General features: G+C 49.4%; 3 protein-coding genes and 1 long non-coding RNA gene across 5 annotated transcripts; 1 reads left to right on the top strand and 3 right to left on the bottom strand.

Annotated features, from left to right (window-relative positions):
- Nucleotides 1-5,410: 5,410 nt before the first annotated feature.
- LOC130544735 (uncharacterized) lies at nt 5,411-19,247 on the bottom strand. Its single transcript, XR_008961272.1, has 2 exons — nt 18,597-19,247; nt 5,411-7,751 (listed from the first exon to the last, which is right to left on the bottom strand). It is a non-coding gene; the product is annotated as an uncharacterized LOC130544735 (long non-coding RNA).
- Nucleotides 19,242-31,930, top strand: MKS1 (MKS transition zone complex subunit 1). Of its 2 annotated transcripts, XM_026517428.4 has the most exons (18): nt 19,242-19,449; nt 19,850-19,959; nt 21,386-21,456; nt 22,117-22,272; nt 23,547-23,644; nt 23,820-23,948; nt 24,218-24,322; nt 24,977-25,085; nt 25,618-25,674; nt 26,982-27,024; nt 27,317-27,382; nt 28,841-28,911; nt 29,242-29,311; nt 29,411-29,518; nt 30,212-30,345; nt 30,870-30,952; nt 31,039-31,136; nt 31,238-31,930. In XM_026517428.4, the coding sequence occupies exons 1-18, from the start codon at nt 19,370-19,372 to the stop codon at nt 31,327-31,329; spliced, it is 1,680 nt and encodes a 559-aa protein (XP_026373213.2). In that variant the 5' UTR covers nt 19,242-19,369; the 3' UTR covers nt 31,330-31,930. The 2 variants fall into 2 exon arrangements, with proteins under 2 accessions (XP_026373213.2, XP_048068686.1); XM_048212729.2 differs by lacking the exon at nt 19,242-19,449 and having other exon boundaries at nt 19,870-19,959; nt 21,329-21,456.
- Nucleotides 31,931-32,155: 225 nt separating this feature from the next.
- EPX (eosinophil peroxidase) lies at nt 32,156-42,079 on the bottom strand. The gene is made up of 13 exons (XM_026517917.3): nt 41,913-42,079; nt 41,710-41,803; nt 41,306-41,481; nt 41,016-41,133; nt 40,785-40,914; nt 39,786-39,992; nt 38,098-38,416; nt 37,278-37,438; nt 36,657-36,912; nt 36,050-36,220; nt 33,637-33,874; nt 32,849-33,061; nt 32,156-32,569 (listed from the first exon to the last, which is right to left on the bottom strand). Exons 1-12 carry the CDS (start codon nt 41,986-41,988, stop codon nt 32,860-32,862), a joined length of 2,148 nt encoding a protein of 715 aa, XP_026373702.1. The 5' UTR covers nt 41,989-42,079; the 3' UTR covers nt 32,156-32,569; nt 32,849-32,859.
- Nucleotides 42,080-54,939: 12,860 nt separating this feature from the next.
- LOC125281053 (olfactory receptor 4D2) lies at nt 54,940-55,881 on the bottom strand. Its single transcript, XM_048212524.1, has one exon. It carries the CDS (start codon nt 55,879-55,881, stop codon nt 54,940-54,942), a length of 942 nt encoding a protein of 313 aa, XP_048068481.1.
- Nucleotides 55,882-65,822: the final 9,941 nt, after the last annotated feature.

The following is a 65,822-nucleotide window of genomic DNA, read 5'->3' as shown; positions in this document are numbered from 1 at the left end:
TTACTTTTGTTTTTTCCCATGCCCAAGCCTACTGTTGGTACATAATAGGTGTTGGGTATATGTTGAATGAATGAAACTCCTAGGGAAGAGACGTTTAGCATCTGGAGGGAGCAGAGGGTGAGGGTGGTCCCTTAGCCCACAACTCAATGTGCCTACTAATCACCTGGAGACCTTGTTAAATGAAAATTCTAACTCAGAAGGTCATAGAAGGGGCCTGAGAGCCTGTACTTCCAATGGGACCCCAGGGTGATGCTGCCGCTGGTCTGCTGACCACACTCTTGAGTACCAAGGCCTTCCAGAGACAGGCTTTCAGATTTGCTGAGAAGTCACTGAGAGGGGCTGCAGGAAAGCCTGAGAAGGGAAGGAATTAGCAGGATCCTTTCCATGAGTGACAAGAGCTCTGTTGAGGTGGTGGGATGAGCCAGTAGGAAAACCAACAAACACACCATAACACTTTGAGCAGCTCCAGGATCAAGAGGAGAATAGTGAGGAGAAAATTCTTATCGAGATCTCTTTAGAAGAAACAATCCCACACCTCAGCCACAGGGTTTGGGACACCCAATCACATAAAACACAGTATAATCCAACCACTCCATTCTCCCAAAGTGAAGCCCATTTAATATTGTTGCAATTCATATGTCTGATTAGGAATCAGGTGTCCACAAGGGCATTGAAGACACCTGGGACAAGACATTCAGGGACAATTAGGTTCAGATATGCTAGAAATAGCAGGCATGCGATGCTGGAAACAAGATAAAGATCTGAGAGCCCCCACTTAGGGAACCCTTAAAACACAGCAAAATTTTCACTCTAATTTAGAATGTCACAGGATATCACATTAGTCTCAAGAACACCATATGGAGAATCATTCTGTTACTATTTATCCCCAACTCTCTGTGTTATCTCTTAGGCTTCAGTTTCTAAAGAGGATGGATGAGTGGTCTATGGTACCTTCCAGACCTAAAAGTTTATGATTCTGTGACTGTTTTCAGACTCAGAAAAGCTGCCTTGCACCGCAGTGGATTTAATTACATTCGCCCTTATACCAAACAGGGATGAACTGCCATGGTGGCAGCCAAATCTGGCACCAGAAAAATACCCAATGAAGACAAGTCCAAATGCAGTACCAAGATTTCTGAGAAGCCTTTAGGAAATTTCATCATCAACTTTGCAGAAATCAGGAAAGATTAAAGTTAATGAGTCTTACCTGCCAAGTGCGTTGGCCTCTGGAGTTGTTCTGCTTGGAGGAGCTGGCGTTTTATAGCTTCCACCAAGAACCTATTTCTGGGAAAGGCTCAGAAGGAAGGATTTTGAGGGGCTGATGTGGCTAGGAGGAGACACTCAGGTTCAGCAGGAAACACCCTGTGACTGCGGGCGGATGCACGAGGAAACTGCAGTGATTGGTTGATGTAATATCATCGACCGAGTAAAGCAGAACACTTCTTCCCATTTTCGAGGTTAAATACGTGGTCCTGCTGCAGTCATGGAAGGCAAAACTCCAAACTCTGAGCCCTTTGTGGGATCCGAACAGCTCTTAAAATTAGTAACAACTGAATGGCTCTTTTCCCCGTTCATTTATTCACTACTGTCCTTTGATCCCTCCCGTAACTTTCACCCTTCTTTGTAGAAGCAGATAGATTTGTCTTTTGGATTTAAAGCAATTAAAAAATCTGACTTTTTTGGGTCAAAACTTCAAAATGTTGCCCCCTTTTTGGCCACCAGAGAGGTCAGAACTCTGGACTTGTTGCCATAGTGGTAGATTAAGTCCCTGCCTCTGTCTTTATATGGCTTTGGGTGAGTCATTTCCCCTTCTGGTATGTCACATTCTCTAGCTACAAAATTGGTAGTTGGTTTAGATGGTTGTTAGGGTTCTATCACTTCATGCCTTCTATAGTGTGGCCCCTTAAAAAAACACCAATATCTGGAAACTTACTGATTTAAATCCCAAATATAATATATACCACCCCTACCTCACTGAGTTTGAAATTTCAAATTCATTAGACCCACACAGGAAGGAAAAAGGAAGCCTTACAGAAGATGAAATTTCATCCAAATGTATTTTACAGACAGACAATTTAAAACATAAGCTCTTTATGAAATTATACCTTGATTTGGAAAGACGCTAGGAGACTGTCAGAAATTCAACAACCAAACATCAAACCCCTGGGTTTACCTTCCAAAAAATGATATCCCTTTTCTCCAGCTGATGGAATGTAGTTAAAAGCTGCTTCTCCTGTGATTTGCCCAGGCAAATGAACTGGGCATCTCAGAAAAAGGCAGCTGTCCAGGAAACATGAGTGAGGGACGTCAGGCTCTTCTTGTTTTCTTTGAAAGACATTTCTGCTCCTCAGCCAAGCATTGTTTTTCTTTGTCCGACCATTCCCTGAAATTTGGAGCATGTTTCTCAAGGCTCTCACTTCTGAGTTTCATGCTTTATGGGTTAACAAAGCTGTGTCTTTAGATGACTCTTGACCTAGTTGGTTTTGATTGATTTCAAGATGGAACTTTCTTCTAGAAGACCTATGGGATAACACCACTTTCCTAGGTACAGTATACAGTGAGCTGCTGGAGTCAGGGTAACAGCAAAAGGCAGGTCTGACTGTCCTTGATCATCTTACGACAAGGTGTGATATGTCCTAGGCCTGACCTTTTTTGTAATGGGCAAGGATGGGGCAGTGTCAGCTCCAGGCCTCTACGGTCTTTCCTTTGTTCTTGGCATGAAGTATACAGGGAGGCAGTAAGAGTGGACATGTAACTGTCCTGTGGCTAATTTGTGTTTTCAGGACTTTGCTGACATGTGACGACATGTGTTGATGGAGTTATCTCAATCTAGTGAAATCTGTTCAGCCCAGTTAGATGTCTCCCTATTAGCGAATGGCAAACTGGCCTGAGAAATGGAGACAGGAGGTCAGAAAGTCTAGTAGAAAGCTAAAAAGGCCAACAGATTCTCATTTATAAGCACAGAGATTCCAAGATATCTTAGTAATAGAGGAGCAGCAGCTGGGAGGACCCAATGAAGATAGAGTCCATCTGACTTCAGACCTGGTTGGCTCTCCTTTATTACCATCCAGAATTAGAATTCTGAATGCTGCACACAAAACCTTTGGCTGATCAAACGGACACTCATGGTCAGTGACAAAGTGGCCACTCTCTTTCTATGAGATGATAGTGGCTCTCACCCTGTGCCATGGCCTCCCCACATCCCCACCATTTTGGGTGCCATCTTCCTTGGAAGCTTAGCCAGTCCCTTCCTCAGCTGTCTATTTGCACTCAACTCCCAGTGGCTTGGCGGTCATTCAGAGCCGGACAGGTTATTTTTTTCTTTGCTGGCTAAAATGCATTTCCTTTTGTTGTTTCCCAGAACACCAAACAAATAGACTTCTTGTCCCCAGCATGGCTCCATATGCCAATTTTTTTTTTAAGATTTATTTATTCATTTTAGAGAGAGAGAGTGCATGCGGAGGGGAGGGGCAGAGGGAGAGGGAGAGAGAGACTCTCAAGCAGACTCCCCACTGAGCATAGAGCCTGACACACAGGGCTCTATCTCACGACCCCGAGATCATGACCTGAGCTGAAATCAAGAGTTGGACCCTTAACTGACTGAGTCACCCAGGCGCCCCCTCCATATGCCAATGTTTACCCTGTCTGTGCCTCATCCATTTTTTCTACCTCTGAGAAGGAGGAACCCAGGTGCTCTGGCTTAAGCCAGCCTGGCCTCTGGAGTGGAGTGGAAATGACTAAGCTTCTCTGAATGCTGTCTCTGGGCAGCACAGGTCCGCGGGAGGGATGGCACATTGCCAGGCAGCCCCCTTCGGAGCAAGGAGGGATTTGTGGAAGATAAAAATGTCTGGGATAATTTGTGTGCCTTCCTTAGCGGACAAGAAGAAACTCCATTGTCTTTTCTAAATATTTCGTAGTGGAGGATTCCTTGGATGTTCGGTTGTTTCTGAGCAGCAAACTTAGTGTCAATGGGTTTTTCCAACGAGCCACAGCATGCCGGGAGTTGAAGGGCTGGGTCTTATTCACGGCCTCGCCAGGAACCGTGGTGCAGTCGGAAGAATGTTGTCTCTTCTTTCGCTTCATTAAATGAAAATCCTTTTTTTGGTCAAGGCCATTCTCTCATTTCCCAAAAGAGTTCTTTTTTTTTCTTTTTTAAAATTTTATTTATTTATTCGACAGAGATAGAGACAGCCAGCGAGAGAGGGAACACAAGCAGGGGGAGTGGGAGAGGAAGAAGCAGGCTCATAGCAGAGGAGCCCGATGTGGGGCTCGATCCCAGAACGCCAGGATCACGCCCTGAACCGAAGGCAGACGCTTAACCGCTGTGCCACTCAGGCGCCCCCCAAAAGAGTTCTGTCTCTCCTTCCTTCCTCTCACTCTGTCCTCTTGGATAGTCATTGAGCACCTGGCCTTGTGTCTGTCTTGTTTATTTTTTCTTTTCTTACTCTCAATCCTCTCTCTTCTAACTTACAAGTGATGGATTTTGGTAAGTTTGTTTCAAGTGAAAAAGGCATCAGATCTGTTCCCTGCTTTGGCAGGGTAATGGAGGGATAGGGCTGGGAGCAGCAACAGATCTCAGAGTTCAGCCAAGACAATTTGACCCAAATAAACCCAGACATGGTCAGGGTAGAGATGGGGAGATAAGCTAACTATCATAGACATCATGAATAAACTCCGGATTTTCAACGAAAGCAACCTTAAATTATTATCGTTATTACGTGAGGAGTCTGTTGAGGTATGCTTTGTGGTAAATCCACAGAGAAAATATCACTTCTGTAAGTGCCCCCTGGGGCTGAAGCGAGCACACATGTGCACATTGGGCACACGCACGCACACATGAAACACTAAGCCACAAATGGAAAAGCAAGGAGCGCCGGAGTAAGACTCAGCAAGCCAGCTTCTAGTCTCAGCTTGCTTCTCACTGGCTGTGTGACCTTGGGGGAGTCACTCTTCATTTGCAGACCTCAGTTTCCTTATCTGAAAAGAGAAGTGGATCCGATAAATAACGGTGGTGCTTCCCTTAGGCTCTGATGTTTAGGATTCTGTCATCAGATCCAGTCAGTCCTGGTACCCGTCTGCTTCTGCCCCCTTGTACAAGCCTGTACAAGTCACATATCCTCAGGTTCTCTCTGCACAAACAGGGGACCAGAATCCCATGTTATTCACTTTCAGGACCAGCTGGAATGGGTTTTCTTTAGTTCTGAGGGACAATCGAAATAAAAGAATGAGAAGAATCTTGTTGAGAAAGGGGAGGGAAAATTCTGCTGGGAGTGTGATCATTCCCTCAGTCACCCAAGTTGGAAACCAGAGAGTCCTCCTGGATGCTTTTATTCTTCCCCTCCTCCTTCTCCTCCTCTTCCTTCTCCTCCTCCTTCTTCCCCTACTTCTCTCCCTCCTCCTTTTCCTTCTCTTTTTCTTCCTTCTGTCTCACATCTCAGTTACTAACTCTTATCCATTCGTCCTTCGTAAATCTCTCACACCTGTCACTTCCTTGCCTTCCTCACGTTCTGGCTCTGCTCTGAATTATCTCAGCTTTGCTGCTGTGTCACACATTCTCACTGGTCTCCCTGCCACCACTTCTCTCCACCCTAGCCCTTCTCTACGCTAGAGTTTTCACCACAAAACTCCCACTACCCAAAGGACAAAGTCTCAAGTTTTAGGCAAGTTTCAATCCTGCCTCCCCTCCTATCTCTCCTAGCCCATCACACATCACCCCTCTACCCAAGCTCTCCATTCCAGCCAAACTCACCTACACCTTTTCTGCAACATGCTATGCAAACTCCTGCTTCTATGCCTTTCCTTCTGCCATCCTCCATGCCTAGCTTGTTCTCTCCTTTCTTGTCCAAGCCCAGTGTTTAGCTCAAGCCCTATCTTCTCTATGAAGCCTTCCCTATCTGCCAAGCTCCAGAGACCACTGCCCATTGGTTCTTGCTCTCCCCTTTGCTTTTCCTACTTATTATCTCCTTATGCATTTTTCTGTTGCCAAAATTAGATGATCGATATCTTAAGAGCCCTAAATGATATTGGGCAAGCAATAATATTTGTGTTGATTATAAAGATGATGACAGTGGTGTAACCCTTGGCTTAAGTTAGTCATTCAAGTTCAGTTCTTGACTGTCAGTTCTAAAGCTGTTTCTGGAAACCATTTCTTGGCCTCATTAAAATACTGTGACTCTTTAAGGTGTAGCGAGAAGAAACAATTTCTGGATTTTTCTCTTCTCTCCTTCATTTTCCCCCAACTTCAAGCCCCACTGCCCATTCTAAGCTGCACAGAAATAGAGCCAACTGATCATAAGGAACATCTGAGTTTTGGTCCTTTTATAGTTGGGAGGAAACAGCAGCTTGAATCCTTTTCTCATCCTTAAGGTGGAACTTCAATTCCTATTCCTCAGATGGCTGAAGAATCTTTCAGAAGCAGCAGGACCCATGTGTCCCTGTCTTGTAAAGTTGCCTCTGTAGGTCTCTGTGCTGGATGGAGGCTGGAGTCCTGAATGGACATTCCTGAGAAGGCACCCTGCTCCCCTGCTGACTAGCCCCCCACTCGTGGGTGATGCCTGCTGGGTGCCAAGGTGCGTACCTCCCACACTTACTGTGAGTGGATGAGTTCCCACTACTTCTTGCTGGGGCTCTACCCAGATGATTTGGGGGTGTGCAAGGATAACATGCTCTAGAAGAGTGTTGTAGAGAATAGGGTGAGGTGCCTAAGCCAACGCTATAGTAGAATCCCTTCCCCTCTGGTGGGAACCTGGGGTGGGCTCAGTGGTTATGGCCCGTCATTGTTCTCGCCATGCTAAGAAGGGACAGAGTCTTGGGGAAGACAGTGAAAGGATCTTTACTGTTCTGCCTTTTTGTTCTTCTCTTAAGAAATCCAGACTTTTTAGGACGCTGTAGCACGTCCTTCGACTATGCAAACAACAGGGCATGGGGCTTTTCAAACATCACCTCTGTGTACCTCTAACAAAACAGGACTGTGAGCAGGTATCCCGGGCAGAACCCGAGATCCTACAATTCCTTTACTATCTCACGTTTTTAATAGAACTTTTATTTCAGAACACTTTTGGATTTACAGTATTACTGCAAAGATAGTACAAAGTTCCATATCCTCACACCCAGTTTCCAGTGTGATTAACATGTCATTGTGGTACATGTGTCACAGTCAACCAACATCATTACATTATTATTAACTAGAAGTTTGATATCTTGCATCTTCATTTTAAAGAGTTAGGCTTTCATGTCCTACTCCAGAAGTTATCTGTGTTTGTTTTTATATAAAAGTTTTAAATTTACTTAACATCCAGCTAAAACAGACACCCCAATCTGAGCCACATTCGCCTGTGCTCTGTGTTCTCTGGCCTACTCCTGCTCCCCTGGAGAAGTGTCCAGGGGCTTGGACAGCAGGCGTCACAGAGAGTGAGCTTGGAGTGGGGCCAGAAGGGTTCACTGGGTCCTAACACCCCTTGCTCAGCAGCTGTCACTTGGTCACTTGGTCTCTGAGCATCGGCTTCCTCCGCTGGCAAAAGGGAGTGACAGCACCAGCCTGGATCATGGGGTGCTGCCAGGGCCCCCCGCGATCATGTGTGCAGAGACATGAAGCATGATCCACATGTGAGAGATGGTTACGGGGAGGAGCTCTGAGCCACGGGGGCGAGCAGCCATGGCAGCGCGAGCTCATTCTTGAGACTTTACGTTTCGTGCTCCCGTGGCGTCTTCGAATCTCCAGGTATGGTCCCAAGCAGGGTCCAAAGCTGAAACTAAGAAAGGAATCTGCTTAAACCCCATGTCCTCATGGCCGGGTTGCATGTCACAGATGTTGTTTGGCTTCTGCTGTTGGACTTCCTGTCTGTTTTGGTGACTGTGGGACCCCACCCCCACCCCCACCCCCCGTGGCCTGCTTGCTGTCTGATGAGAAAGAGAGAGGTAATGGGAACCATGAGGACCACCCTTGTCCCCCGAGGAGCCAGCTCTTGGTTTTCCCTTTTTGGGAGCTCTGGATGTTCACAATCTAGGGACAGCAGCTAGCCCAGACAGGATTTCTGTTCTTGAACCCAATGACACAGGCTAGCCCTCCCACCTCTCAGAAGTCCCTGTGGGCCTGGTTACTGCACAGGTGGTGAGGCCTGTCCCTTACAACCAGCCCATAGTGCTAACAGTAATCTGTGTTTTCTCTTTTCTCTTCTGGCTGCAGACCTTAGGAGGCCCACCTTCATCTAAATACCTGGGCCCCTGAGTTGATGGCCTCACTCTTACCCTCTCCTGTCTAAACCCTGGAATTCCCCCCTGAACTCCAGACCACTCCCTGGGGCACTGCTACTCCTGATAATTTAATTCTGTTCAGTACAATCCAAATAATTATGCATTGAGCAATTGTTTGGGTTACCTGAGGATACAAAGATAAATTGAGTCTGGGTTCTTCCTCTTAGGAAGCTCATTGGTTAGTGAAGCAGAAAGACTTATAAAAAGATAATTGTTCATTTATTGAACAAGTGCCTACCCTGTGCTGGGCTCTTAAGTTCTGGGGATGCCTTGGGACTCAAAATCGACATGATTTCTGCCTTCGTGGAACTTAGAGTTGGAAGTAATTTTTTTTTTTTAAAGATTTTATTTATTTATTTGACAGAGATAGAGACAGCCAGTGAGAGAGGGAACACAAGCAGGGGGAGTGGGAGAGGAAGAAGCAGGCTCATAGCGGAGGAGCCTGATGTGGGGCTCGACCCCATAACGCCGGGATCACCCCCTGAGCCGAAGGCAGACGCTTAACGACTGCGCCACCCAGGCGCCCCTGGAAGTAATTTTTTAACCACACTTTTAATTGTGTAACTATAACTCTGAGAGTGGCAGAAAATAGGGAACATACACTCTGAAGGCATGGCAGGGGCCTGACATAGAGGAGGGTAATAAATGCTACCCTGAGCAAGGTGATGTTGGAGGGAGGTATGAAGGGAAGTGGGCTCGAGTAGGGAATTAGAGGAGTAGAAAGAAGACGTCAGACAGAGGCGCTCAGAGTGAGAACACCCTTGTGTTGGGGGGACACTGGATGCACACATGACCCTGACTGATGGGACTGTGGGCAGATCACCCAGAAACAGCCCCCTGTATGCCTATTTTCTTCCTCCTAGCCTGTGCCCACCTGCCAAGGTGCCTGCCAGGGCCAACCTTACAGGCCTTCCCTAATGCTTGTGTCCTTCCAGGCTATTCCCTGTGGCCCATGTGAGGCTATCCCCCATAGCCCATGGGTTTTGCATCCTACCAGTTCACTGGCCCTTCTCCGATCCCCTGCCATGTGGGTAACGTCCAGCCTCTCTCTCCAGCCCCAAGGCCTAGAACCAAGTCTTTGCCACATCCATGAACCCTTCCGTATGTGACTCTGTCACAAGAAAGGATACTGATGATGAGCAGGTAAGAAAAACAGGAACCACTGCCTGTGATTCTGTCCTCTTGGAATTTATTAAATCTACAAAATAAAAATCTATAGCCTCAGAATAGGGGTCTGCAACTCTTGGCTCACAGCTGCGTCTGGAGCAAGAGATCATGGCTCTAACAAGCCCCATTTGGATTATTCATGTTTATGGGATATTTTCAATGTGTCACACAGGGCCTAGATCTCCTTGCTATTTTTGTCTTTGGAAAAATTCTCCAAGAAACCCATGGTGGAAGTTCCTTTTCTAAACGTAATTATGCTGTAGCACCGTGGGCTGATGGAGCTCAAGAAATCAATAATGTAGCTATTTTGAGAGCACAATGGAAGTCACTCTACGAAAGGATGGAAAATGCCAAGGTCCTAGGAAAGGGAGTGAATGTAAATGTGGACTCCTGAAACAGGGAAATGCTTTGACCTTTTGCTGTTGACCATGTAAATACAGTAGGAGAATCACTGTCAACCCAGCTTTGTCCCATCCTGATTGATATTTGCCGGATTCTTGAGAAAAGGAGGCTTAGAGTTTGAAATACATTTGGGGAGCTTCTCGTTCAGTGGTTCCCACACAGTCTGATTTAGTGGGAAGCTTGTTAAAAATACACGCGTCCAGGCCTTGCTCCTGATCTACAGAATTCGAATCTCTGGCATTGGAGCTAAAGAAGCCTTATTTCTAATAAATCTCCTGGGTGAGTCTGACACGCAGGCAGGCTTGGAAACTAATAACCTAGCTGAACTTTCTACCCATCGTAGGATTTCCCACTGCATCCTCTATACTCAAAGCGCAGTCCAAGGATCGGCAGCATTGTCATCTTCTGGGAGCTGTTTGGAGATACAGAATCCTAAGCCCTCTCCCAGACTTACCAATTCAGAATCTGCATTTTTAACACGATACCAGGGAATACCTATTTACATCAAAGCTGGAGAAGCACCACTCTTCCTCATCCTTGACAGATGGCCACCAAGTCACTGCTTAAAACCCCTGGGTTCAGGAGCTCATTGCTTTATGTAGCAACCTGCTTCTTTGCTGGGTGCTTTGTCTTTTCTTTTTAAAAAAAAATTTAAATTTTATTTATTTATTTATTTTTAAAGATTTTATTTATTTATTCGACAGACAGTGAGACAGCAGAAGCTGGGGGAGCAGCAAAGGGACAGGGAGAAGCAGGTCCCCGCTGAGCAGGGAGCCTGACATGGGACTCCATCCCGGGACTCTGGGATCATGACCTGAGCCAAAGGTAGAGGTTTAACTGACTGAGCCACCTAGCGCCCCATCTTTTCTTTTCTTTCCCTTTTTTTTTTAAATTAAAGTTTAGTTGACACGCCAGGTGGTCCTAATTATTGAGCAGCTTTTTCTTACAGTGAGCTGGCTTACCACTCACTCGTATTTTCTATAAATATGGACACACTCTAAAAGGGTGACCAAGATAGACATAATCACAGTATCATAATTTCAGCCATTTGTTTATTGTAGTTCACAAGAACCTTTCTTAACAGAGATGTATTTTCTTCTTTCTCTGTTTTCACATAGGCCAGCGTGAGGCTAAGCATGTCTCATAAAACCTTACCTCGGGCTAGAAGTTGCTAACACAGTCCAACATCCTAGATCTTCCCACCATCCTCCTGACGCAGCAGACTGCATGGTAAACGGTCCCTCCTCAAGGGTACATCCGTCTAACCCCTTGCTATTCAAAGTGTGGTCCACGGATTGGCAGCATTGGCATCACCTGGGAGTTTGTTAGACATGCAGACTCTCGGTCCCCACCCTAGACCTACTGAATTGGAATCTTCATCTGAATGATATCTCTCGATGAATTTTTTTTGGCCCCTTAAATTTCAAGAGTCAGATAAACCAAGTATATCACAATCACCTCAAAAGGTTTGCTAACTTTCCAGCCCATGATCAAGCCCCATCTCTTCAGATCAGCCAATTCCATCAAGTTTAAGATCTGTTCATTGCAACATTCCCACTTATCGCCACCAAATTCTGCATTACTTAACATGTATTTGCTGGGTCCAAGTCACCAAAAATCCAACTCAAGTTGGCCTAATCAATAGGGAAATTTTCAAGTTGGACGGTCGATACACAAGTAGCCATTATGCTATTTGTTCCATATTTCTATTGTTGTAACTGTTTTTCATTGTGGTAAAATACACGTACCATAAAATTGACCATTTTAATCATTTCAGGTGCACAGTTCAGTATTATGTGTATTCACATTGCTGTGCAACCAATGTCTGTTCCATATTTTTGATCATCTGAAACATATATGAAAAAGAAAAAACTCTAACCAGATAGAGATAAGGCCGACTTCAGGGTGGACTTAACTCAATGGTTCTGGCTTCCTTTACCCTGCAGTTCTCCTGGTTTCGCCTTCTCCACCTTCTACTCTATCCTTCCTTTGGAGGCAAGATGGCACACAACCACATTCCGAGAAAGGTGGAGAATCTCACAGAAGAAAAAGAATGGCTTTCCCAGAAATCTTGGCAAGACCTTTCTTATATCTCAGTGGCCTGAACTGGATCACATGCCAGTTTCTTAACTGGCAAGGAGATTTTAAACCTCATCAGATTATTGCCTTAGAAAGGTCACTCTGGTTTCAGTATGAAGAAGAGTTGGGTGGGGACAAGAGACAGAGAGGTCAGGTGGGAACCTGTTGCCATCATCTAGGCAAGAGCTACTGGTAACCTGGAACAAGATAGGGACTGGAGGTCCTGCAGGTGGAGGCCTGACAAGATTCCAGAGATATTTATATGGCAGATTCACCTAATTGAGACCTTAACTCTATTTGCTTCTGCTGAAAAAAATAAAAATACTTTTCCCTCCACCCTCCCTTAAGAAAGCAATTAAAGCATTGTGTCCTGGTGGGTTGAATTTTTCTTGCCTCCTGGGAAATTAATAAGCCTTTGTTTAACACAAAAAGCAATAAACCAACCATTTACCCAACCTCCCACCACCGCCCACGCTACCACCACCACCACCACCATAACTGACAAACCTAGCTCACAAAGGTTAGGGAGCTCCATTGAGGTACTCAGGAGAGGAGGGAAAGTAGAGAGGAGATGGCTTGGATTCCTGAAGCCTGAAGGGCTGGAGGGATTGCTAGTCACCTGGGAGATGCAGGGCCAAGAAACAGGGAACTTTAGCTCCCATTCAGCTTTCCTCGATGGGGCGGAACCTCTGACGGGTTGGCACATGGACACCTGGGACCAATCCCTAAGGCTGCGGTCCTGGGGGACCAGGTTAGTCATGAGAAAGATGGACATGATGAGCACAAAGCAGCTCGCTCCTGTGAGAGTACAGGCCGTGACCATCCCAGTAATGACCATGATGGAGTGCATGTCTTTCCAAGGCACAGGGACATCACTCTGAGTTCAGGGAGCAGGAAGAGCTGCCAGTACCAACTGACACTGGGTTTCTCATCAGCTTTGCTGAGTGGAAACTTGGAGCCAGATCTAATTTAACAATGTCTACGAGTGTGATTATTCACTTAATACAGTTGAGAATAAGTACAATGTATACCCATGCTCTACCACCCAGCTATGCATTGCTTCCTCTGCCCGGGATGCTCATTCCCCAGATATCCACATGGCTTGTGCCAACCCCATCTTCAGGTATTTACTTAAATATCATAGTTTCAGTGAGTTCCTGATTTCCCTTAAAAAACATTTCAAACTCTTCTCTCACAGTTTTTACCATCTTTCCTTGCTTTATTTTTCTTCATGGAACTGACCACTATATATTGTACCATGTTTTCCTTGTTTACTCTCTATCTAATCCACGTGGACCATAATGTAAATTCCATGAGGTCAGGGACTGTCTATCCCAGGGGCTTAACACAGTGCCCCACACATAGATCAGCAATAAATATTTGTTAAATGAATGAATGAACTAATTGATGAATCATGGAGCAAACTCATAACTACCACATCTTAGGGGCTCGGACAGCATTGCTAAGAATCCAAGTTGCAAAGCGTTGCATCACCACCTAATTTCAACCCCAGCAGCTGTGGCCAAATGATTTTTTTGAGAGAACAGCCAAAAACTCGACTCAAAATTAGTGTGTAGATATGAATATAGACTTTCAAAAAGTCATTGCTGATTTGGGGAAAGTCAGTGGACTTTAATAAGATTAAACTTGAAAGAATCCCACAGTTGGCAAAAAGTTCTGCCGCTTATTAGAATTTATTGAAGACATTAATTTCTTTGTATTTCCAGGAGAATACCAAGAAAGAGAGGAGCATGGAAGGTAAATTTTAAAGTCCCTGCATTTCTAAAAATTGAAACTTCTTGGAGGGGGAGGGGTCGTAGAAGTCAATGTCATCAGAGTCCTACTATTTAGAACACTCCTATTGCTCCAAGTCTTGGCATGTCCCTGAAGACCTGGGCTAACCTGTTGGGACACACTGTAGGGAAAATGGGGCTGCCCAAGGTAAAAGCAGTTAATTATCAGAAACGGAGTATATTTCTTGCGAAAAGGCATTTGATATCTGATTAGGGCATATGAATGAACTGCTGACCTATTTTAGTCTCCTACCAACTCTGGTAATGTCTGTGTGCAAATACCCATGTGTTGGTGCACTGCCTGGAACAGGCTAGGGAAAGACAGGAATGCCCTGAGTAACTTGGCCTGGGTTTAGCCCCACTCCCATACCAGTGTTTCCTAGGATCACCTCCCTCAAACGTACTTGTAGCAGATGCTGTTGGTGCCCTACCCAGGTTCCCTTGACCAGCTGCTGAGCCTGTTTACTGTCAACAGCTCATACATGCACCTATCTCAGGATTGCTCTTGGCTGCTGGGTGCTCCCTAGCCCAGAGGTACCAAAGATGTTCCATTCTGTTTCTTTCAGGGAATCAATCCATTCATCAATGAGCCCTGATTGCTTTGTAATGGAGAATGTTATGGAAGTTTGACACCAAGGTCTGGGTATGGGATTAACTAATTGGCCTGTCTTCAAGTTTGCTGATTCGTTCTTCTGCCAGTGCTAATGTGCTACTGAGGCTCTCTAGTGAATTTCTCATTTCATTTATTGTTCTCTCCAACCCCAGAATTTATATTGTTTCTTTTCAAAAGTAAGTTATATTTCTTTACTGCTATTCTCTATTTGGTGAGACATTATTCTCATTACATGCCTTTCGATCTTCAGACATAGTTTCCTTTAGTTCTTTGAACATATTTATATAAAAATTCTTCTCATACAAACATTATAAATATATAAGCTATCTATCATATATATCTATCAAGATATCTATCTATCATGGATAGATAGATAGATATTATATATGAGATTCAGGCATCTCATGTCTTTCCTGGATATACACACCACCCTGCATATGTGTGTGGCCTTCTAGATTTCCAAGGTAACATCCGAGCTTCTGAAAACTCCCATGGACATATCAGTCCCTAGTTTTTCCTTTCAAGGTTTTGGTTAGTTTCTTATTTCTTTCTGTTATCATCATCACCTCAAGTGGCCGTAGTATTAGGGAACTGCAATATTAAACAAAAGCAGTGTCATTGCTTTTCACGCTCCCCCCAGGGGAAAAGGCTACTCACAGTAAGCTTGAGCTTGGGAGAGGAAAGAGGGAATAGGACAATTAAAATGCCACACATCTCACTGTTCCTATGGAAATTTGGCTGTTTTGCTTTAAGAAATGCTCCTTGGATTATTGCAAGCCTTTGGTTCATTTCTAGATTTCTGAAAAAGTTGATGTTGGTAAGTGTTGTCAGTGTTCTCACTGCTTTTATGAAGAAGTCAGTTTTTGAGATTCTTCCTCCACCATTCCAGAAGGGGCTTTTTAAAAAAAAATTGTCTTTATGTTTTTTATTTAATTGATTTCTGCTCATATGTTTATTATTCTTTCCCTGCTTCTTACTTTGGTTTTAATTTTCTTCCTAGTTTATTAAAATTGAAATTCAGATTATTGATTTGAGAGGTGTTTTTCTTATAGAATCATTTTGTGGTATAAATTTCCCTCTAAGCATATCCAGCATTTTGATACATTGTATTTTCATTCAGTTCAAGGTATTTTCTAATTTCCATTATGACTTCTTTTTTGAAAAACTGATGATTTAGATGTTAAATACTAAATACTTGGAATTTTCCAGTTATGTTTCTGTTTTTGATTTATAGTTTAAATCTGTTGTGGTCTTGGAATGTATTTCAGATAATTTCAATCCTTTAAAAAAATTTTTTTAAAGATTTTATTTATTTATTCGACAGAGATAGAGACAGCCAGCAAGAGAGGGAACACAAGCAGGGGGAGTGGGAGAGGAAGAGGCAGGCTCATAGTGGAGGAGCCTGATGAGGGGCTCGATCCCATAATGCCGGGATCATGCCCTGAGCTGAAGGCAGACGCTTAACCGCTGTGCCACCCAGGCGCCCCTCAATCCTTTAAAATTTATTAGACTTGTTTCATAGTCCAGAAATGGTCTTAGTCAATGTTTCATGTGCACTTGAAAAGAATATGCATTCTGTTGTAGATTGAAATGTTCTACAAATGTCGATTAGGTCAAACTGATTGATGATGTTTTTCAGGCCCTCTGTAAGCTTACTGATTTTCTCCCCACGTATCTTATTATTTACTAGGAAAAAGGTGTTCTATCTCTAACTATAATTGTGGATTTTCCTATTGCTCCTTTCATTTCTATCAATTTTTTGCTTCATATACTTTGAAGTTCTGTTTTTAAGTACATAAATATTTAGGTTTCATATGTCTACTTGATGAATTGCATTTATCAGTATGTATTTATAAAATATACTTCTTTTTAAAAGAAGTATATTTATTTATTTATTTGAGAGAGCCAGAGATAGCAATAGAGATAGTGAGAGAGAGCAAGAGTGGGGAAGGGAGGGAGGAGTAGGCTCCCCGCTGAGCAGGGAGCGGGATTCGGGGCTGGATCCCAGGACTCTGGGATCATGACCTGAGCCGAAGGCAGACGCTTAACCAACTGAGCCACCCAGGCGCCCCTGAAATATACCTCTTTATCCCTGTTACTATTCCTTATTTTGAAGTCTATTTTGTCTGTTATGTATACAGCCATTCCAGCTTTCTTTTGATTAACGTTTATATGGCAGATCATTTTCCATTCTTTAACTTGTAAACTATATTTATATCTAAAGTGGGTTCCTTGTAGACAGCCTATAGTTGGATTTTTTAAATCTAATCTGACAATCTCTGATTTATAATTGGAGTGTTTATACCTCATGGCCCCTTCCTCCATCTTCAAAGTTGGGGAGAGAGAGAGTAAAGCAGAAGTCAATCCTATTATTCCTCATAAGACTGTTTCATTCATGAGGCTCTCTTCTCTGGCACCAAGGTGAGTTATAGGGATATTTATTAGGCACAAATACATAGACACTGTGGGACCCAGAAAGTTTTTGAAGAACTATAGTGATGTTCTTCTTATGCCTTCCTAAACTCTTATAGGGAGGACAGCCCAAAGGAGCTGTAAAGTACCAACTGGGGAAGGGAAAGGGAAAGTGATGGGCTATTCTGATGTGGCTCAGAATTGTACTTGTTTAGGAATGAAAAAATTAGGGAAGGGTTTGGGGTGGGAGTCGATCTAAGGAAGCAGCACAATTCAAATGAGCGCACAGAGCTGAGTCAGCACATCTTAAATGTAAGTCCAGGCTCTAAGCTTCCTAATCCTAAGACTGTCAGAAATGTAATTAACATCTTGGTTTATAAATATGTGAAACGGAGCGATAATATTTACCCTTCATGATGGCTTGTACCAGTGCTTTTTTTTTTTTGTTTAAGATTTTATTTATTTATTCGACAGAGATAGAGACAGCCAGCGAGAGAGGGAACACAAGCAGGGGGAGTGGGAGAGGAAGAAGCAGGCTCCTAGCGGAGGAGCCTGATGTGGGGCTCGATCCCATAACGCCGGGATCACGCCCTGAGCCAAAGGCAGACGCTTAACCGCTGTGCCACCCAGGCGCCCCTGTACCAGTGCTTTCTAAACAAAAAAATTTCTCCAAATGATGGTGATATTTTAGGGAGAACACTGATGTCAGCTCTGAACCACCCTGGTTGGGGATGAGGGTGGTAGGGTTACTGGTGATGGTTCAAGGGATGTTGCCCTTTATACCATGTTATCCAAACTTTTGACTCTTAACAAGATGTCAGTACATAAGTGTGGTGGGGAGCACCACACTTGATATCAATTCTTGATATTACAGTATGAACTCCTTCCAAAATCAGATAAAAGCCATGAACTTGTTCCAGAAAATGCACCCCACAAAATTCTAGGGAAAGAGTTCATAGACCCTTTGAACCTCACTCATGGACCCCTGTTTTAAGAATCCTGATATACAGATACCAGTAAACAAAGAGAAAAGATAAAAGTCCAGTTTATCAGTATAAAAATAATTGAATTGCTACTTGCATTGAATATGCTACTTGCATTGAATTGAATATGCTACTTGCATAATTTCTTTCTACTTGCATTGAATTGAATATGCTACTTGCATTGAATTGAATATGCTACTTGCATAATTTCTATTTCCATACTATGTGATACAGTACCTATTTTGCTTGTAATTGTGTCAGAGTGACACTGCTATAAGTTTGATTTGGCTATAAACTAAACTCTCGAAGCATGCTCCACCTCTGTCATTTATTGTTCATGTGGTAGAGTGTTGTCTATTCACAACTTCGAAAGGAAAAATTCGGCCATTTCTTAAGAGCTAGTATTCTGAAGCCTCCACAGTTCCATCTGTTGAAATAATTACTTCCCATGTTGGAGACTGTATGCTCTTATGGACTAAAGAGCTCAGTGGTAGGTGAGAGGCTGCAAGGCAGAGAGGAAGGTATTGAGGCTTCAAAAGACAGACCTGGGCCGGAATCCCCCCTCCTTCACCACTTACCAGAGTTCAACTTTAGTAAACCCTTTAAGCCCTGGTCTTCCCCGACTTCATCTACTGAATGGGAATAACAATGCCTACTTAAGGGGTTTCTACAAGGATTAGGGCCATTGCAAACAGAGCGCCCAGGCTGTGTTAGATACTAAATAAATGGCACTATTATTATGGTGAGTCCTTGGTGTTACATAACAGCAGCTATCCTGCCCAGGACTCCCAATGCCATATAATCAAACTGGCATGAGATTACTGAGTTCAGGGGACAACTGCTTACTCTCTTGGGGGAGTGGCAAACGTCAAAGGCTGATAACTGTTGACATACCCCAAGGTGCCAGAGAGCCAGACTCCAGGTTACGATGTGTCTTGCTTTGATAGTCCAATGAAGCGTGACTTCTGAATAGCACTTTGTTGGCTTTTCATGAGGCCAGTAGAGTATCTTAAGATGGCTTAAAAATCCGGAACTAACACATGCAGGGAAAAAAACAGTTCAATAACAAATTTTTCTTCCTTCCTGTTAGCTTCCTTGTTTCTTCTTTCTCCAGCTCAGTGGAGGACTATTAACTCTTCTGACACTTTTTTTGTTTTCTTCCAAGAATATATTTTCATGTCTGAGTAAGCGCCAGCGCCTTGCCTGACTCCTTTGGGAAGAATGGGTGCATTCTGAGTCACGTCCACCGATTTTCATGGCAGTTTCCGAGCATTCAGTGGAAGGCAGCGTGGCGTGGTGAGAAAAGTCGAATTCAGGACTCAGGTCACCTGGGTGTCTGGTCCCCATCACCATTTCTGAATCTACATGAAAGGGGCCGATGGCGCTGCCTTGGTTTCTCATTTGTAAAGTGCATCAAGTCCCGTCTTGGGTGTGTGCAAGCTTTGTCGCATACGCGGTGAGCGGTACCACTGCAGTACCCCAATCCGACCGCGCTTAGGCGCTCCGCCAGGGCCCGGCCCGCTTCGGGCGCGCGGCTGCGCCGCGGTGCCGGGAACCGTAGGCTGCGCGCGCAGCACCTCGGCCGCCTCCCGAACCCCGCGTCCGTGTTGCCAGGGGAACTGGGGGCGGTGCGCTTTCCGGCGCTGTCGCGGTGAATCGGAGCTGTCATGGCGGAGACGGCCTGGAGCACTGACACCGGGGAGGCTGTGTATCGCTCCCGGGACCCCGTGCGCAACTTGCGCCTCCGGTAGTCGCATCGTCCCAGGGCCCTGTGCTTTTATGCTGTCAGATAATTCGAGCCTGAACTTTACTTCTTGTTTGCTGAGTCCCCACTTGTGCTTTCAATCCTGATCTCTGCCTCCTGGTCTCCCCGCGTCTCTCTCACTACCCTCAACACTCTCCACTCATGGCTTCCAGACTTACCCAAGCCCTTTCAAGTCTCTGCCCTTCTCAAATTCCTCAGAGCTTTGTACCCAATACACTCATCCGCACTCTTCCTTTTAAGACCCCCGGCCGCGCTCACGTGCACCCAACACACCTAGGTAGCCCCACCCTCTTCTTGCTTTTGTTCCCCCATTTTTGCTTTGTGTTCATCTTCTGGTTGTGTGTCTTGTAATGAGTATTCCGGGCTTTTCTTTTCCTGACAGAGTCCACCTGCAAAGAATCACATCCAGCAACTTCCTCCGGTACCAGCCTGCTGCCCAGCCTGGGAAGGACCTCATAGACTTGGCCACTTTTAGGCCTCACCCAACTGCCAGTGGGTGTATGGTGGTGATGCGGCCCCTTGGGGACCTGGGGAAGGGCCTGGGGCGGTAGTTGCCTTTTAAGACAGAGTAGCCCCAGATCTGTAGTCTGAGAAAAGGAATAGAGAGGTTGGGTTCCTTGCCTCGGGTCACATGGCTGGTAAATGTTGAAGCAAGGCTTTGATCCCGACCAATTTTATTTAATTAATTAAGTAATTAATTAATTTATTTATTTGATCCCAAGCAATTTTAAGTACTCCATTACGTTGTGTTAAGAAAATTGAGTAAGACATGATTCTTGTCATCAAGAGCTGGTCGGAACTGTGGTCATATGTAGTAAAATAGCAAAAGACTATACTTTATTTTTTTTTTTTAAGATTTTATTTATTTATTTGACAGAGATAGAGACAGCCAGCGAGAGAGGGAACACAAGCAGGGGGAGCGGGAGAGGAAGAAGCAGGCTCACAGCGGAGGAGCCTGACGTGGGGCTCGATCCCGGAACGCCGGGATCACGCCCTGAGCCGAAGGCAGACGCTTAACCACTGTGCCACCCAGGCGCCCCAAAGACTATACTTTAGATATGTTAAAAATCTGCCTGGCAACCTAAATACTGGTTGTGGCATTTTTTCTAAGAGAAAATATGCTCCAAACTCTTAATATATATGTGTGTGTATGTATATAGCATACTGTATGTATACTTTAAATATATATATTTATGCACCCTACTTAAAACACTTTTAAAATTGGGGTCTGCTTGAAAAAGGTACATATTAACATCAGCTGTGCTTTTGCAGTTTCCTTGTCTCAGAAGCCAGAAGAATGAGAAAGAGAGGCCAGTGTGTTTGTATTAAATTGCTAGCCTCTCTGCGTTTGTTGTATCTGTTCAAATATATTTCCAGGCATGAGTGTGGGCTGGTGGGTTATGAAGCGCGTGTCTCAAAAAGGCATAGTAAACCAAGAGTGTATTCGATTTGATTCTTTAAGTAATAATTTATTTGCCTTTCTTCTTCTCTTCTGGTACTTGGTCTTCTAAGGTTACAGTGCTTGTGGTTCTAGATGTATGGCTTCAGGAACAGTAAAGACAAGAATGTCAGGATTTCTTTCTAGCAAATGTGGACAGTTGGGATTGAGGAAGAGCTATCCAGCCTATATTCTGAATTTGACTCCTGACACTGAATTAGATTAAGTAATTCCTGGGAGCCATGACTTCCTTTTATTCAAGTTAGAGTAGTAACTAAGACTTCTTGGGTCCTAATCCTGGCTTCTACATATATCCGCAGCCTCTCTAACCTTTGTTTAGAGTGAGTGCTTAATAAATCCCCAAACTCCTGCTGGTTTTGTGGCAAATATTAGAGCAGGGACTTGGGTTATAACCAATCACAGAGCAAGAGGTGGCGCTGATTTGACTCAAACGTTTGACTCACTCCGTGGTCTTTGGAGGTGGACACCGCTCGGAGGAAGAGGAAGAGGAAGAGGTCGTGATTGGGTGGCAGGAGAAGCTCTTTAGCCAGGTGAGCCCGTGCCACTTCTCCACTCAGTTTACCTCCACCTGCTCCACTTCCACCTGGCTGGTAGCAGGGAAGGATTCCTGATACATAGCGCCTGATTTCCAGGAACTTATAGCAGTTTATACTTTCCCCTGTTGTGTTTTTGTTTTTTTTTTTAAAGATTTTATCCATTTATTTGAGAGGGGAGAAAGAGAGAGGGGGAGAGAACATGAATGGGGGGAGGGGCAGAGGGAGAGGGAGAAGCAGACTCTCTGCTGAGCAGCAGCCTGACAGGGGCTCGATCCCAGGACCCCAAGATCATGACCTGAGCCAAAGGCAGACGCTTAACTGACTGAGCCACCCAGGTGCCCCCTCTCCCTGTTGTGTTTAAAGGGCAATATAACATAGTGACTGACACTGCCCAGTTTTATGATCCTGGGTAAAACACTTGTCACTTCTGGGTGAAACCTGCCATCTGTAACACCAGAGTTAGATGAGACCCTCACTCTGGTTCCATTTAGCTCTAACATTCTTTGGATCCCCTGCTCTCAGTTCAGAGAACTGGAAGTTGGCTTCGGAAACATGCCAAATTGCATCGGCTCTATAGAACTGATTCGATGAAACAGTTACAGGAACAAAAGTTTGACATATTCTTACTAGATCTCTGTGTCCTTGTGACCTCAGTTTGAAGTAGATCTGTACCGAAATGAAGCAGCCTGTCAGAGCCCTTTGGATCATCAGTACCGTCAAGAGATCCTAAAGCTGGAGGATTCTGGTGGCAGGAAGAACCGACGAATTTTTACCTACACTGACTCTGATAGATACACCAATGTGGAGGAGGTATTGTGTTTTTCTGGGGTCCCATAGCTTCCTTCTTTCCCTCCCCTAGCTTTCTGGCCTCGCTGGGTTCTATGTGTTAAACCAGATGCCTGTTCAGACAGATAGCCTGTCTAGGAACTGCCTTGTGCTGCTGGCCCACAGGCTGGAGTAGAGTGGGTACAGTCATCAGGTGGTGTGGCTGCTGCTCCTTCTCCCCCTGCTGGAAGGCCTGGGGGAGAGGGCAGTGTCTCTCACAGTAGGCAGGCTAGAGACCGGGAGAAGCAGCCCCAGGCTTGACTTCCTCCATGCCTCATGGGATGAGACGGGTGGGTGGAGTCTCGAACCATCTAGATAAAACCCATCAGGGGATGCAGCCACAACTCTGAGTCGATGGGTTTGAAGAGGGATTCAGTACAGCTGTGGGGAGTGGCTTAGTGCTCAGTTCGCCTGTGCTCACATACCCTTCCACTCGCCTCAGTCCCTGTATGACACGTTCGTTCTTCTCAGGGAGATTTTTAATTGGGAATAGAGCCTGTATTTTCTGATTTTTGTCTGTGGCCTTGGCAGTTCTGCAAGGAGCAGGTATTAAATGAGTGTTTTTGAAAGATTGGTGCTTATGTTAGGAAAGCTCTGGGTTGGTAACATATGCAATTTGGGTTTTCTGTTTTAGAAAAGTAAATGAAATTAGTGCTGAATTACCCATGGGAGGACTTTTCACGGGATACTTTGTATCCCATTTGGCATTTTCCAAGTACCAGGTAACATCAGCATCTACCAGGCACACTCACCCAACTTTTTGCTGGTATTTACTCGGAGATTATAGATTCATTTATTTTTTTAGAAAGATTTATTTATTTGAGAGAGAAAGCACATGTGTGGAGGGGGGGCAGAGGGAGAGAGAGAATCTCCAGCAGACTCCGGCGCTGAGCGTGGAGCCTGACGAGGGGCTCAGTCCCAGGACCCCAAGATCATGATCTTGGGTGAAAACCAAGAGTCAGACGCTCGACCGACTCTGCCACCCAGGAGCCCCTGCAGGCTTATTTTAATGTTAGCACAAATAAACTCATTTCTGAAGGATGATATGCTGCTAAAATCTTGGAACAAACCAAGGCATGGCAGGAATCTTCCCTAGCTTCTTTGCGCCACTGTCCCCTCCCCTGACATGTATAACTGTGAGGTGGCTGTACCTATTAGATTCAGGTCCCAGATGAGGTTTCAGAAGGAAGACTTGCCTTCAGTACCTCATCCCATATGGCCCTGACCAGATGGGTCACACAGGGCTTCTCTTTTCCTAGCACTGTCAGAAAATGACCACTGCAGCCCGGGAGGTGCCATCATTCTTGGTCGAACGAATGGCCAATGTCAGGCGGCGACGGCAGGACAGGCGAGGGATGTGAGTGCAAATGAGTAGGGGGTTGGGGGGGCCTTTGTCGTCCTTCCAGGCCAGTATCTGGGTATGTCTGCTGCCTTGAGCTTCCTGTTCTGCAGGAGGCCTCCCCCGGGTGTGCTCCCCCAGGTGCCTCCTATGGGCTCTTCACGGGGTGCCACCTTCCTGTGGTGTCTTCCAGGGAAGGCGGCATCCTCAAGTCACGAATTGTCACCTGGGAACCCTCAGAAGAGTTTGTCAGGAACAACCATGTCATCAACACCCCTCTTCAGACAATGTACATCATGGCAGACCTGGGGCCCTATGGGAAGTGAGTGAGGCCCTTGCTGCCCAGCTCAGGTCCTCCTCCTCTTCTCTCGCCACCCATCACCTACCCTGTTACAGTCCCCCTGGGGAATGCGGGAGGGAGGGACTGTTTCTTCTTTTTCTTCTTAGTCGTACTTGGAAGAAGGTATTTGACTATGACAATTCTCACTACAGCCTCTGTCCTCTCCCCTGACATGGGCTGACTACGTCTTCTTCTCTTTGGTTAGTGGGACCAGTGGTCCTGAGCCTGGGTGTTGATTTCCGGGTTTCTAGGCTTGGCTATAAGAAGTATGAACATGTCCTCTGTACTCTGAAAGTGGACAGCAATGGTGTGATCACAGTAAAACCTGACTTCACCGGCCTCAAAGGACCCTACAGGTGAGGAGAGGAAGAAAGGGGGAGGGAGACTGGCATTCCTTCCTTTGGCTTCACTTCTTGCCCTGAGTTGAGGAGATTCTGACAAAGTCCTTCATCTGCCCTGGTTTCTAAATCCCAGCCAATGTTTCATATTCTCCTTTATAACAGACCCTTAGGGTCCTGGGGACCCTGTTCTCGGAAAGTGGGCAGCTATACCAATTTGAAAGGGCTAACTTCAGTGGTGTAGTTAAGGGAAAATAATTCTCTGCGCTGCTGCCTATAGGGACCACGGGGGGGATGAGCTCAGCCAGACCTCTTCCTCTGGCCTGACTATTCCTACCTCCGTGTCTTACAGTAAGAGAACTTATAAGTTAGAAATGACCTAAGCCTACCTATCTGTTTTTCAGGCGAGAGAACTGGGTGCCAGGAACGTTGTGCGTTAGGGTTTCCCTGTGACTTTGAGGCAGAAGTGGGCCGCAAACCTATGCCCTGTGTCCACTCTGATGCCCTTTTGCTTTTCCACTTTGTTTCCCTCGCCCGCTCATCGTTCTGGCCACTTTCGTCCTCGTTTGCTTCAAGTGAGGTGTATGGCCAGTGATGGCTCGTCCTTGGGCTACATCTGGAGACCCATCTCTTCTCATCAGAGTTGGTCTTTTTGTGGCTTTGACCTTACAGAATTGAGACCGAGGGGGAGAAGCAGGAGCTGTGGAAGTTCACGGTGGACAACGCGTCCTCCCTCGCGCAGCCGGAGGAGGAGGAGCGGGAACAGCGTGTGTTCAAGGATGTAAGAGCGGCTTCCTTCCAAGCGCAGGGATGAGCCTGGGTGCCTGGGAGTGAGACCGTGTCTGAGCATCATGTCCACAGCTGCAGGGTCTTTCTTACTGGCCCTCCCCTGCCATGGGAAGCATTGCTGACATATCAGACCTGAGCCTTTGATCACAGTATAACATCATGATAATAACAATGACCATTGATTTGAGCGTTTACCCTGCTCTGTGAGGCCCGTCATGTACTTTATTTCATCACTTTGAGGCGAATACTTTTATTATTACCATTTCGTAAATGAGGAAACAGATTGAAAAGCTAAGAAGTCTGCCCAAGGTCATGGGGCTTCTAAGTGCAAGAGACGGGCCTGGGTCCCAGACCAGAGACTCCAGAGCCTCTGTGCTTTACTTTAAAATGCCAGTGGCTTGGATGCTTCGGCCTCCGGCTCTCTGTGGCCTTTCAAATTACAGTACCCTTTCTCCCTCCCATTCCGAACTGACTCTGGTTGGCTGGGCTTGCATCTTGAGTTTGCATATGGTTTGTCTCCTCAGCTTTATGGCCGGCACAAGGAGTATCTCAGCAGCCTTGTGGGCACGGACTTTGAGATGGTGAGTGGCTTGGCTTCCTGCAGCACCACGAGCTAGGTTTAGCCAGAGCATCCGGACTGTGGCTGAGTCATAGCGCCTCTTGTAAAGGACGTCTTGTTTATGCCAGAAGGAAACCAGAGACTAGCATATGGAGCATAGTTCTTGTTATGTGTTTCAAAATATAGCAGTGGTGCCTGGGTGGTTCAGTCGGTTAAGCCTCCGACTCTTGATTTCAGCTCAGGTTGTGATCTCAGGGTCATGAGATCGAGCCCCGTGTTGGGCTCTATGCTCAGCGTGGAGTCTGCTTGAGATTCTCTCCCTCTACGCCTCCCCCACGGCCTCTTCGCTCGTGTATGTGCTCTCTCTCTCTTTAAAAAGAATAATAATATTAAATATAGTATATTTACAGAGAACTGTTAATGAAAAAGAAAACTCCAGTGAAAAAGGTCTAAAAGGGCACACACGTGCCATGGGTGGCTTTCTCTGGGGTGGGGATGGGGTTGGGAAGGTAGACGGGTGTTGGGTGGTGAGAGGGATATGTCAGGGATGTTTACTTTTTATTCCCTAAACTTGTTGGTTTCCAATTTTTATCAGTGTAGTGCATTCACATATTCCTTTATGATTAATTTAAATAATTAATATTAATTGATGAACAATGTCTTCCTCACTCTTCATGTGGATATTTTTCGTAAGCGCCCCATAGAGAGGGTAGGGGCATCATTTCTGTTTGTCAAATAGTTTCTCTCTTAAGCAAGCAAAACAAAAGTTTCTGTCAGTTATTCTGTGGTCCCGTTCTTTGTCTTCCCTTATTCCAGCAGTTCCAGTCCACAATCAGGAGACAAGCAGAGGATACCCAGCAGTTTCCCTCTCTCCCTCCCTAAAAAATTCACTACTTTTATATTGCATCAGCAGCAGATGTGCAGCATTAAAAAGTTAGATGAGAAAACACAAGTAATTAAAAGAGCAAACTCCCTAGTTCCTTGACCTCAGGCACCTAAAGGGAACAGGGGCCCCCAGCGTCCCCCTGGATGGTAACGGGCAGCCGTGCTGGCTTCCCTTGGCTATTCTTGTAAACTCTCTGTGCTTCATTGCCCTCCTCGTCCTTTAAATTAACGTGCTTTTTTTGCTGTGACAAACTTTAGAAATGAAGGAAATAGTTAAGTGGAGAAGCGGCAGGGTGGGGGGCAGGGAGGAAGCGCAACCGGGGCGCACCCATGTCTGGCCGCCGGTGTCAGGTCTTCTGGGCACTGGTGGGTGGTCTGGAGGACGAGTGCTGACTCTCCCAGACCTCCTGAGTCCTGATCCTGTCCCTCTTCTCTCTACCTTAGACTGTCCCAGGCGCCCTCCGGCTCTTTGTAAACGGAGAGGTAGGTAAGTGCCTTGCCAGAGAGCGAGCCCTCGATGCTGGGACAAGTGCCCTGACAGAGCTGCGAGGTCATCACACACACACACACACACACACACACACACCCTGCCCCCGCTGGAGGCACTGGGTTGTCTGTCCTACTCGGGAAGCTCAGTCATGAGTCTTTCCTGGAAGCACAGGGAGTTCCTGGCCCTCAAGGGACTTGCTTCCCGAAGTGTGTCGTCCCTTCAGGATGGGGTTGGGTGCTAACGGTGATAGGAGAATAAGCTGAAATAACTAAGTTTCTTGTTTTCTTAGTTTCAGCACAAGGCTACGAGTACGACAATCTCTACGTCCACTTCTTTGTGGAATTGCCAGCCACTAGTGAGTGATATTCCTAAGTCTTTTATACCCATTCTGACAGTTTTCTAGAGCCATTCAGTCAGGCTTCCCCACTTCTTTCAAAGAAATTGTGACTGCCCTTTCCAAGGTCATAGATCACTTTCAGGTTGTCAAATCCGGTGGTGACATCTCTGCATTCACCGCACGTGACCTCTCGGAAGCATGTGGCACAGCTCACGTTTCCTCACTGGAACTCTCCTCTTGGCTTCTGGCTCCACACTCCTCTCTTCGCTTAACTGGTGGCTCATCAGTCCCCTTGGCTGTTTGCTCATCTGTTGGTCTCAGAGCTTTCGAGTGTCCAAGGCTGGGCCTGGGCCTTCTGTTACTCCCTCTGTAGAGTCTTTCTAGATGGTCCCATCCATCCCATGGCTTGAATACTATGTATATGTCTCAGAGCCCTAGATTTCTCTCTAGGCTTGGCCTTTCCCCTGAACTTCAGGCTCATATCCAGTTGTTTCTTTGTCATTCCTGCGTCACATGACCCGAAGAACTCTTGATTCTGCCTCCGGCGCCACACCTGCTCTCATGGTCTTCCCAAAGGGACTTGGCAATGTCATTTACTTAGTGGCTGCTGCCAAAAACCTAGGAGACACCCTTGATTCCTCACTTCCTCTAGCTCCCTACAGCCAGTCATTCCATCAGTAGTTCCTGTCGGCTCTGTCTTCGGAAGATGTCCTGAACAGCTCCTCTCTCGAGCACCCTAGACCAAGCCACCTCCATGTCCTGCGCAGGCCCATGGATTAACTTTCTAACCTGCCCCTTTGCTTCCTTTGCAGCTCATTTGCCACAGACCCCACAGCCAAGTGGAACCTTTGAAAATGTAAATTAATTGTATCTCTCTTGAGCTTTAAACCCCAACAGCTTCCCCTCCCACTTAAGAGTAAAATCCCAGCTCCGAAGCCAGAACAAGCTGGCCTCTGCCTATCTCTCCCTTCCGGCATTCCAGTCATACTTTTGTTCTTGAACACGCCAAGTTCATTTCCACGTTAGGGCCTTTTGGGGATCATTTCCTCTGTCTGAAACCCTTTCTGTCAGATCTTTGCACGACTGGTTCTTCGAAGTTCAGGTCTCAGCCCAAGTGTTCCCTCTGAGAGGTCCTCCCTTGGCCCCTCGCCTCACTCACCACGCCTCCCTCTGATCTTCGAGAGCCTGCTTTATTCTTGGTATAGCATCTGTCACTACCTCATAGGCTCTTGGTTGGTTGGTTTGTAGTGTGTCCCCTGCCAGCTGGCATGTTAGCTCCTTGACAGACCGGGATCTCTTCTGTTTGCTCAACAAGATATCCTCAGTGACTGGTCATAGCATGTAGGAGACACTCAGTAAATGTTAAGTGAATGATGGAGTGTGTGAGTGAATGAATGGGTGAAGGAACTTTGTCTTTTTCTCAACCACTTGACTTCCTCCCAGGTCATCTTACTATATATGGTCTCTGGCTTTCAGATTGGTCAAGCCCAGCATTCCAGCAGCTCTCAGGAATAACACAGACCTGTGCCACCAAATCCCTGGGAATGGTACGGAAAACAGGAGGGGTATCTGAAGGGGAGCCGGGGCTCTGAAGATGACCAGGCCGCCAGCCTGGGGAGCACTCAGAGTTGGGTCCGGCCCTTCTCTGCGAGCTCTGCAGGGCGGCCTGGTGCAGGGCTTCCCCCTCTGTCTTTCTGAGGATGGTAGCAGCTTGTAGGTGGGCGCCCCATCTCCTCTCAGCCTCTTATTTCCCCCGTGAGGGGATAGTTTTTCTTTTTCCCTTGTGAAGGCGTCACTGGCCGCAGGGAGAACAGATTCTCAGTGAGGCCTTGCCCACCCCATGACCCTGAGTGTGAAATAACACTTCTCCTTTTTAGGATAAGGTGGCTTACTTCTCCTACCCATTCACATTTGAGGCCTCCTTCCTCCATGAAGACGAATCTGCTGGTGAGTAGCCCAGTAGGTCCCGGCCCCGGGCACTGCGCTCGTGGCGCCTTCTCTTGGGGAAGGCGTCCTGTGACCCGGCTGCTTCTCTCGCTTCCCCAGATGCCCTCCCGGAGTGGCCTGTGCTCTACTGTGAGGTGCTCTCACTGGACTTCTGGCAGAGGTGCCGTGTGGAAGGCTACGGTGCCGTGGTGCTGCCCGCCACCCCAGGTGACGTCTCGTCCTCGCCCTCCACGTGGCCCACATGCCCTAGCTGCTGGGAGCGAGACTAACGCTCCTAAAACATTCAGCCTCCCCCAGGGAGGAAGGGGGATCATTAGGAATTAGAAGCATTTAACTTGCCGGGTTCCTTCCCCTCGTGAGGCCTTCTCCCCGCTCCCCAGAGACGGCTGAGTGGAGTCGCACCCAGCCCTGGAGCCGAGCGCCCGAGTGGCTGTGGCGTCTGCTCCCAGCTCCCCTGTTTAGACTCGCGGCCCGGAGGGAGAAGCTCAGGTGGGGTGGGCTCTTGGCATCCGTGTGTTGAATAGATCGGCATTTCTGAAATAAGAGCCGCCGTCTCCTGCTGGGTGCCGGCACTGTGCTAAGTGCTTCTCCGTAATTCCGCCAGCCACTCCGCGGGCGCAGGCGCTGCCGTTGCCATGTTACTAGTGAGGGGAATGCGGCTCAGAGGGGTTAAGAAGCTTGTCCTGGGTACACACGTAATAACTGGCAGAGCTGAGATGTGAATTTCTAGCTGACTGATTTTCAGACAGGTGCCCCAGACCGCCAGGATCCCCTCACCAGAGGTGGGTCATCCCCAGACAAGGTGTTTCAGTGGTGGCTAGGCCTGTGTCATTGCTGGGAGTCCAGTGAGAGACCGCGTGCCCTTCCTGGCTGAGGCCCCGCTCTCCTCTTCCGGCCCAGGCTTGCACACCCTGACAGTCCCCACGTGGAGGCCCATGGAGCTTGGCACGGTGGCCGAGCTGAGGAGGTTTTTCATTGGCGGCTCTCTGGAACTGGAGGACCTCTCCTACGTGCGGATACCAGGAACCTTCAAGGTGCCTTTTGTCTCTGGGCAGACTTCTTGCTGGGAGCTTAGGTTCCTATCTCTTCTGGAGAAGGTGGGATCAGGGTTAAGGCCCCTTAGTTGCTTCATTATTACTTAGTCCCTTCCTTCCTGTGGCTTCAGCTGGAGGTCATGGCTGCCTCTTGAACCAGGTACAAACACCTACACTGCTATCCTAGGAGATCTCGGGAAGTGAGGGTACTTAGAGATTGCCCTGGCCCCGTCAGAGTTACTAGCCCCTCCTTCCAGCCCATCACTGAGGCTGCAGTCATCAAAGGCGGGGAGGATTAGCAGGCCGCTTGTCAGACTGCTTACTCTCAACTGAGGTTGGGGCGTCCCCTGATTGACAGTTGGGAGCCCCATGTTAGCCTTGAGGTGATGGAGTCTAGGTGCTAGAAGGAGGTTCCCCCAGCAGATCTGTTCTCCGAGAATGGGAGGAAGAATGGGGGTGACGTCCGTGTGGTGCTGGGGTCTAGAACCCACAGAAGCTTGACGCTGTCTTAACGGCAACCCCAGGGGGAGCGTCTGAGCCGCTTTGGGTTCCGCGCTGAGACCACAGGCAGCGTCACCTTCCGCTTGCACTGTCTGCAGCAGTCCAGGTGAGTGACCCCGGGCCCCCACCTTCGGGAGCCTTACCCCTGAGGGCTGGACGGCAGCTGTGGCCACGTGCTGGGCTTCTGTGCAGGGCCTTCATGGAGTCAAGTTTCCTCCGGAAAAAGATGCGGAGCGTGCTGGACCGTCTGGAAGGGTTCAGCCAGCAGAGTTCCGTTCACAATGTGCTGGGTAGGTTTCCCTCCTCCCCGCAGACGGCCACCCCGCATCAGCATGAGCCCCGCTCCTCCCCGCACCACGGCGGCTGACCACTGCGTTTGCTCCCCTCTCAGAGGCCTTCCGTCGCGCCCGGCGCCGCATGCAGGAGGCCCGAGAAAGCCTTCCCCAGGACCTGGTGAGCCCCTCGGGGACCATGGTTTCCTAGCTCCCAGCGACCCTGGCCCTCCGTGCAAGAGGACAAGACGGATGGTTCTGAGGCTGGCGCCGTCCTGCCTCTTCATCTTTCTCCCCGGTGACCCCGCTGGCCTGCCGAGAACCGGAAGAGCTGAGAAAGTCCCGGGCCGGCCCCTCTGCCTGGTCTTCGGCACGGCCTCCCCCTGCCGCATAGCAGTAACGCTGGAGACCCCGCGGTCCCCCTCTGCACAGCTCAGCTACTGCAAGTGGCTGTCACGACAGGGCAGGCTTGTTGGGTTAGCCCGGGGTGGGGTGACCCCACCATTAGTTCTGTCCTCAGCACAACCTCTTTTCTGGCCTGTGGCACTGTCTCGAGAGCAGAGAGCTGCAGGGGCCTCCTGCTTCACAGCCTGGTTACAAAGGGAGGCCCAAGAAAGGAAGAGGAGAGAGCGCTTGGATTCCTGGCCCGGGAGCCTCAGCCTCCTCTTTCCAGGGTAGCCTTGTCCTGCCGCTTGGGGCCTGTTATGTTTGAGACCTGAGCAAATGAAGGCTGAAGGCAGTGCCCAGTCCTTTCTGCTAGCCGGGTAGTATCTTTTATTGTGTTTTTTGTACATAAAAACTTTTTGTACTGACTGACGTGTCGGCTGTTTTTCTTCTCAGGTTGCCGGCATGGCCAGGGTATTCTCCTGAACCTTCCCCTTTCCTGCCCTTTCCCACTCTGGAGTGTCTCGAGTCAGGCGGCAAGAGAGGCTTAGGGGTTAGTGTTAGGGGGGCCCTGGCAGTGCTCCTCTTAAATGTCTGGAGCAAAGCACGGGGCTGAGGTTACGCCCTCCCCAGCCGAACGCAGAAACCAGCTCTTGCCCTCAGCGGTCTTTTATTGGTACAAGCAGAGCTCGCTGCCCGGCCTGCGTGTTCCAGCGGATGGTGGGGCGGCTGGAGCCTGGGGGGGCGTGGGCTGCAGTCGTGGGTGGGGGGTGGGGACAGGCTGGGGAATAGAAAAAGAGGCCGGAGACCATCCAGCTGACTCTTCTTGCCTGGGCCTCAAGACCTCCTTGCACCCAGAGCCGATGCCTGACCTAAGACGTAGGAGGCGCCCAAGGGGGGAGGGTTCACTGCTGCCGGGAGCCCCAGCTGTCACTCCCAGCCACAGAAGCAGCCATGAGCCAGAGCCAGCAAAAGCGGCCGCGGGGGTGGTTGCTCTGGGGAGAAGGCAGCCTCGTGGTCTTCGCCAGGTGCTCTCGTGTCTGAGGCCGGAGGCTTGGGATGGGCTCCTGTGGAAGCAGCGCACATGGGAAGTGAGGAACTTGTTGGGTGTCCAGACACGGAGCCGTGTGAGGTGCTGACGCCTAAGCTGCGTGGTTGGACACCTGACTGCCCCGCAGGGTCCTAGGCCTGGACGGATTAGCTGTCCGTCCAGAAGCCAGCGTGCCGGGAAGCCAATGGGAAGACTCCCCTGCCTCAAGTGGCGAATTTGGCTGTCTCTGCTTCGAGGTCTAAAAGGACGCAGCCGTCTGGTCTGGGAAGGATGTTGGAGGAGGGCCTCCCCTTACCTGTAGAGGCCTCATCTGCGCCGCCAGGCTGACAGGTTCAACCTGGGGATGCGGGTACAGCTCACAAAGCCCTGCGGGTAAGTGTTGGCCCTGAAGATGTCCCTCGACACGGTGGTGATGCCGGTATTGTCACACACAATTCGAGACAAGGAAATCCGGCGCAGGGCCTTGCGTTGTCTCTTGGTGAAAACACCCCGTTTTTCCCACCAGAACCTACCATGTGGAGAGATACAGGTGCAGGTGAGGGAGGAATGAACATAATGAGCACCTGTTGTATGCCAGGTACTTTACATTATTTCATTCAGTTCTCCAGAATTCCTGCAAAATAGTATTATTCCCTATTTATAAACGAAGAAGCAGGTTCAGCGCTCAAGGAAATTGCTCAGTATTAAGTGCACAGTAATTTAAGTGTCCAGGGCTGGATTTGAACCTGGGTAAATGCCAAATCCAAATAGGGAGTCGGGTCTTAAGCCATAAGCTTTATTGGAAAGAAACCAGATTTAGCCCTTTCTGCCCATGTTTTCTGGGACCCACTAGCGGAACAGCGGGGCTGACAAGTCTGTTTTTTGGGTTAAAGGTGCCTGTAGCCCAGGCACCATCCGCCTTGCCTGGCCCATGGTCTCTCTCACTCCGACCAAGCTCTCCACAGAGGAGCGTCCTGGTCTCAGACCCTGCGAACTTGGAAGAAACTATCTAAAAAGGGCACTTTCCCCCTTGCTGAGTCTTGACATGCTAGCGCTTTTCTGCCCTGCCTCTGGGGCTGGTCTTTTTAGGGGAGGGTCCCTTACCTGTCACCATTCCGGGCTCTCCTGAACTGGTTTTCAAAAAGACAAGCCAGAAGAGGCCCCACTCGGGCCCCTGGTAAAAGAGGCTCTGCAATGGCCCCAATCCAGATGTCAATGTTGTCAGGTGTCCCATACAGATTCAGGAACTTCCTTGCCAGACCTGGGTTTTGTAGCACCCGGCTGAGCTGTGCCAGATTCCGGGGCTGGGAGAGGCCACAGAAGCGCCTCCAGGCATTGTACCCTGTAGGGAAAGGGGGTGGAGGCGGTTCAGCCTTACCCTGCTGACTTCCCTTAGCTTCTGCTGCTCCACAGTTTCTCCCGAGAGAGCTCTGTGGTCAGGAAATGTCAGTCAGAACAAGATCCCTGCTGACGGAAAAGGTCAAACCTTCCAATCAAGCCACTGCCCTCTAGTTTTCAAAGCGCGTAGACAAACCATGCTTTGTCTTGGGAGTGTGTCCTGCTGTAACCCCCGATACCACAAGGATATTATTGTTGGCCTCAAGTTCATCAATGAGGTACAAATAAGACCCAGAACATAAAAGACTTCCTCAGGTTTAGAGAAGGAAGGAATGAACAAATACATAGGTGAACAAACCAAGGAATGAAGAGTGTGGTTAAAGTTTACTCAAAAGAGGACCACATGCTGTATGATTCCATTTATGTGAAAGGTCCAGAATAGGCAACTATGTAGAGATAATCAGTGATTGTCAAGGGCTGGGGTGGGGACAGGGAGTGACTGTTATTGTAAGGTTTCTTTTGCGAGTGATGAAAATGTTCTGACATTAGCAATGGTGATCAGTGGACCAAAGGCCTTAACAGACCCCCCCCCCCACCAAAAAGTGACCAATGCCCAACTCTAAATATACGGAAGTCATTGAATCGTATACTTCATATGGGTGAATTAATTTATGATATGCTAATTATATCCCAATAAAGCCATTTGAATTTTTTTTCACCTGCTCAGAAACTCCTAAAGGCCAGCCTTCTGATTTCTCTGCTAGTAGATCCTGCACCAGGCCCAAGCCAGAAGGTGGCGCAGGGACCATCAAGATAGGAGATCGATTTGCCCTGACCTTGAAGAATCTACCTGCCCAATATTGTCCATTGAACAATTCACCATCTTCCAGCTGAGCAAAGGAAATGATGTAATGCTTTACCTCGCTAAGCACTGGTGTGCGAGAGTCTCTTAGGAGCCTCACAGCACCTCCGTGAGGCACTTTGTAGTCTCCATCGTATCCATGGATACTGGCTGAGCTTGAGCAACTGTGACTTTGTTAAGGTCACTCCACCAGTCAGTGGATTTCAGACAAGCTCTTCCAATCCCAAATTCGGTGTTGGACTTTGGAAGGGATTGGAGGAGACTGTCAGAGCTAGTATCCGGACAATATTGCTGGGACAGCTTGGAGGAAAAGTTATGGGGGGGGGGGGGGTGGCACAGAAACGCACTATGTGGCACCTGGGTGGCTGGCAATCTCAGTTATCCAGCAGGGGGCGCCCAAGTGAAAGGAGGAAAGAAACAGGCTCTTCGCGCGCTGTGGTGGGGATTGCCCCCCCTTCCCCGCCCCCCCCCCCCCCCCCCCCCGTTCTACACAGCCGCAGATGAGCCGAGGCAGATGGGGCTTCAGGTTGTATTTAGACAGGAAAGGAGGGGAGAGGGAGAGGGGAGCAAGGCGGTGACCAAAGCCTTCCCCTAACATTATGGCTTGTACAGGGGGAAGAAAGGAGAAATTCTGAACTTGATTCAAATTTTACTACTTCCTAGTTATGTGGCCTTGAGAGAATGACTAGATGTCTCTGAGCTTATTTCCGCATCTATAAAAACAGCTGTGATAGTTGCTTCTCAAGGTCCTTGGCAGAACAAAATGATTAATAGCCATGAAAATTCCTGGCAAAGTGGCTACATTTTCTTCTTTCCTGGGATACATTTTTCTTCTTTCCTGGGATTTTTGTGTGCCCTCAGGAAACAGCCCAGGCCGTCACCAGTTTACTCCACCTGTTCCCGCCTCTTGGGTTCTTTGCCTTTCTGCACTTAGAGGGCCTATTCCTATGTCCCTGGAATTGAGTCTTCCTCCTTGGAACTCGCCAGGGTAGTGGGGACTGGAGCAGTTCTTCCCTGCCCTTTCAATGTACTGTTTTCTCCCCCTGGAAAGCTCTAATCTGCTTTGTCCACTCCCGTGTCCAGGTCCTGGCCGTGCTGGGAACCTACAGCTAGAGGCCCTATGGTGGCGGGCGAAGACGTGGCAGGATGGCCAAAGGGTGGTCCCAGGGAGGCTTGACTGCATCGAGCTCAGCCTCGCATGCTTCTGAACCACAGCACATGGGGTAGACGTTTCCAGCCAGAAAGGCTGCACCAAGGGTCTTCTCTGAAAGCTGCCCCCGCCCCCCGCCAGCAGCACCCCCAGGCCAGGCCCCTCACCTGGGAGGCCGTGGTCCCGGCTGCGCTGCATGTTGAGAGCTGCCAGGTCCAGCCCGATCCTTCTCACTTGCTGGAACAGCCGGTCCCGCAGCTCGTCCACTAGCATGGAGTCCTGACGGTTCAGCTTGGCAGGGGTGGCCATGAGGCCTCGGAGGATGGGGTCGATGCCACCTGGTGGCGGGGAATGTGAGCAGCACAGGTTGGCTCAGCCTCTGGGGAGCCCCTGGGTCATCACGGGACGCCACGCTAGCTCAGCGCTGGACAAGCCAGAGGCTTATATCCTGTCGTGTTTGTATCAGGAAGCAAAGGCCTGGATAGACTTGAGGAGAGCTGGGGCTGGCAAGGAAAGCAGTCACCCCCGCTTCTTAAAGAAGGAGCAGAAGGCAACCTCCCGCTAGGCCCACAAGCCCACAGTCTGACCTGAGGCTCCTCCCTTGGGAAATCCTCTGATCCCTGAGGGCATGGGAGGCGCAGGCCTGAGGGTCTCGGTGCGCCTGCCTTGCAGTGCCCCGGGGAGGTGATCAGCAGTGGCCTGAGCGGCAGCCCGGCCTCCTGGCACTAAGCTTGGCCCCACTCCCGCTCCCATCCGCTTTTAAAGCCTGGTCACCTTCATGCACGACTCGCCAGCTGGCGAAGAAGCTGGTGCTAAGCGGGACACGCGAGTTGGGTGCTGAGGCCCGGTACTGGCTGTCCAAGCGGAACAAGAAGGGCTGGAGCATGGTGTGGCCAAAGCGGAAGGCCAGGGTGAAGACGTTGGCCACACGAGGGTCCACGTTGGAGCAATACCCCCGGTAGGGCCCTAGGGTTCTCCTCGCCCGGGCCTCGCCCAGAACCAGGGGCAGAAAGTCTCGGTAGGTAATGATCTACAAGAGAAGGCAGGAGGAACGTTACCTTAGCGGCCGCCGCCCCCTTCCCTTGCCTTTGGACAAAACCTTTGCTTTCCGAAGGGCTGCTCAGAATACCAATTCTTTATTGCCATCGTGTCAAATGTGGAAATACACATTTCGCTGTTGGCTGATGAAGATCCCAAAGCCCAGAGAACGGGGTGACAAGGAGAGTGTCACACAGCGAGTTAGTGGCAGAGTTTGGGGTACAGGCCAGATCTCAGGTACACTCTCTATCACCCCAATCTAGCTGACTTGAGGCATAGCCCCAAAGAATGTATTAAGGAAAAGGAGCCACTCTCTCAAATGGTGTCTCATGCCACATTGTCTTCTAGGCTCCCTACCTGGACCATGGCCCCCACGATCTTCCGGGCCTCCTGGTACAGCTTGTCTCCAGTCCACTGGGGATTCAGATGCTTCAGCTCTGTAGCCAGCCGGTTGTGCTCCCGCATAAAGAGGGTGTGCATAGCCGCCAGTTTGGGGGTTTCCGATGATCGGGAATCACCTTGACAACCGCAAGTTCAGAGTCACCACAGCCCTTCCCAGAGAAACGACTTTCTGCTAAGGCAGACAGCTCTGGGGACTAGAACGAGGTGGCAGCACTTGGGGCCCCGGGCCGAGCTCCGGGCCCTCACCGGACCTCCATCTCCTCAGCTGTGCTATGAGGCTCCTCATGGACTGCCACCCTCCGCCCCCACACAGTGGGTCAGGAGTGGGAGGCAGCGGGGTCTCTGATCCCTGAGTTACTGAAACAGGGTCAGGCAAGGTGGGAAAGCACAGGGCGGCCAGTCTTGGGCCTAACGATTCTATCCTACAAGTGACCAGGTCCACAGCTGGTGGAGGGACCCAGATGACTCTGGGAACCTTGACTTTGGGACCGCGAGCCCACCTGTCCCGTGAACTGCAGCCAGTTCTCCACCAAGAGCTAGCCCTTTCCCCAGCCGTGGACTTGGGATCCGGCTGCTCATCCCCACGGAGCCCAGGGGAAAGAGAGAGAGGGTCGGGCAGAGCCCGTTCCTGGAGCCGGCGCTTCTCCTGCAGGCCCGGCAGGAAAGCAAACTCCTGAAGGGGGGCCCTACACACAGTCACTTGCTGGCTTTGAACGAAACCCTCTTGCACCAGGTCTTATTTAATCTACGGTTCAGTCCACCGCGGGGGGCTGACCTGCCAGGAAGCAGGGGATGCGCGCTGTGCGGTTGGTGAGGAGGCAGGGGTCGTCACGCAGGGTGTCGAAGGGCAGCAGGGCCCGGCCGTTGTCGCTGAAGCGGGTGTTGACGGCCAGCAGCCCCAGGAAGTTGGTCCGGTTGCGGAGCCGCAGGGCGAGGGAGACCTCGCTGCCGTACACCATGCTGGCGTCCACGAAGGAGGTGAGCGCGTTGAGCTGGTTTCGGACTTTGTTCCTGTTCTGGGGGCATGCGGGTGCCGAGCGGAAGAAGGGGATGCAGTCACGCTGGTTCCTGATGCGGGGGTCATTGGGCGGGATCTGAGGGGGAAGCGGAGCCAGTGACGTGGGGCCCCTCAAGAGCAAGCTCCCTCCTCTGATCATTCAAAACCTCGCTTGAAACTCCCCTCCTCTAGGAAGCCCTCCTCCATGCACCCAGAATCTTGCGGCTCACCAGGTCAATCTGAGCCTCCTTAGCACTTTTTTTTTTTAAGATTTTATTTTATTTATTTATTTGACAGAGAGAGAGAGAGACAGCCAGGGAGAGAGGGAACACAAGCAGGGGGAGTGGGAGAGGAAGAAGCAGGCTCCCAGCATGGGAGCCTGATGTGGGGCTCGATCCCAGAATGCCCGGATCACGCACTGAGCCAAAGGCAGACGCCTAATGACTGAGCCACCCAGGTGCCCCCTTAGCACTTTGTATCATAGAGTCATGGAAGGATCCTCATTTTACAGATGGGGAAACTGAGGCTCAGAGACAGGAAGTGACACCTCGCTAGCAGGAGAGGAAGGATTAAGACCTAATTCTCCTGACATTTGGGCCTGTGCTCCTCTCATTCCATCGAATTCTACAGGCATTTCCTAAGCGCCCTTCTATGCCGGGTGCCCCGGTGACCAACAAAGGTCAACAAAACCCAGCACAGCTTGCAGGAAGCTGGCGCTCAGTGCAAACGGGTACACACATAGAGACTGTAACTCTGAACTGAGGTGCTATTTGCTATGCTTGATTTAACAGCCAAAAGCAAAAGGTGCTCTAGGATAATATGGGACAATCCCCCCGAGGACGTGTCCCTGCCCCGGAACTTGAGGAGTGGGGAAGGCTGCACAAGCAAGGGGCCAGCCACGAGCCCTTCACGTGTCATGCTCCACAAATGTTGCCCTACCTGTTAGGGGTGAATGAATGGGGAGGGTATGCCCACGCGTCCCCCCGCTCTTGCCCCAGAGAGGCTCTGCTCCCTGGAGTCCGTCTTTCCTTCCCTAATGTTCCACACCATGCTTGCCTTTCAGCCTGAAGGATAGCGCCCTGCTCACAACACCATCCCAGGAACTGGTGAGAGCTGCAGGGCCCTTGGACCTCTTCAGGAAGGAGAGAAGGGCAAGAGCTAAGAGTCCCTAAAGGCTCTCAAAAGCAGCAGCCCAGAGGCTTCCCCTGTCAGGATCAGACCTCTGGGTCAAGGCTGGTCTCCACTGCGTCCTCCTCCGTGAAGTCTGCACTAAACGTACTGGCAGACTGCCCCGCCCCCACCCCACCCCGCAAGCACGCACAGAACTAGGGGTCTGTACAGGGACGGGCCCCTTGCCTTTGTCTGATACCCCAGCATCACAGACAGCTCCTTAAGGAGGGTGCTTTAGTCTTACAGACCCCCACCCCCAGCTCTTGGCCTGGGGCCCGGAGGGCTGACTGGGGTACCTTGATGGGGAAGCAGGGGGGCAGCTGGGCGCAGGTCTTCTCGCAGTCCACGCCTGCAGTGAAGGCCACTCTGGCTGGGGACTCAGGGGAGAAGTCCAAGTCGTGGTCAATGAACTGGCCCCACTGCATGAACATAAGGGCCCTGCCCCGGTCGGAGGTCAGCCTCTCACTGGGGAAGCGCACAATCTGGTTCGAGACCGCTCGGACCTGGTGGGGAGAGAGATCAGTGTGGGCATCCTGGGCCATCTCAGCAGATTGCCCCCGCTGGCGTGAACACGGTCTCTCCTCTCCTGCCCTCCCCTCCCCAGCCCTACTTTGTCCCACCCCCTGCTGGCTGTCATGCCTACAAGGATGGCCTCTGGTGCGGCTCCTGAGGATTCCAGGAGTAGAGAAGGGGAGAGGCCAGGCTGGCTGAGACCCCACCAGCTCTTCCAAAGAGGTAAATGGATCGAATCAATAGACCAGTTTATAGACTAATGGGTACCTAGATGACAGAAGTGACCGAGAGATGCATGAACCAGTTGGTAGGGCTGGATAATAAGTATAGAGAGAATTGTATAGATAGATGGAAGAAGAATTAATAAATAGATATTGGTAGAAGAGTAGGTGACTGTCATACTGACATGAACAGACAATTGATAAGCTGATCGATGTGAAATCATTTAGAGCAATAGACACAGGTAGAATAAGACATACAGTTCTTTACATTCAGCTAGACACTTCGATACTAATTCTTTGAGAAAAAGCAATACTATAATGCCTAGCATTCCTAGATCCCATCCTGTGTAGGTGTTTATACTAAGGACCTTATAATTCACACACCAGCAATAGGAGGTGGGTTTTACTGCCATTTTACAGATGAGGAAACTGAGACTCGGCTGTGCGACTTGCTCAGAGTCACCTCGCCGGCCAGCGGCAGAGCCTGGGTGCCCACTGGCTCTGGGCTGTGCTCTTGCTCCCCGTGTTTCGAAGCACCCTCCAGACTCAGCTGCTACTCACAAGAGGGAGGAGGAAACCATTGCGCCTCCTGTTGGGCGTCCAGCCGAAGGGGAGTGACAGCCTGTCCTCGTACTCAGCTGGCAGCCAGCGGGCCAGGGCCTGGTTGGAGGCCCCCAGCCAGGGTCTTCTCCTGCAGCAGTCAGCAGCTCGGGTCAGGAGGAGTTCCGGGCCCAGAGGGGTGGGGTGGGGGAGGGAGGTGCCCTCGGGTCAGGTGCGGCCCCGGGCACCCACCTGTTGTTGCATCTCCCGGTGATGGTTCGATACTTGTTGCTGCACTTCTCCTCCTGGTCCTGGACAGCACAGCCACTGGCCTGGGACAGCAGCCGCAGCTGGGGTTCTGTCAGCACATCTGGGGGTGGGACAGGTGGGCAGGGTCCTGGGTCCAGGGTCCTGGCTCCTTCCTGACCGGGGCCGTTCCATACCTCGCATCCCTCGACCCTCTTCCCTCCCAACAGCCCAGGCTGTCTGCCCTGCCTTCCCAGGTCAGAGCAGGCCCTGGGGCTCGGGGGGGAGCCCAGTACCAGTGACGTTGAAGGAGCTGGAGCCCTGGGATTGCAGCTTCCCCTCCAGCAACTCCAAAGCCACGTGCATGTAATCAGCTGCCCGAACTGCTGTCCTGGTGGCTGCTAGCGGCTGTTTGAAGTAGGACAGGAGGTCCATGGGGCTGGCCAGGCCACTGCGGAGGCGCTCCTTGATGCTGCAAGAGGGGAGCAAGGGCTGGAGAAGGGAAGCAGGGCCCCTCAGCAGAGCCCCCCAGCAGAGCCCCAGCCTGGTGGTGGACGGTCAGGGCAGCGTGAACCAAAAGGGTGGGTGGAAGGGAGGATCTCTACCAGCACGGTGCTGCCCCAAGGTGCCTGGGGTCAGAGTGATGGCTGACATGACCGTGGCTGGAGCCAACCCACCTCATCGACCCTTCCAGACCCACCTCCGCTGAGTCTGATTGTAGGCGGCATCCACCAGCAACTTGGCCTCCGTTATGCAATCCCGAAGGACTGAGGTCTCCACTGCCGCAGGGGGTGCTGTTCAGAGGGAAGGGGACTCAGGGTCCAGGGGAGCCACGGGCTCCCCCCAGACCCAGACCCCTCCCCCTCCATTGCCGTCCTCCTTGGCTGTGCAAAGGTATATTACCGGGGCCAGTGCCCTCACAGGCTGGGGCTAGGATGAGCGTGGAGAGGACCCCTGCCAGGGCCAGGAACAGCTTCATCTCCGCAGTGAGGCCCCCGGCCACAGAGGGGCAAGGGATCGACACCCACGTGCTGCACACAGGTGGGTCCCCTGCGCCCTTCTCACCTGGAGGTGCCCAAGCTGGCCTCTCACCTCCTCTTTTCTGGAAGTAGCTGGGAAGGGACTTTTATATCCTGTCTGAGGGTGAGGGAGGGGAAGTCCAGCCTCCTGAGGTGGGGCCCTGGAACTTCCCTCTCATTTTCAGGGGAGTCATGAGACTGAAGCACCCCACCCACCCTCTTGGCTACTGAGTTCACGGATGTATTTCCCCCCAGGCTCAGGGCAGTGCCTGGAACACAGATATTGCTCGGTGAGTATTTGCTGGAAGATTGAGGAGCAGTGTGCCTCAGAAGAAGACTGGGCCTGGGCCTGCCTCTTACTAGTCGTATAGTCTTGGGCAAGTCACTGTCCCTCTCCAAGCCTCAGTTTCCACATCCCTAAAATGGGACTTGGACCAGATGGTCGGAAAGGCTCCTCTCCTCCCCTGAACTGGGGAGAGACAGGTCTGCCTTACACTTGTATCTTCCCAGATGCCTCAGCACAAGGCGGGGCATTCAGTAGGTGCTCAATAAATGTGCATTGAGTGCATGGATGATTTCAGGTCAGTGATTCTGCCCCTCTCCTTATTCCTTTCCCTGCCAGTATCTCTAAGATGCGGGAGAGGACCAGGCGTTGGCTGAGGCAGGGCTGAGTCATGAAAATTAAGGGGCTGCCTCAGGGGGCCACTGGGGACCCGGTGAGATGTCGCAGGGAAAGCGCCGGCAGAGGGATGGTAGCAGGCCGCCACGCAGGCGGAGGGCTGCCCTGGGCTCAGTGCCTCTGGCCGGGTTTCCTCAGTGTGCCTCGGTGGCAGGCTCGCGCCCAAGCAGGGCGCCTGGGTGTGGATCGGCTCAGTCGCTACCTGTGCGAGCCTGGCTGGGCCTCCGTGTCCACATGGGAAGGGTAGAAGGCCCTCGAGGTCCACGCCTTCGCTCCCAGGGTGTCGCCCGCTCTGGGCCTCCGGGCCTCGGCTCCAGCCATCCCAGTCCTGCCACGGAGCAGGTGCGGGCTGCTGCTGAGCTCCGGAATCCTCACCCCACCCCGTCCCGTCCCGGCCCCCGCGGCCCACAGCCTGCCAGTCCTTGCTCCTACTCCAGGCCGTCCCTTCCTCGGTGCCCAGCCACACCTGCTCCGCGCCCCCGTGTACCCCACCTCCCACCCCTGCGCCCCGGCCGCGGCGGTTGCCCTTGAGACACCCCTTCAGCAATATCTTTCACAAGCTCCAGTTGAAGGCCTGGGCCCTACTGATCTTATCTCCCTTTCCTCAGCTGGTGCCCCTCTCCCGTGACAAGGCAGCCTAGACGGAAAGTCACGGGGTCGTGGCTAAAAGCACATGGAGCTCCTGTTGGTGACCCCCTGAATGGCTTGGGGTACATCACGCTGCTCCTCGGGCCTCAGCTTCCATGCCTGTGAGATGGGGACAGTGAGCCTCGGGAAGGAGAGATTTTAAAATCATAGAGCGCTCCTCAAATGTGCCTCAGCTCCCCTGCCCTCAGGGAGCCAGTTGCCACAGAAGACAGGCGGCCAGGGTGGGGTGTAGGTACCCCAGGTTGCCCTCTCTCCAGGATCCCCCCTAAAGAGGACTCGGAGTGAGTTCCGCTCTCCCCCCAGAGAGGACTCTAATTCTTCAGCAGTAGTGAGCTGTTCCAGGGTCCGGCACAGCCGTGGGCTGCCGTGGCCTGGGACAAGCTCCAGACAGAACCTGGACCCTAGACCCAGCCCTGCCGCGTTGGCTGGTCTCTGGGAGATCTGGCCCATCGACTGCTGGAGGGGGTGATGAGAGGCGAGCAGATGGGAAAGGACCACCGAGGAGCCCTGCACAAGTGGTCCCGGGAGGGCAGGTTCCCAGGGGGCGTGGCCAGGCAGACCTTCAGGCAGGGAGACCCAAGGAAAAGCTAGGTCTACCCTGTGGTTGTCCTGCCCCTTCAGCCTGTGCTGTGCTGCCCTCCGGCAGGACCCTGCCTCTAAGCTCCAGACGCCCAACCCTCCACGGACAAGCACTCTCACAGCCCTGCCCCCTGCTTCCAGGCCTCTCTGAGTCTGCAGGAAGGCTCCCTCTGACAACCACAGCACGGCGCACTTGGGTCAGCTCCTCAACCCCTGGGCTGGCTTCTTCGCTGTCAGATGGAGGCCATGACTGTGTCTACCCGAAGGGAAGCCATGTGAAACGCCACCGCGGTGCCTGGCACACAGCAGGCGCTCAGTAATGCTGAGTAGGCCTTGTCGTTTGGCCTCCACGTTGCTTCCTGTAGCAAGCTCCCTCCAGGCTGCGAGCTCCCTCCAGGCTGTCCCACAAGCGGAGCAACTACCTTCAGGGTGAAGGTAGGAGGCAGTGAATATAAGGGCTCCGTGGCCCATCCAGGCCAGGGCACTGGAAGGAAGGGAGGGAGGGAGGGAGGCCTCTTAAGTTAGGTTTGTTCAGATGCCGGTTCTCTGGGCCCGCCTCCTCCCAGCAGAGTGGGCATTCCAGCTGCCAGGGCCCGGGCCCCTGGAAACCGGGTGGACTGACAGTGACAGAGGGAGAAGCCCTCCAGGGGCTCCCCAGTTTGGGGACCTGCACCCCTCTCCTGCTGTGACCTTCCCTGGGAGGCAGGCTGGGCCCTGGGGGGTCCTTGCCGGGTCACAAAGGGGTTTGCTTTGACGTGTGCTGTTTTCTGCGGCCAGGAAGGAACACACCCAGAGACCAGAAGAGGGGTAGGGGCCGGGGCCCTGAGCCCCAAACACTCGTCCCAGGGGCTTTTCACGAGGCCCATTGGGACCTCAGCAAAGGGATTTTAGATTTTCCTTGAGGCTAAGTGTTGCCCAGTGGCAACCTAGAGTATCTGATACTGGGAGCAGACTGTTTTTTGATAGCCTTTCCTTTACACAACAAAATTATTTCCAGTAATCTTCATTAAACGAAACAGGTAATGGTTAGAAAAGAAATGTGTGGGCGTCCTCTTATTAAAGTTTGTATGTGGAATCATACCAGTAAAGAAATAAAAATAAAATATTAAAATATACAAAGGGAAAGAGTATTGGGTTAATATTTTTTAATTAAGCAACTGTGTTTTAAATAAAGGGGCAGAACTACCTACATACCTGTGGTTTCCGTCTGTAGGAAAGGAAACAGTTTCTGTTTTCTTGATTCATTCTTTAGTTTTAAAATAAACAACTTGAAATTTTAAAAGAAGAATCAATTTCTGGGGCACCTGGGTGGCTCAGTCAGTTAAGCGTCTGCCTTGGGCTCAGGTCATGACCCAGGGTCCTGGGATCGAGCCCTTCCTGCTCAGCGGGGAGCCTGCTTCTCCCTCTCCCTCTGCTGCTCCCCCTGCTTGTGCGCGCTCTCTGTCTCTCTGTCAAATGAATAAATAAAATCTTAAGAAATAAATAAATAAAAGCAAGAATATGCAGCCCCAGGGGGGTTGGGAGGCGCCAAGTGCAGCCAAAGCCAGCACCGTGGCTTTGAACCACGCAGCCCAGGGTGCCCTGCAGAGCAGAGCGAGAATTCTCCTACACAACCTGCAGGGAGAATTTGGTGCTGTTAAAGGATAAGGAGTAAGGATGCGTTCATCCGAGGCTTACAGGCTTACGAAGCTTACGTGTATTGCTATTAAAGCAACAGTAACTCGCAATTGTTTAGAATTGAGAGGACAGAAGACATCTTTGGGGAGCAGCGTGCATCGTGACTGCTTAGCATCACTTAAGCAAGGCGATCTTCAGGAGCAGCCCGACCCTTTGTCTGCGTTATTAGGACTTTTACATTTCCTACAGACAGTGCACCCCTTCTTTCCCGCACGGAGGTGACCGCGTCCTCTGCCGTGTCCTTTGTACTGGTGCTTTGCCCCTTCCACTTGCCCTTGATAAAAGACAAGTCAGGAGGCCGTCAAGTCCCTCCTCACACACTCCAACTTTGGGTGCCTGGGAGAGCGCAGAGGGGGAGCATGGGGCTCTGAGCACCTGGGGGTGGGGAAGGGCTGCTTATGGGCTGTACTGGGGATGAGCCTCGTCCTTTCCAGGATTCTAGTGGGCAGCATCGTGGTCTCTGAGAGTCTGCACAGCAGCCCAAATCCTTCCATGTTTCCTGGCCTTGCAGAACCTCTCCAGCCTCCACTCACCCCTCCCCACCTGCTCACTACACTCCAGCCTTGATCTCCCTGATGCTTTCTGGAAGCACAATGTTCAGCCTCACCTCCGGGTCTTTGTAATGTTCCCTTTGCCCGACAAACTTCTACTCAACTGCACAACCCAGCTGAGAAATCACCTCCTCCAGGAAGCTTTCCTTCATCCCTTTCCTGTTCACCCCCCAACACAGTCTGGGTTATACCAGCAGAGCACTGATGCTTTTCTCAGAACATATTAGGCCATTCCAAAGGCGCACTGTGTCACCACGTCCAACTCCTGGACTGGCCCGGAGTCCTTTGGGGACCCCAGGCCTGATCTTGTTTACAGCTGTGTACCTAGCACCTTGCACTGGCCGCGCCCATGGCCAGTGCTCAGAAATGTTTGTGGAACATGAGTGAACCGGCTTAACTCCGTGAGTGTGCACACCCCCTTCCACCCTGGACAGGAGGACATGCCCCTTTCCCCACCGAGCTGGGATCCCCTCTTCCTTCTCCAGGTGGCAGTCTGGCACCCCCAGGATCTTGACCCTGATAGGCCAGGTAGGCGGGGTGTGGCAGGGGTTGGGGAACCGCCATGGTGATGATGTAGAGGCTTGAGCGGGCACTAGGTGCACCCCGTGACTATCCCCAGTGTGAGGCTGCGAGGCCAGGAGCCTGCGCTGGGGGCAGTTGGAGTGGGTACTGCCTAAGGGATGTGAGGACGGACAGTCAGCTGAGCATGGAGGCCTCTTGCTGAGAATATCAGAGGGGGATGCCCCCCAGGGCTGGGTGTTTGGGAAGCTGGGCTGCCTGCCAGGCGCGGGTGAGTTCTCTCCATCTGTGGAGTCCAGAGCTTGCTGCTGGGTATGGGCCAGGCTCTTACAGGCTGTGGCCCGCTTGGACCTCAGACGCTGGGGAGTCTTGCAGGAGAGCTCTTCCTCTGAAAGGGAAATGGGCACAATGAGAGTCCAGGACTGAGCCGCACAGGAGGGAAGGATTTTTTGAGACCCACCAAAAAGACAGCCTGGGGTGACGGGAGGAGATGGGGCTGGTGGAGACTGGGAAAAAGGGGGCCAGAGCAAGGGTAGGGGTGCCTGTGGGTCAACCCCTCAATGGCTCTCCCTCCCTCCCTGGTGGCCGTGGGAGTATGAGGCCCTGGGGCACTTGGCACCGCTGGTCCCATAAGCATTCCGTCCCCTCTGCTGGCTCGTCTTGGCCCTCCATACAGCGTCTCTTAAGGAAAGGAGCTCTCGGGCTCACACAGTCAGGTTCCTGCCCCCTGCCCCCTCCCCTCTCCTCCGAGCCTCCATCTCCTCTCTATTCCTTGCCTTCTAAACCCACTGGCTTTCAGCTCCTACAACAGGCCTGTGTCCGCCTACTGTGGGTTTCAACCATGAAGGCCCTTCTCCGTTTGTGCCTGGTGATCCCTACGGACCCTCCAGGCCCCACCTACAGGGAGCCTCTCCTGCCGCAGCCCCACCGGCCAGGACTCAGACGGCTGCGTTTTCCTGTTTCCTGCTCTTATAGCTCCTTTCATAGCACTTAACACCATTGTGACCATGCATGTAGTTTTGTGGTTGGATCTGATGAAGCTCCGCCCCCCGTAGGTCTGTACGCGTCTGTTCTAACGCTCACCGCTCACCGTAGCAGCAGCGAGCACGAGGGGCTCACCGTAGCCGCAGCAGCGAGCTCGAGGGCTGGTAGAGCCGTAACAAGGCTTTGTGGAACGGAGGCACGTGCTGTGACCTCACCCGCCACGGCTCTTGGGCCAGGGAGGGGATTTGTGCCTTTTCATCATTTAGGACCTGGTGCCCCTGGTCAGCGGCATTGATCTCCCTGGGCCGGGCCAGCTCTGGGTGAGCGGATGCTGTGGTAGGCCTGGCCCTGCCAGGTTGAGGCCCAGACCCTGGACCACAAGGGAGCCTTCCCTCCCTGGCTTCTTCTAGCTGCAATACCCTAGAATCTTCCCGCCTGCCCTCCCCTGGCCATCTCGAAACCTCAAGATTCTGCAACCACTTTCATAAGAACCGTCCTCCAGCCACGGTGGGGCTGCTGGCCACAGGCCCGATTGGATCTCTTTATCTGCTCAGCTCCAACGGCCCCCATAGGGACAGCTGCAGCCGAGCAGGGCTCGCGGCCTGCCGGGCCTGCTCCTGCTCCCGGGGTTTCTGGGAGTGGGGACCTGGGCCCTGTTCTCATGAGGAGAACACTGAGGTCTGCAGGGAGGAGGGGCTTGAAGCCTGGACTGGCCGGGGGCGTGTGCACATGTGTGTGCACGTGTGTGTGCATGCGTGTGCACGTGTGTGCTCCAGAGCTGAAGACTCTGCTGAGCGAGGCTGGAAACAACTTACTGTGGGGCCCTGGAGAGCTGGCCTGCACCACGCTGGCTCTGTGGCCTTGAGTAAGGACTTGACCTCTCTGATCTGCTAGTTAAGTTGGCACTGAGGGGGAATGTTCAGAAGGCAGGAGCATTCTCTGGTGAGCACTTGAGAGATGCACGGGTCCAGACTTGGGGCTCAGCTGAGGGCAAGCACCCTTCCCTTCTCCTCCTTCCTGCCTTGGCATTCTCTGAGAGCTGTACCTCGCCTCCTCCATCGGACCAGAAACTCCCAGGGGCAGGGACTGGGGGCGGGGGGAAGGAGGATTATGGGCTTGCAGACAAAGCGGCAATGCAGTGAGTGAGAGGGCTCAGTGGGGCCTATGGCCCACAGGGCACTGCCGCTTGTGGGGTAACTGAGGCCAGACTGTACCCGCTCCAGAGGGAGGCCGACAGCTGGCTCGGTGTGAATTATTGTCCTTGTCATTTGCCAGCCTGGGCTCCATGCTTTACTCCGCTCACCTGAGCCCTCGCTGCAACCCTGTGAGGCAGGTGCTGCCCCTGAGACCTGGGTTTTATTGTGAGGTAGAGCGAAAACTTGTCATGGTCTTGGAGCCAGGGTGGGGCTCTCAACCTGGGTCTTACTCGACACGCTGCTTCCTTCTCCCCCAAGCTCCCAAGAGCACAGGTGTGACAGCCTGGGAAGGTGACCTGGGCCTGAGCACAAATGCAGGCCTGGTGGCCCCTGAGTAGGACTCAGGGCAGTCTGACAGGCCACCCTGGCGACCCACCATACTCTCCAGGCTCTCCTGCTGCTGTGGTGGCTGCCCCAGCTGGGGAGGGGGGCGAGGGATAGAAGGCACTCTGGGGCAAGGGGAGACAGGAAGGAGCACAGAAAAGGGGAGGGGCTGGGTCCCAGAGCCTGAGGGGAAGGGCTGCACCCTCCTTCAGTCCTCTTGGCCTCACGCTCTGGATAAAAACCCCAAACAGTCTCTCCACAAGAGCCCACACTGATCGTTTGGGCCTCCTGGCATCTTGACACATCTCAAAAGAATAAATGCCTGAAGCCCGTAAAAATGTAGACACCCTGTTGAGCACAATAGTCTCTTGCCTGGGACACTTACAGTTTCGGAGTTCTAAAAATGCAACAATGACTTGAGTAGTGTCTGGAAGGCTCAGGGGTAGAGCATCTGACTCTTGATCTCGGGGTTGTGAGTTCGAGCCCCACGTTGGGTGTAGAGACTACTTAAAAAAAAAAAAAGATTTAAGAAGCAAACGATGACTTGAAAGATTGTGCAAATCTTACCCCTACCCCCCCAGTCACAGCCTCCCCAGCATCTCTGGTGGGGGTGATGAGCTTGGGGGTGGCCCCAGCCCCTCAGCAGCACGGGAAGTGGCTGGAACCAGCGCCCAGTGTCCTGGGCGGAAAGCTTACTAGCCAGGCCTTTGTGCTAGGTGAGGGCCCCTCTCTCTCTTACTCTTCCTGTCCTACCCCACAGTGCAGTCTTCTGGTACTGTCACAGGAAGGGCAACGTTCTTCCCCGCAAGGCACAGCAGCCAAGCACGAAGGTGCTACTATTTAATGCCTCCTTGAGCCCTCAGAGCCCCAGAGTGGGCTGTTTCCTGAGTCTGCCACCCGTGCTGGACTCTGGGCAAGGACAGGGCTTAGCTTTAGTTACGTCCATCTGGGCAGTGATGACAGTTCTGAATGCAGTTGGGCCTTGTGGACTCCAATACACAATGGGCACAGGAACATTCCAAAAGAGATGGAGCCTTGTCCCCTCAATCCTCCTTCCGACACAGCTGAGGGCTTGCGGGTTGGTGGATACACTCCAGAACCAGAAGGTCAGAGAGGTCTGTTGTCAAGGACCAATATTTACAATAGCATTGTAAATATTTATTCTTTCAACAGATACTTGTGGAGAGCCTTCGCATTCCAGGTCCTGTGCGAGGCACTAGGGTGAGGAGGGGTGAGCAAAAACAGGCATCTAACGGAGGTGGGACAAGAAACAGACATTGCCCGCTGCAGGTCTGAAGGAGGAAAAATCCTAGGTATGTTCCAATATATACCAAAGGGAACTCCTATATCCTCATGTTAGGAGACTTGCCCAAGGTAACAGCTAGTTAATTCAAGCACTTGAACTTGAATCCAGGTCTCTTTACTCCACGTCAAATGTTTAACCCCATCTACCAGGTCTGACCTCTATAACTCATTCTGTGCCTGGCAGCCAGCATGTCCTTTTTAAAGTATAAATTAGATCATGTTCCCACCCCAAACTCCATTCAAACCTTCCAAAGATTCATTGCATTTAGAATAAAATTGAAACTCTCTCCTCGACTGGCTCTTATCTATATATCCCTAGTAACTTACAATATATCCACAGGGGCGCTGGGGTGGCTCAGTCGTTGAGCGTCTGCCTTCGGCTCAGGGCGTGATCCCAGGGTCCTGGGATGGATCCCCGCTCCGCTGAGAAGCCTGCTTCTCCCTCTCCCACTACCCCTGCTTGTGTTCCCTCTCTCGCTGGCTGTCTCTCTCTCTGTCAAATAAATAAATAAATAAATAATCTTAAAAAAAATACATATCCACAAATTCTTTGACATTCCCCATTCAAAAGACGGAGTTTAATTTCCCCCTTTGAATATGGGCTGCACTGGGTGGCTCACTTCTAAGAGAATGTGGTAGAAGTGATGCTCTGTGACTTCGGAGACTAAGTGGTAGAAAGGCTACCTCCTACGAAGCTTCCACCTGGCTGTCTGTCCCAGGACACACGTCCTTGGAACCCAGCTACCGCGTGGTGGTAGACCAGTTCACTGCCCCGCCTGGGCACCTAGCCAACACTGACATCAACGGCCAGACATACGGGCAAGTGAAACTCAAGTGACTCTACCCTCTCGCCTTTGAGGCTTCCAGCGGAGGCTCAAGAAGCAGAGATAAGTTGTCTCTGCCATGGCCTGCCAGAACTCCTGGCCCATGGAACTTGTGGGAGACAATATAGGACTACTTGTTTTAAGCTGCTAGGTTTGGGCTTGACTTGTTATGCAGTAGTAGATAACTAATACAACATCTTAGAGCTCGCCTCCTACCAAGATCCTCTTTGTTCACCACACTCCACTTACACTCTATTTTCTTTTACCCTTTGGCCACCAAGTTCATGCTTACCTCAGGACCTTTGCACTTGCTATTTCTTCTATCTGGAATGCTTGCCCATCACCCACATCTTGGCCTGACCGGCTCCTCATTTTCCAGATCTTTGCTCAGATATCCTCTCCTCAGAGAATCCTTCCCCAACCACACCTTATAATACAGCCCACCTTACCAGTCACATTACCCCATGCCTTTCCTTCATAGCTTTTATTCATGAAATTATTTATTTGTCCGTTTATTACTTATCTATCTCCTCACACTTCTTCCTTCCTCTTCCCAGCACCTCCTTGTGGGGAGGGTGAAATGATGTCTTTTCCTTATGAGAGTTCTCACTGCAGGGCAGTGGGTCTCCTGGTCCTTGTAGCTCCTCTGTCAATTCACTCCGTAGGGGAAGTCCAGGGGCCTGTGCGCCCCATTTCCACATTCTTGGGAGAGCTGCAAGGGGCTTCCTGGGCACATTCCCTGTCATGGGAGACAGGGCCTCCCTTTTCCCCCCTGGCCTTTGCCTCAGCGGTCACCCTACAGCCTTGCTGTTTTATTGACATCAATATAGAATCAGAGAGAGCATGAGATCCTCTCTTTCTGCTGCTCACACTCTCCTCCTTCATAAGTCCTCTGGTCTTCTCCCCTCTCTAGTTCTAATTCTTTCCCCAATTTCTCAGGGTCCCCCCATACCTCACACACAACACACACACACACACACACACACACACACACACACACACACTCCAGGTTCATGAAGGGCAGGGTGGTGGGAATAACCCACTTGGCAGGGAGAATTTTAGCCCCGATAGAGTTCAGAGTTGCCCAGGCATGGTACTTATTAAAGCACCTTTAGTCAGTTTTACTGTTTTAAATTCTCCACTGAGAAAGAACCTCTTATGGCCCGCTCAGGCATACTCTGCCCTTTCCTTGGTATGCCCCTGCATCCATGAGATGTGGGAGACATGGCTGTAGGTGGCTCTCCGGGAGGCATCATTGTCCTTGGTGCCCCAGCTGCTTCCTCTCCTGCTTTCGGCTCTCTGTCCAGCCCAGCTCCCTCAGCAACTGCTGGAGGTTCCTACTGGATTAGCCTCTGCTGCAGCCGCATGAGTTTTCACAGGATTCCCTGCTGCCTCAGGGTCCCGTCCTTTCTTCCCTTGGGTCAGCCAAAACAAAGTCAGTTACCCTAAGAGCCTAGGGGTATAAAGAGGACAAGTAGGGCAGAAGAACTAAATTGGAAGCACTCAATAAATACTTGTTTAATGGTGTTTAATGGATGAATAAAAACATGAATGTCTAGACATAAATAATTACAAGTTCCTTGGATGGTGTCATTTAAGGAGTACCCTGTCTGTGCCTTTCATGGCAGACATATCTGGGAAGGGAGTCTGTCCACATACATGCTCCTTCTTTGGGAACAACCCTCACCCAAAATTCCTGCTGGAGGGATGGACCTCGATGGCCATGCTTATGTAACATGACCTGCACATCTCCTCAGCCACATGGGACATGTGGCCCAACCTCAGCCCATCAGATTATTCTCGTAGGGTTTTGGAATTTGAACCTGAGACACTGAGCTAGTTGACTGCAGAAAGCAGAATGGGGGGGCGCCTGGGTGGCACAACGCTTAAGTGTCTGCCTTCGGCTCAGGGCGTGATCCCGGCGTTATGGGATCGAGCCCCACATCAGGCTCTTCCGCTAGGAGCCTGCTTCTTCCTCTCCCACTCCCCCTGCTTGTGTTCCCTCTCTCGCTGGCTGTCTCTATCTCTGTCAAATAAATAAATAAAATCTTAAAAAAAAAAAAAAGAAAAGAAAGCAGAATGGGAAGGTCTGGTTTCCGGGTTGAGGCTCCCATCTGAGTCATATACAAGATGGCTGCGTAAGGACAGAGGGAGGGTGGGAAGGAGGAGAGACCAGCTGTGTCTGCCCTGACAGCTTCTTATTTCCACAACCCACAACCTCACGGGGAACTTTAAACCTCCTCTTTTTATTAAAGTAGCCAGGGTTGCAGCCCCTTACGAATATAACCATAACCTACTTCTTTTCAATTCTGCCGAACAACCTGACCCCAAACCCAGTGTGAGAGTGAAGGAAACATATGATGGGTGTGTGGCAATGAGGTCCAGGAAGAGAGGAAGCAAGGAACACCAAGGAACTGGAGGCAGGGGGAAAACCCACATGGATGTAAAGACTGAACTGGCAGAAATCAATGTAGGGAGGGAGATGAGGGAAAGGGGGTGGGGACAAGAGAAATGAGCATCAGCATACTGCTAGGGAGCATTGTCTACACACAAAACACTGCAGCAGGCCCCAAATGTATGTTTACAGGAATACATGAATGAACAAATGAACACATCTTCCCAATTCTATTTGCAAGAAGTGTGGAGTCTGAAAATGGGGGTGAGGAGGCAGGGATAGCAGTAAGTTGTTAGAGCCTTGCAGAAATGCCCCTGAATTTATGCTCACTCCCTGTTCTCTGTTTCACTATTGGGCATGTTGCATGGCCCTCTGGAGCTCAGTCCCCACCCTCTCCAAGCCTCCCTCACGGCACTGAGGAATTGCCACCAAACACTTCCAAAACACTACCTATCTGATGAGAGAAGAGATGTCAGGGAGAATGATAACAATGACAGTAATCCTTGCCTGGGTTCTATGTAAGGTTTATAAAATATTCTACGTGTTTTGGAATCTCACAACAAACCTGTGAGATGATTGGGACAGATATTGCTCTATGCCAGTGTGGTGAGGAAGAATCCATGAGTTCCAGAGAGGCCAGGTAGCTGCTCCAAGGTCACCGTTCTGGGAACAAATAGGTCAGGGGCTCCCAGCTGAGGGCTAAGGCGTCAAGGCCTGTGCTTTCTCTAACACTCTGGACACCGACCAAAAGTGGCTGGGAAAACACATAAACTAGAACTGCTCTCACTGGGGAAACAGCCTCCTCACAAGAGGAAACCATCCACCGAGAAGAGGAAAAGAAGGGTGTGGCTTTCCAGAGCCGTGAGAACACTTCTCATTGTAGCAGGAGTTTCAGAACTTCAGCATAAACCTAGACCACCAAAGACGACTTTTTCCCTTTGCCTAAAAATCTGAATCAGTCGCTTAGTTTCAAAATCACTCATTTTATTTTTCTGATAGGCTCCATGCCCAGAGTGGAGACCAACACAGAGCTTGAACTCATGACCCTAAGATCAAGACCTCAGCTGAGATCGAGTCAGATGCTTAACTGACTGAGTCACCCAGGTGCCCAAAACTCAGTCACTTCTATGATGACCTCTACAACATATCCACACGCTATGAAGTCAGCAGATACAGTAGCTTTCCCTCCAGTTTACAAATGGAAAACGAAGCCAAGGAGAAGTGACCTACTCATTCTCGCTCCCTTTTACAAACCAGCCGGCGCCTCCCTAGTCTCTTCACTGCTGCCTGCACCTCCTGGTTCCTCAGGGTGTAGATCATGGGGTTGAGCATGGGGGTCATGACCGTGTGGCCGATGGACACAGCCTTGTCCATGGAGAAGGGGGTGAAGGGCCGGGCATAGAGGTAAATGCTTGGAATGAAAACCATAGACACGACCACGATGTGGGTGGTGCAGGTGGAAGCTGCCTTCCTCCTCGCCTGCCCAGAGTGGGACCTCAGCATCACCAGGATGACTGAGTAGGAGGCCAGGAGGAGAAAGAACCAGATGACATCCAGCATTCCACTGTTGGAGATCATGAGGGGCTCCAGGAGGGAGTTGTCAGTGCAGGCGAGTCTCAGCACTTGTGGGACATCACAGTAGAAGTTGTCCAGGACATTGGGGCCACAGAAAGGCAATGTGAGCATCAGAGCCAGCTGGACAATGGAGTGAACAAATCCCCCTACCCAACTAGCCACCACCAGCCCCACGCAATGCTGAGTGTTCATGATGGTGACATAGTGGAGGGGCCGGGAGATGGCAACAAGGCGGTCATAGGCCATCACCGAGAGGAAGAAGACCATGGCGCCTCCCAAAAAGTGGAAGAAGAAGAGCTGGGCCATGCAGCCCTGGTAGGAGATGGTCTTCTTCTCAGAGAGGAAGTCTACCAGCATCTTTGGGGCAGTGACAGAGGAGAAGCAGAGGTCTAAGACAGCCAGATTGCGGAGCAGAAAGTACATGGGTGTGTGGAGCCGGGCGTCTGAGGTCACCGTGACCATGATGAGGAGGTTTCCCACGACAGTGGTTGTGTAGACAAACAGGAACACCGGAAACAGGAAAAGCTGGAGCTCTGGAGTCTGGGAAAGTCCCAGGAAGACAAATTCTGATACCCACGTGACGTTCCCTGGCTCCATGGCATCTTCTCTATGCACCCAAGGAAACTGAGCCACAGGCATTGCTGCATGAAGTTACAACGTGCATTTCTAGTGTCGAGCTCAGAGCTGAGTTGTCCAGGTGTATATGATGGGCATCCTATGTAGACCGAATCACTAGGTGCTGATTAAATGGCCTTGTCTGTAGACACTTTACAAGTTGGTGCTATAATATACATTCATGAGATATCGTAAAGCCATCCAGAGACATATGCAACGTGTTTTTTAAAGACTCCATGCGATGTAGCGGTGGGGAGACACTTGGAGTCCAACAGAATATCAGTTAAATTTCAGGTCTTCCGTTTCCTTAAGATTTGATCTTGTTTAAGTTTACTTAATCTCTCTGGGTCTGTCTCATTATCTGAAAGTTAGGAATAAAAATACTTTATGGAATTTTCTGAGGGCTTGAGTAGAATGACACATGCAAAGTTTCTAGAATGGTACCTGGAAATAAATGATAATCACTCTCTGGCTCATCTCCTCCTCTAAAGACATCCTTCCTTCTTACAGTCCAAAAAAAAATATTCTACCAGTCACTTTTCACACAGTATTTAACACATCATAATGTTAACGAACTTTTTATGTCATCTGTTTTCCCTCCACAATACATCCCTATATGATCCTATAGGAATATGGTCTCAATTTCACAATGTATTTGTGTCTCTCTGTGCCCATCCTTGCTCACAGTCGGTACTTAATTACCTGGTGTTGACTGCTGGATGGGTGAATGGCTACGGGGTATGCAGGTCCCTGCCGAGGAGCCCCTGGACATGGTTGGACGCCTAGGATATCCAGTCTTCCCCACCCGCTAGTGTAAGTGTTCCTTTACTTGCTAAGGCAAGTAGCAGAGGGATAGGGGACTTTCATTAGATTAAGTAATAGATGACGAATATATTGCTTGAAGAAGTCTCAGCTCTTCCAGAAGAACTGCAATTTCAGAAAACAGTACTGAATCCCAGGGCGGAGAAGAAAGGAAAATGTTGCAGGAATAGAAATGGAAATTGATGAAGAACTAAAGGAAGATGAAGAGGGAGGGAGAGGGAGGAACACAGCAGGTGAAGGAAGGGGAGATGGGAAGGTGGCAAGCAGGGGAGGGAGAGAACGGACCAAAGCTGGAGAAGGAGGTGATGGAGGAGGAGAGACGGAGGGGGACAGGGTTTCGGGTGGGGTGGCCTCAGTCTCCCATCCTCTCTCACCTGCCTGTGCAGCCCTTTATCTGCTAGAGATCTTTCTGTTCTGATCTCCCACATCCATTTGCTTTCCCTCCAGCTCACCTTCCGCACAGCTGTCCTGGAGACCTTCCTCAGTGCGACCTCACGCCTCCCTCAAGTTCTTACGGTGCCGCACAGTAGCTAGCGGTCCTTAGGAGCCAAACACTTCGTAGACCCCGTTACAGTGGGAACACATACCTGCATATGTGCAAACAGCATTCACACGGCGTGTCAGATGGGCTGTGGGCTGTCAAAACAAAGCCTCCGCCTGCCTTTCTAATCAGGATCTCTGCCTCCGAGGACCACTGTTCTTAAATGGATTGTAGTTTCTTAACCCTGCCCCCTATTTGCTCATTTCCATGTTTGTGTCCTAGAATTCTGTTAGCTACCTTCTCTGCCTCAGAAAATACTCACTTGGACCTCACCCTGTCTGGCACTCGTTTCGCCCATTCTCTCCTGCAGAACTAATTCCCATTTCTTGGGCTTCTAGTTAAATTTTAAGAACACCTCGGTTGTAGGTTTATCATCATTTATTTGTTCCATCTTCTCCTGTAACCAACTGCATTGTAATTTCCATATCTTAGTAACCCCAGAACTTGGAACAGCAGCTCTGATGTGGCACGTGCTCAATAAACGTTGTCAAATTAATGTAGCAATTAGGTAATTAAGGGATGACTGATTGGCTCAGTAGCTTGAGTGTCTGCCTTCAGCTCAGGTTGTGATCCCAGGGTCCTGGGTTGGAGCCCCATGTCGGGCTCCCTGCTCGGTGGGGAGCCTGCTTGTCCCTCTCCCTCTGCTTGCTGCTCCCCCTGCTTATGCTGTCTCTCTCCCTCTCTGTCAAATAAATAAATAAGATCTTTTAAAAATTAGGTAATTGATTATGTGGAGAGTTTTTGAATAATGTTACTTATCCCCTGCCCCTACTTCATAGGGCCAGTTCTATGCCCAGTTGCTAAAATTGCTGGGTTTTACACGTAACCTGAAGCCGCTGTTTTAACAGCGCATTCCTCCTGAATTACTTCCCGAGGCTCTCCTCACACTTTAGTCACCGTCAAGTCTGTCGCCTATTTATTCTGCCCACCAGCAGGTGTTTTCAAGAGCCAAATTATTGCTGACCTATTGGCAGGTGAGGGGACCCTCAGTCACCTCACATGCACCCTTGTGGGCATGACCCCGGGGAAGAGGGCATATCCTCAGGGAGAAGCTATTGGATGGGCTCAGGAAGCAGAGCTGGAATGATTCCCACTGGGGGCAAGGGAGCAATGGGAGTCGTTAAAAAGTTGCTAAGTCTTTCAAAACACTATTGGAAAGGTCTGCCTTGAGGGCAAAATACAAACAAACAGAAACGCTACCGAGGACATTGAAAATTGTAGAGATTCATGAAATATAGGATTAGGAGGCCAAGATGAGAAAGGACAAGATCTCTTCAAAAGAAGTCAAATTTCTGGGATTTTTGGAGGGACCCATTTCAGAGACTGGAGCATGCATGAGAATCACCTGCAGGGCATGTTGAAACTCAGAAACCCCACATGGAATTTTGATTTAGTAAGTCTTCAGTGGCACCTGAGAACTTGCATTTCTAACAAGTTTTCAGATGATGCTGATGCTGCTTCCCTGGGACCCCAGTTTGAGAATCACTTCAAGTTTGTCGGCACAGGGCGTGGACAGTTCTCTCTCACAGCATCACCAATACCACTGGTTTGATATCTCACTTCAAAGAGGAAACAGCTCTATCAAGGGAATGATCAAAGGGTAAAGGGCTGAGCCACTAGCCATGTTTGGGGAAAAGCTTCCCAGAGGAGGTGACATTTGAACAAAGGGGTGGCTCATGCATGTGGGCAGAGCTATGTTTCTGGCAGGAAGGACAGAGGCCCAGAGACTAAATGGCACAGCATACACTCCAGGAACCCCGAGTGCCTCAGCAGGGCCAGGGCACAGGGCAAGTGGGGGGCGGGGGGGATGAGGGTGGAGAGGAGGCAGGGATCAGACTCTGGAGAGCTTTGAGAAACCAAGTTAACGACTTTAGATTTTATCCTATAGGACATGAGAAGCCAGTGGAGGACATGAGCAGGAGAGTGACCTACAGATAAAGGCCTTCCTGGCCACAGTAGGAGGGGAAATGGGAGGGTGAGGAGAATAGACAGAGAGGGAGCCACTCCTTTGTTTCTCCACACCCCATCTTGTTTCAGAAAAGACTTAAGGAGGGCAGTTACGGGCCTGTAACTTTACCTATGTCCTTGACTCATCCCATCCCAGCTTCAAAAACCCTTAAAGATGTGGAAGGTGAAGAGAAGAGAGGAGAAGGGAAAGGAGATGGGAGATAAGAAAAGAAAGGGGAGGATAAAAAGGTAATTCAGAAAAACCAGGGAGTCAAAGCCAATGAGCCAGCTGGGACCCACGGCCCAATGATATCAAGATACTGTTTCAGTGATTCTGAGATGCTCTTGGTCTTTCCATCATGAGCCAAGAAGGACTCCATGGCTTCAATCATCGTGTGTGTCCTCACACACTCTCATTCAAAGGCTGGAGGTGAGGAAAGCGGTGGCGGCAGTTTCTTTCTCCTGCATCTCTTGCCTTTAATCATGGAGGAAAAATCTTTCTGAGAAGCCCCCCAGCAAACATATTTTTTGTTTTATTTGTCATTTCTGGATCACTTGAACATGTAAGTACTCTTAGCTTTTAAGTGTTCTGGCAACGTGAACATCTAGGTTAGGGGATAAGCAAGGGAGAAGTGGTTGGGGATGGCTGTTGGGTAGGCCCCCAAGAGCAATGCTATGTTCTTACAAAGCACTTGGGAACAAGAATGAACATAATGGGCCAGAGGCAAGAGAATCTTGACAATGCTGCAAAGTTTCTCTTAGATAAGAAAATTCATAATAGCGGAGGTCACAAGCTCAAATGCGAGTAACGTAAATGAGAGAGGGAGGTCAGGTAGGAATCTCTCTCTCCAAAGAAGTACTGAGGCTCATCACCCACTGTCCCCCAGTGCAAAATGCCAACATCTGGGCCAAAGAAAAGAAATTAAGTGTTTTTTTCTTTAGAGAAAAAACTTCAGAAAAGTAGACCTTTATGTGTTAACTTGGGGGTCCTTCAGCAAATAGCCGCTTCCCACCTGAACCCCTGAAGTGAAGTCTAAAAGCTTTACCTCCTCGTAGAGGTAGCAACTAACATTGTATTGCCTTACTCTTAAGTGCAGTTGAACAAATTTCACCAGGGGTCTGAGGAAGATCACCAACACAAAGAGCAAATACAAAATAAACAGAAAAATGAATGAGAAGAAAACAGATGGGGGAAACAGAAGAAAACTTAAAAAAAAAAATCTCCTGTTTATATAATTAGCATCCTTCGAGAGAAGCAAGAAGTTATAATAGCCATAAAATAAGAACAGGACGGAATGGACGAAAGTCACAGAACAAAAAAGAGCTCTCAGAAATTAAAATATGTTGACAGAGACGTGAAAACTATAATAGAGGAATTGGAAAATCGAGTTGAGAGAATCACTTCTGAATATAGACTAAAAACATTGTCTGAAGAGGGCATCCACAGGATGGGATCCAATGTGGGTTGTCGGAGTCTAGGTGTTCCCTCCTGGCAGCTGCCCATTGTGGACATCCAAGCAAGATGAACAGAATGTCCCCACAGGGAGATGGCTCAGTGTGGGAGGTCAAAGCTTCAAAGGGACGAGAAGTGTGTTCGTGCAGAGGTGCGGTCTGACATCAGGTGTTGGAGACCCAGCAGGACGAGGAGGGTGTCCACGCGGGGGATGTTGGGATGTGAGGTTTCGGAGCACAGGTAGGGTAAGAAAGCTGCCTGAGTGGGGGGCTGGCCTGCAGTGTGATACCAAAGCCCAAGTGGAGTGAGGAAATGGAACTAGTGTGGAAGATTGGTTGTATAGAGGGAGATGAATTAAATAAGTTAGTAAATTAAGGATAGAGTGATGTCAGAGAAAATGGCGGAGTGGAGAACTCCAAGGGCCCATCCCTCTACAGAAACACTGAAAAGATATATATCTATATCTATATCTATATCTATATATCTATATATAGAATAGAATTGAGAGTCCAGGAATAAATCCATACATTTACGGTCAATTGATTTTCAAAAGACTCTTCAATGGGGAAAAAATAGTCTTTTCAACAAATGGTGCCGGGACAAGTGGATATCCACAGGAAAAGAAAAAAGTCAGACTACTACCCCAGACCATATACAAAAATTAACTCAATATGGATCAAAGATCTAAACTAAAGGTATAAAACTTTTAGAAGAAAACTAGAGTAAATCTTCATGACCTTGGATATAGTAATGAGCACGCCCAACACCAAGATAGTGACTCCTAAAGGCCATTGATCAGCAAAAGGAAGCAGGACTATTTAAATGCATGATTCCAGAACTGGAACAGGGAAATACAACATAAGCATGGGCATGTCACTGGGCCAGGAAGAAAGGATGTGATCAAAGAAGGAAAAGAACATAGAAGCCAGCTAGGAAAGACTCCAACCGGCCAAATCTGGGGCAAATTAGTAATAGATTATAACGACTGATTTAAAAAAGGAAAATACAAGCCCACACAGATATAAGTAAACAAAAGAATAAACTGGAAGTCTCAAAGTACCTACCCACAAAATATTAACTATTTTTTAAGAGAAAATGATAAGGGAGATGAGAAGCCTAACAAGTGAAAAGTGATGGGACGACAGTAACGGGACAGAGAGAAATCACTCGCACCTCATAAGTTGCAATAAGAACACAGCATGACTTCTGGGATGTCCCTGAAAAAGTCACTGAAATGCATCACTTGAGTCTAATCACCATGAAACATCAGAAAAATCCAAATTAAGGGACGTTCTACAAAATCACTGGCCTGTAATCTTTTCGAAAGTTCCAAGATAACTAAACTCAAGGAGAAGCTCTTCCAGATTCAAGGAGCCTAAAAAGAAATGACAACTAAACGCAACATGCGATTTTGAACCAGATTCTCTTTCCATTCGACTTTACTGGGACATTTGGCAAAACTTGAATAGAGGCTGAAGATTGGATTCTGGCGATGTATTGTTACGGCATTAATGTTAATGACTGTATGGCGGTATCATAGGAAATTTGTAGAAAATGCATATTTAAGTATTAAGGAATGGTGGGCATCATGTTGGCTATTTATGCTCAAGCCTTCGGGAAATAAAGCCCTTTATACCACACTGGCAACTTCTCTGTAAGTTTGAGAATTTTCAAGAAGTTAAAAATTTTTTTAATATTTATTTATTTTAGAGACAGAGTAATGCACTCGTGAGTAGGGGAAGGGACAGAAGGAGAGGGAGAGAAGCAGACTCCCTGCTGAGCAGGGAGCCCAACGGGGGACTCGATCACGTGACTCCAAAATCATGACCTGAGCCTAAATCAAGAGTCGGTTGCTTAACCCACTGAGCCACCCAGGCGCCCCCCCGCACCAATTTTAAGTTAAAAACATGATCAAATTGAAGTAAAAGAAATATGTAGACTATCTTTCTGTCCTCTGGGTAAGAAACAATTTTTAAAAATTAAATATCAGTAAGAGTTAATATTAAAATGAAAGACTGATACACCTGACTACATTAAAATTAACACCACATATAGAGAAGACAGACCACAAGCTGTGAGAAGACAGTGCAATGACATAACTGACAATAGATCAGTAACCAAATGATAGGAGAATTCTTCAATTCACTAGAAAAAGTCAAGAGAAAAATTAACAAAAGGCATTCACGGGAAAAATGAATGCAATAAAAACATGGAAAGAAACATTAGGGAGGAGAGAAATGCAAATTTCTACAGACTACAGAGAAATATTTTTTACCCACTAAACTGGCAAAAATTAAGAGTTCTGACAATATCAACTGTTAGAAAAATGTGAATTGATGGGATCACTTGACACTGCTTATGAACATGTGACTGGGCACAACAATTTTGGGAAACAATTTGGCACTATTTTATAAAGTTATCTCTTTGGAGATCTCAAAACTTGGCAATCCCATTACAGGATACGTAACCCATAGCTCCTCAACCAGGCAATTGGAGACAAAGAGCACTGCTGTCAAAAGCAAAAAAACCCAAACAAACAAACAAACAAAAAAAACCCAAAAAACAAAAACCGAAAAAAACCAACAAACCTGGAAATAACCCAAATAAGCTTAAAAATATACTGTTGAGTGAAAAAAAAGCAAATCCCAGACTATTATGTATATTAGGATATTTTCATAATGTTCAAAATAAGCAAAACAAAACAATATACTGATTATGTAAAAATGTGATAAAAGTGTTTTTATAAGCAAGTGGATGGTAAATGTAAAATCCAGGAAAATGGTTTCATAGGAGAAGAGCGAGTGAATGTGAGGAAAAGGACCCTCTGGGTAGGTATCAGTTACTGGTAACTTCTATTTCTTGAATCAAGTAGTCTTTATGGGAGCGTTCATAATGTTATAATGCTTTATAACTTACATGTATTTTACACATAATCTCTTGTTTGTAACAATTATTACACTACACTGAAAATGTAAAGAGGAAACATTCTGAACATTCATGACATTTTCAAATTTGAAAATAAAATAAAAGCATCGAAAAAAGACTAGAAGAAAAAATAGTTACATGGTTTGCCCAATGTTATGTCACACTTTTTTTTATTTGGTTCTTGTAATAAATGTGGAGGCTTGGAGGTCAGATATTAATTTAAGCAAGTTTATTGAAGAAGAAGCCATGAGGCCAAGAGAGGCCAAGTGAATCATCCCAGGTCATCATCAGTTTGATAAGTGGTGGGTTAGGGCTTCTCATTTAAAGACTAAGCTTGAACTCTTGTGCTGTTTCCAACAATCCAGACTCACATCAAAACAGAGCATTGGAAAAAGAGGTCAAAATACAGCCAGTAGACACCAGTTAGAATGGCAAAAATTGACAAGGCAAGAAACAAAAAATGTTGGAGAGGATGTGGAGAAAGGGGATCCCCCTTACATTGTTGGTGGGAATGCAAGTTGGTACAGCCACTTCGGAAAACAGTGTGGAAGTCCCTTAAAAAGTTAAAAATTGAGCTACCCTATGATCCAGCAATTGCACTACTGGGTATTTATCCCAAAGATACAGACGTAGTGAAGAGAAGGGCCATATGCACCCCAATGTTCATAGCAGCATTGTCCACAATAGATAAATCGTGGAAGGAGCTGAGATGCCCTTCAACAGATGACTGGATTAAGAAGATGTGGTCCATATATACAATGGAATATTACTCAGCCATCAAAAAGAACGATTTCTCAACATTTACAGCAACATAGACGGGACTGGAGGAGATAATGCTAAGTGAAATAAGTCAAGCAGAGAAAGACAATTATCATATGGTTTCACTCATTTATGGAACATAAGAAGTAGGAAGATGGGTAGGAGAAGGAAGGGAAGAATGAAGGGGGGGTAAACAGAAGGGGGAATGAACCATGAGAGACTATGGACTCTGGGAAACAAACTGAGGGCTTCAGAGGGGAGGGGGTGGGGGAATGGGATAGGCTGGTGATGGGTATTAAGGAGGGCACGTATTGCATGGTGCACTGGGTGTTATACACAAGTAATGAATCATGGAACTTTACATCAAAAACTAGGGATGCACTGTATGGTGACTAACTTAATATAATAAAAAATTATTATAAAAAATACAGCTAGTAGATAGCTCTTATGGAGAAATGGTATCATCATAAAAGAAAACTATCCACCAAGAAGGCAAAAATAGAGTGTGGCTTTCCAGAATGCTTCCATGAGACTATATCTTATTGTCACAAGGGTTCAAACCATCCATCACAAATGAAAATAAGAATATTTTTTTGAAGACACGTCCCTGAATTTATGTTCACTCTCTGTTCTCTGTTTCACTATTGGGCATGTTGCATGGCCCTCTGGAGCTCAGTCCCCACCCTCTCCAGGCCTCCCTCACGGCACTGAGGAATTGCCACCAAACACTTCCAAAACACTACCCATCTGATGAGAGAAGAGATGTCAGGGAGAATGATAACAATGACAGTAATCCTTGCCTGGGTTCTATGTAAGGTTTATAAAATATTCTACGTGTTTTGGAATCTCACAACAAACCTGTGAGATGATTGGGACAGATATTGCTCTATGCCAGTGTGGTGAGGAAGAATCCATGAGTTCCAGAGAGGCCAGGTAGCTGCTCCAAGGTCACCGTTCTGGGAACGAATAGGTCAGGGGCTCCCAGCTGAGGGCTAAGGCTTCAAGGCCTGTGCTTTCTCTAACACTCTGGACACCGACCAAAAGTGGCTGGGAAAACACATAAACTAGAACTGCTCTCACCGGGGAAACAGCCTGCTCACAAGAGGAAACCATCCACCGAGAAGAGGAAAAGAAGGGTGTGGCTTTCCAGAGCCGTGAGAACACTTCTCATTGTAGCAGGAGTTTCAGAACTTCAGCATAAACCTAGACCACCAAAGACGACTTTTTCCCTTTGCCTAAAAATCTGAATCTGGAGTTGCTTAGTTTCAAAATCACTCATTTTATTTTTCTGATAGGCTCCATGCCCAGAGTGGAGACCAACACAGAGCTTGAACTCATGACCCTAAGATCAAGACCTCAGCTGAGATCGAGTCAGATGCTTAACTGACTGAGTCACCCAGGTGCCCAAAACTCAGTCACTTCTATGATGACCTCCACAACACGCTATGAAGTCAGCAGATACAGTAGCTTTCCCTC

The sequence above is a fragment of the Ursus arctos genome, unplaced genomic scaffold, assembly GCF_023065955.2.
Source record: "Ursus arctos isolate Adak ecotype North America unplaced genomic scaffold, UrsArc2.0 scaffold_24, whole genome shotgun sequence".
Taxonomy (NCBI): Eukaryota; Metazoa; Chordata; class Mammalia; order Carnivora; family Ursidae; genus Ursus; species Ursus arctos.
The sequence above is the reverse complement of the archived record's forward strand: the minus strand, read 5'-3'. Positions and strand labels throughout refer to the sequence as shown.

Excerpts from the sequence above, each read along its gene's own strand:
- MKS1 (XM_026517428.4), top strand. The coding sequence starts at position 19,370 with ATGGCGGAGACGGCCTGGAGCACTGACACCGGGGAGGCTGTGTATCGC. Across the intron at positions 23,949-24,217 it reads GACCTGGGGCCCTATGGGAA|GCTTGGCTATAAGAAGTATG; the intron begins GTGAGTGAGGCC and ends CCGGGTTTCTAG. Across the intron at positions 31,137-31,237 it reads TTCCGTTCACAATGTGCTGG|AGGCCTTCCGTCGCGCCCGG; the intron begins GTAGGTTTCCCT and ends CTCCCCTCTCAG.
- EPX (XM_026517917.3), bottom strand. The coding sequence starts at position 41,988 with ATGAAGCTGTTCCTGGCCCTGGCAGGGGTCCTCTCCACGCTCATCCTA. Across the intron at positions 41,134-41,305 it reads CAGCTCCTTCAACGTCACTG|ATGTGCTGACAGAACCCCAG; the intron begins GTACTGGGCTCC and ends TCCCACCCCCAG. Across the intron at positions 33,062-33,636 it reads AGAGCCCGGAATGGTGACAG|GTTCTGGTGGGAAAAACGGG; the intron begins GTAAGGGACCCT and ends TCCACATGGTAG.
- LOC125281053 (XM_048212524.1), bottom strand. The coding sequence starts at position 55,881 with ATGGAGCCAGGGAACGTCACGTGGGTATCAGAATTTGTCTTCCTGGGA.